The sequence below is a fragment of the Mauremys reevesii genome, linkage group 1 (assembly GCF_016161935.1).
Source record: "Mauremys reevesii isolate NIE-2019 linkage group 1, ASM1616193v1, whole genome shotgun sequence".
In the NCBI taxonomy this organism is placed as follows: domain Eukaryota; kingdom Metazoa; phylum Chordata; order Testudines; family Geoemydidae; genus Mauremys; species Mauremys reevesii.
Window position 1 is genome coordinate 152,719,271 of NC_052623.1, and position 67,601 is coordinate 152,786,871.

At 42.5% G+C, this 67,601-nt stretch overlaps 1 protein-coding gene across 1 annotated transcript; it reads right to left on the reverse strand.

Moving 5' to 3' along the window:
• Window positions 1–873: 873 nt before the first annotated feature.
• On the reverse strand, window positions 874–44,952 carry TMEM47 (transmembrane protein 47). The gene is made up of 3 exons (XM_039520377.1): window positions 44,228–44,952; window positions 23,907–24,047; window positions 874–4,867 (listed from the first exon to the last, which is right to left on the reverse strand). The coding sequence occupies exons 1-3, from the start codon at window positions 44,451–44,453 to the stop codon at window positions 4,689–4,691; spliced, it is 546 nt and encodes a 181-aa protein (XP_039376311.1). The 5' UTR covers window positions 44,454–44,952; the 3' UTR covers window positions 874–4,688.
• Window positions 44,953–67,601: the final 22,649 nt, after the last annotated feature.

A 67,601-nucleotide genomic window follows, 5' to 3' on the forward strand; every position in this document is an offset into this window, starting at 1 on the left:
GGGCCCCAGCTCTGGCTGCACTGTGCCGGCGGGTGGGCTGCAGCAGGCTGGCAGGGCCCTAGTTCTGGTGGGAGCCCTGCTGTCCCACACTGCCCCACTGCCGAAGTAAAATCAGTTAGGTTAAGCTGGTGGCTGGGTGCACATTTGGCAGATTCAAAGCAAGATGTTGCTGCCTTCAAAACTGTTTGGATACAAACGTGGCCAACACTGTCCATCTTATTGTGGCATGCTGCACACTGCACTATGTTTCCACGGTTTGGCGTGGACTCAAGTAGATCTCAGCTTACCAGTGAGAGAAAGGGGTTGACAAGCTGTAACCTGAATGTCATGGCGATCATAATACATGTTTTCTTTATTTAAACTGTGCTTTTAAATACACAGTTCAATACTCCCCTCCAGGTTAAAAGCGAAGAATAGTGTAAAAGATTATTCAAAAAGCGAACAAAAGTTACCCATACTTCAGGCTCATACAGAAAATAGCACAATATAATCTGGAAATATGGAAAAGAATATTGAATATATCAGATTAATTTACCATTGAAGTAGTTGGAGTGGTACATTCTGAATGCCAATACACTGCTTTTTGTTTAACAAGTTAAAGGGCTCTGTCATTCAAATGTTACAATGTATTGTGTAAGGGCATTTTGGGCTGAATAGTGTCGAGATGTATACCACAGTCAACCCCACAGGATACTAACTAGGGCAGAATTTAGCTATATTTTTTATAACATGCCCTTATTGTGATATCCAAGTGTCAAACAAATTCATTTAAGTAAACACAGAGTCCTGGGTTCTAACTCTCCCTAACAAAAACAGCAGCAGAACTTTTCAGTGTTTAAATATTCTACACGGGGCAAAACAAGTGCATTTTGTTAGTGTAATCTTCTTTTATTTTAGTTACTTTTTCACATATAACTTCATGTAAGCTACAAAAGTTGTGAAATGCAAAAATGGTAATAAAACAGCAAACTTAAAACAGTTTAGATAAAAAACAGGTGTATTTTCCCCCTAACAATGACCATTAAAAATGAACCACATTTTGATGGATTCATTCAATAAACATACCATACACTTTTCAAAATAAACAGAGAACAACATTAGAGAAACTAATACCATCAACAGCATGAAGTATTTAGTTGATTGATTTGTAAAGACAAATGAAATCTCTAGGCACAGTTTTAGGCATTATAGAGGACACAGAGGCAACAGGTTAGTGTGCACTGTTCTGTACAAAAATACAGTCTGAATAAATTACATTGCTAGCCATAAGATTAGACTTCACTTACCAGTTAGTTCATTGCATGTTTAATAATATACAGTTACATGCTAATCCATATATCATTCATATTTCAAACACATAGGTCTCTATATTTATGTCTTTAAAATTTACATGTTGAACTTACAAAAGCTAAATGTAGTTGTGCAAGAATTTCAAAAGAGTGGGTTGGTACTTGTCGCACCAGATAGTACACTTTAAGCTTAAAAAATAAAGATAACTAGCCCTGCTTGCAAGTTCACTATATATATTTGGAAGAGAAACAATGGGTTTATGGTGTGAAAAATTACCTTGCTAGTGAGGTAAAGCCAAATACAACTGAAATGATGAAGGCATGATGTAAGAATAATATATAAAAAATGATGTCTATTGTATATACACGCCAATAAAGGAGCGTTTTATTCTATGGGTAGAAAAAATATTTCAGCTTTACATTGTATTTACTTTTAGTTTGGTGCCAAAACATACAATATTTGGCAATCTTGGCCATGGTAGGGGAAAAAAACAGCAACATAGACTAAAATTAGGTTCCTAATCCCACACTTAGGCTACTAAATAAAAAGGACCCGATTCTGATAAGTTTCCCCACACACAAACCCCACTAGTTTTATTGAGTTTTAGGCCAGAAGGGACCATTAGATCATCTAAAGTGACCAATATAATACAGGCCATTACATTTCACTCAGATGCCTCTGAGTTAGACCAAAACATTTCAGTCCTCAGGAAACTAAACTTTGTCCCACAGGCGGAGAACAGAAGAGACCAAGGTGCCACCAATGCCCACAGCCCCTGCAATGGCAGTGAACTGATTATGTGATTATGTGCTGATCACCTGTAGATCTCATTATCTTCAAAGGAAGTTGCAGGTATTCAGAACCTCTGAAAAATCAGGCCCCAACTTTTAATGTCCAAGTATGGATATAGGATCCTAACTTTAGGCACTCAAGTTTGAAAAGGTTTTCCTAACGGCCTTTTATGTTATGAATTGTGTGTTTTCCAGTATATGTGGAACTTATGTGCCCACTGAATATGTTCTCTCTAGCTATACAGAATGAGAAAGAGGGAGTTTATTAAGATTAGTAGATATGATATAGGTCTAGCATTGTACGGCTTCCTTTCCTTGTACTAAGCAAAGTGCTGTGTAATTGTCAGCACCAAAGCACTATTTCCCCTAGAAAGGAATAGAGATCCACTCACAGTAGACTTCTTAAAATTAGCCTAATTCCCATTCCATCACACAATGTTCCTAATGCTGCTAAATAAGAGCAGTGTTATGTTGCAGTCCAGAAAGATTTGCAGTTAAAGCCAAGGCCTGGAATGTGGTTAAGTCACGCAGGAAAAAATGCAAAGTTCCAAATATTCTCAGTTGCCTGCGAGATAAAGTGAAAGGTGCTCTCCTCCTTTCCCTCATGCCCTTTTACCCTCATCCTTCAGCAGGCCACACAAAAACATTTAAGTGAAGCTATCATCTTGCTCTGTCATCCTAGTCTAGCTAATCATCACTGATCCAGGGAAGAGTGCTGATGCTGACTATTTCTCCTGTGATATTACACACTCTATCCCAGAGAGGCCTAGGTTTGTTAAGAACGGGGTATTTTGACAGAAATACTTTAAAAAACACAACAGGCTACAAGCAGGTTTATGCTTCTTCTATACCTATTGCTGAATTGCCTCTCTCTGTAAACTGTGGCGAGTACATTTAACAACATTAGGACCACATCCTATAGTAAGTACTTCTGCAATCCTTTTGCAGAACCAGCAATACATCAACCATACGAATGCATTTTTACAGCTTCAAAGTCCCTGTTCTTACAGAGGTCCAACTAGGATATATTTTAAATTTCTCCATTAACAAAAATAATTATTTCTAAAGTTGTATATTAGAACTGTATAAAAATATGTTCACAATTAATTCAAAGTACCCAAATAAGCAAATATTAAACAAAAATAAAAGTTATGCTGTGTAAGTCAATTTAAAAATTCCACCCTAGTTTAATTGGGTCTCATTTCATTTGTATAGCCTCTGGAAGTTTTAAGTGGGAAACATTCAGCAAGTAGTAATTAGACGGATGTCAATCAACCCTTTACACTCAGAGAAAAACAAATATCTGAGCTTACATACTGTAGTGATAACATTTTTATACTGTACATAACTAGATCTCAGCTATGTTCTTTCAATTAGAGACAGAAAGTAACTGGATTTTTAGAAAGTGGCAGTCTCTCTCTAATAAACAGCTTTTAAAAAAATAAATACTTTTAATAAGTACCAAGCAATTAGTTATTTTAGATTTAATCCAATTCCACCTCAAACTTATATGAACTTTTAGGTATTTCCCATCAAAACAGAGCATAAGGGCATACAGAGAGAGCAACTGATTTTAAGATGTTTATTTTGCATTACTGACCCAAAATGGAGATAGCAGTCCAAGACTCTGAAGAAGGCATACAAAGTTAGTGCTTTAACCACTGCGCTACAGCAAATATTACCATTTTGAGATGTAATGTGTTTCTTCCTCTGCATATATATATATATATATATATACACACACACACACACAAAGAAATGCCTTCTATAAAAATAGTTGGACTTGTTATTTATGCGTTTTTACTGCACAGTTTGGAAATTAAAAGGGCATGAAGACAAATGCAGCTCATATATGCATTTTATTTGCCTCAGGGAAATTCGAGGCCCTGTTACCCTTCACCCCACCCCACAATACTCAAAGCTGAGACAACTTCCAGCCACATAATTAGAAGCATATGTCTCCAGGTTTTGACTTCCCTTCAGGGATCTGCCACAGTTGGCAGGGAAGATGTGGATTGCCAATGCATAAACTGCTGTTGTTGTTTTTTCAGCAGACTGTCCAATGCAGACATTAGGAAAGTAATTGATCATTTACATTCATTGCCCCCAACACATGGTCATTTGCAACTAATTCCTCAAGAGCTTTTTCTAGCAAGTGACCAGGGCCCAACACCACTTATTGATGTAAGATGGCACCACCTGCTATCACGACATCTGAATCCGCCATGATATAAGGAAACTTCTAAATGGAGCTTATGCCAGCTGCTCCCCTGCAGGCGATGGCAGAAGCAGGCACTGCATTTTCATTCCAGCAATGTCTCTCGCAATGATTGCTGTAGGTAGATCTTTTGCTTGTTGTCAAGAAAAATGACATTAACATATCAGCAGCTTCCAACGTTTGCCTGTGTAAGCTCAGCAATCTTAATTTTCGCAGTTCTCTTAAATGGATGTAAAAGCTAGTTATAGTGTTTGCAGCCAAAAGGCAAAGGCTATTAAATCAACAGAGCAGACTGCTTGGTGCTCCACGAATATTCTAAAAAACAGCGAGTTAGAAAAGATGGAGTAATCCTTTTGTTATTTCTTTTCTTTTTCTCAAACTAAAGTGTACTAGTAGTAGTCTTCATAGATCTTAGGGTTCAGGCAATAAAGGAGGGCACCCCCAAATGAAAATATAGTTGCACCCCAAGCCAGGCCATAGCCCCAATTGAACTCATGGTATATTTTCAAGTTGACTGTCTCGATGAACTTGACTGGATAAAGGACTAGGCTGCACGCCTGAAGAACAACTGAAAGAGAAATTAACCAAAAGTCAAAAGAGGGTTTTACTTATTTACATAAAACACAACAAACATTACCAACACTCATATTAAAAATGCCTTTGATTACATGAACCTATTTGAACTAGCAGCGAAAGAAATAGCAGCTTATCGGTATAGAGAACAATTACATGAATTGGAAGAAATTTGGACCCCGCTTCTTGATACATTTGGGTAAAGAATGTTGAGATAGCTCAAGTAATACTAAACTTCCGTTCCGTCTTATCTCTCTGCTTTTCCCCTCCCTCTGTCCGTCCTCCAATCTCCTCCTTCCCTTTTTAAAAAAATTGTTACCCACACACACACTCCAACATGTTATTTCTCTGTAATACCATCTGATTTTGTATTGTTTGGTCTTGCAGCTTAACAAGTTTTAAAGTTGCATAACTGCGTAATTTAACTGGCTATCTTGTGAAATGTGAAGTATTTGGTAATATATACAAACAGCAAATCATTTACCTTTTTGTATTTTTTAAAAAATAATCATAAAAACACCTTTGGTCCAATTTTTATTTGTATATATTGCTCTATTTGTATGTAAAAATAAACTAACACAAATTTTATTTAATCCATAGAGCGTATAGCAACTCCAATACATTCCCCAGGAGATGAACAAATGTTATTGCTATTGTATAATTATGATTCTATTTGTTCCCTGGAGATTTAAAGAAGCAGCAATCTCTTCCCAATGTCCTTTTCACTACCTTTTTTTAGTCTGGAGTTTGGATTCTTTCTGTAATAAAACAAAAATGACTAATCTAATGGACACTACAAATAGAACACATCGAGGATGAGGAGGAATAAAGGAACCTGAAGAAATACAGTCCACACTCAACCAATATATTCTAAACAAGGAGTAATATGTGATATTAATTAATATGTCCAATTACAATATAATTCTTATGGAATTATGTAGACATCACCCACTGTAATCAGGATTAGTAATATTATATGGATTAACAAAGGAATTCATAAAGTTTTGTCACCTATCGTAAAGTCATAAAACTCTAATACGTGGAAAAATATTTGCTGCATACAGTAAATACAGAGAGGAAAAATATGTCTGGCTCTGGCTCAAAACTTATGAAACAGAGCAAATTCTAGGAAGCGAGATGCTTAAAAATCATTATTTTCTATTATACTGTTCCTGAGAGAGAGAGAAGATTTCATACAGCAAGAGGTATATGCTCCAAACACATTTGTAATGGAATTCAATAAACATGATAAATATTCTGTTGTATCCTAACCAGTTGTAATATGCTTACAGTGAGAGTGCATTGTGTGTGCGTGCATGGATGAAGAAGCTAATTTTCTATTTGGAGAGCTCAGTTTTATGAGGCCTGGTCTACACTAGGAGTTTATGTCGAATTTAGCAGCGTTAATTCGACTTAACCGTGCACCCATCCACACCAGGAAGCTAATTAGTTCGACCTAGAGGGCTCTTTAGTTCGATTTCTGTACTCCTCCCCGACGAGGGGAGTAGCGCTAAATTTGACATGGCCATGTCGAGTTAGGCTAGGTGTGGACGGAAATCGACCTTAGTAGCTCCGGGAGCTATCCCGCAGTGCACCACTCTGTTGACGCTCTGGACAGCAGTCCAAGCTTGGATGTTCTGATCAGCCACACAGGAAAAGCCCCGGGAAAATTTGAATTCCTTTTCCTGTCTGGCCACCTGTCTGGCCAGTTTGAATCTCATTTCCTGGTTGGACATCGGGGCGAGCTCAGCAGCACCGGCAACGATGCAGAGCTCTCCAGGAGAGGAGTCCATGCAATCTCTGAATAGAAAGAGGGCCCCAGCATGGACTGACCGGGAAGTCTTGGATCTGATCGGTGTGTGGGGCGAGGAGTCTGTGCTTTCGGAGCTGCGCTCCAAAAAACGGAATGCAAAGACCTACGAGAAGGTCTCCAAAGCCATGACAGACGGAGGATACAGCCGGGATGCAACACAGTGCCGCGTGAAAATCAAGGACCTGAGACAAGGCTACCACAAGACCAAAGCGGCAAACGGACGCTCCGGATCCCAGCCCCAGACATGCCGCTTCTACGAGGCACTGCATGCCATTCTCGGTGGGTCTGCCACAACTGCCCCACCAGTGACCGTGGACTCCGACGATGGGATAGTGTCGACGTCCAGTTCCTCAGCAATGTTCGTGGATGGGGAAGATGAGGAAGGGTTTCTGGAGGACGAGGCAGGCGACAGCGCTTACAGCGCTCTTTTCCCCGACAGCCAGGATCTCTTCATCACCCTCATGGAGATCCCCTACCAACCCTCCCTGGCCGTTAACCCGGACCCTGTATCAGGGAAAGGATCAGTCGGTAAGTGCTTTAAACATGTAAACTTTTATTATTAATGTAACAGGAATCTGAACTATGTGAAAAGGAGGTCTATATATATGGGGATAGAACAGAAATCCTCCTGGGAGATCTCCACAAAGCTCTCCTGGAGGTAATCGAAAAGCCTCCGCAGGAGGTTCCTGGGGAAAGCGGCCTTATTGGGTGCTCCGTGGTAGCACACCTTTCCGCGCCAGGCTTTCATGAGGTACTCAGGGAGCATTGCCTCCCCGAGCACGGCTGCATAGGCCCCTGGTTTGTGCCGGCTTTCACGCAGCATGCGCTCTCTATCTCCTTCAGTGACCGTCCTCAGGGTGATCTCGCTCGGAGACTCCTGCATCTAATTAGGGGAATTACTGTAATGTTACGCCTGGTCCAAAGTATTTTTAAAAAATCTCTGGACAGACGGCGTAGCAGAGACTCAGCACGCTGCTGCGTGACGAGCGTAACGGAAAGCCAAAGAATCAAATCGACGCTCATGGAGGGAGGGAGGGGGGACTGAGGACGCAAGCTATCCCACAGTTCCTGCAGTCTCCGAAAAGCATTTGCATTCTTGGCTGAGCTCCCAATACCTGTACGGTCAAATACATTGTCCGCGGCGGTTCAGGGCAAAGCTCGTCAATGTACCCCCCTCCCCCACCCCCAGAAGGAAAAGGAAAAAAAAATCGTCTCTTGACTCTTTTAAATGTGTACTGAATGCTGCTGGTAGACGCGATGCTGCGGCACTCTACTGTAGCATCCTCCCCACCCACCCCCCCGCCTCATGGGTGGCTGATGGTGCAATACGACTGGTACCCGTCCTCATCATCAGCCTTGTGGCAGATGGTGTAGTGCAGTAGGACTGCTATCCGTCCTCGTCATCAGCCCATAAGTAGACGGCCTGCTAACTGTCTTCATCATAGCAACAGGGGGCTGAGCTCCATCAGCCCCCGCCCTTCATGTGTAAAGAAAAGATTCTGTACTGCCTGGACTGTCATAGCAGCAGGATGCTGTTTTCCTCTCCCACACACTGCTTAATGTCCTGTCTGGACAATCATAGCAGCTGGAGGCTGCCTTCCCCTCATTTCATTTCCATAACAAGTCACTGTTTCTTATTCCTGCATTCCTTATTACTTCAGCACACAAATGGGGGGACACTACAACGGTAGCCCAGGAAGGCTGGGGGAGGAGGGAAGCAACAGGTGGGGTTGTTGCAGGGGCACCCCCAGTGAATGGCATGCAGCTTGTCATTCCTGCGGGATCTGACACGGAGCGGCTGTGCTCTCTAGTTCTCTGATACACTGCAACCCTAGTACAGTTGCCCCATATTCTAGGCAGGACTGATTCTATTTTTAGATGCCATAAAGGAGGGATTGACTCGGGGAGTCATTCCCAGTTTTGTCTTTTGCGCCCCCGGCTGATCTCGGCCAGGGGCACCTATGACAGCAGCAGAAGGTATAGTGCAGTAGGACTGTTAACCATCATCACCTTGCCAATTTACAATGGCATGGTAGATATTGCAATATGGCTGATAACCATCTCTGCTGTCATGCAAAAGCAAATGAATGCTGCTGTGTAGCGCTGCTGAATTGCCTCTGTCCCCGGCATCTAGTACACATACGGTGACAATGACAAAAGGCAAAACAGGCTCCATGGTTGCCACGCTATGGCGTCTGCCAGGCTAATCCAGGGAAAACGGGCTCGAAATGATTGTCTGCCGTTGCTTTCCCGGAGGAAGGAATGAGTGACTACATGTACCCAGAACCACCCGCGACAATGAAATTTGCACCATCAGGCACTGGGATCTCAACCCGGAATTCCAAGGGTCGGGGGACACTGCGATGGGGTGGAACAGGGGTAGAGTTTATGCTTTCCGGATTGCCTGCAGCAGGAGTGCGCACGAGATAGGTGCTGTGCATGCTTTTGTTCACAGACACAGACTAGACTGTGTTCATTGTTCGCAGAAATGTATCTTTGCAAGGAATTCACTCCCTTTTTCCCATCACACAGCTTCGACTGTCTCCAGACCTGCCACAGCATCCCCCTCACAGAGGCTGGCAAAGATTAGGCGGCGAAAGAAAAAGACACGGGACGAGATGTTCGCTGAACTTATGGGCCACTCCCGAGACGAGGCGGACCAGCAGAGCCAGTGGAGGGAGACCCTCTCTCTGTACCAGCGCTCACACAGCGAACGGAAGGAGAGGTGGCGTGAGGAAGACAAGCAGGCGACTCAAACACTGCTTGGACTAATGAGGGAGCAAACGGACACGCTCCGGCGCCTTGTGCATGTTCTGCAGGACCGCAGGCAGGAGGACAGAGCCCCCCTGCAGTGTATCTGCAACCGCCCTCCCCCGCCACAAAGTCCCATACCCCCCTCACCCAAAATAACCAGAAGGAGGGGCGCCAGGGGGCATTAAAACTGTCATTGCACCCCAGCAGAGTGCTCAAGTACCCAAAAGCTCTCATACCCTAAATTTTGAGACGTCCTTTCCTTCCCGCCTCACCCAAGCCCCCGTCCCAGTTTCATCCCCTAACTGGCTAGTTGATAATAAAAAATACTTTTCTGTTAATTACTGCTTCCGTCATGTTCTTTTAGAGGAGACTGTGTTTGAAGGGGGGGAAGGGGGTTGGTAATTGGACAGGACAGTCACCTTTACCAGGGTACAGACACGGGGGCAAGATCAGCAGCAGGTCACACACACAGTGCAGTCAGTAGGCACCCTGGTCGGTATGGGAGGTGGTTTCCAGGTTCTGTGTGGGTGGGGGGGTACGTGACTTTGTAGCGGGGGGAGGGCGATTACAGATCTTATGCAGCGGTCCTTGTCCTGGACCACAGAGCCACGAAGCAGAGGAATCTGTATCCGTCCTCCTCCGCCACAAGGTCACATAGCCCCCGCACACAGAGTCCCAAAAAGGAGGGATGGCAGGCTCTGTTGAAACAACCAGTCCGGCACTGCGGACCACTCTAGGAGCAGGAGCCTGTCATTCCTCGAGTTTAGAGGCGGTCTTTACATCACTGCACACCCTACCCAGCACAGTCTGCGTCCCAGTTTCAACCCTTTAACGCAAAGTCATTAATAAAGAAACCTTTGTTAAGTAACAATGGAACATGTATTTTATTTTTACACGTGTGTTGGAAGTGGGAGAAACAGGGTGAATGGGGTTTGTAACTGCAGAGGCTAGTCAACAGTAACTGGGTAAAGAAATAGGGGCAGGTTCAGCTTCTCTGTAAAGAAACTGAACAGTCACAGGTCACACTGCTCGCTGAGGAACCTAGGTTTCAAAGCCTCCCGGATGCACAGCGCTTCCCGCTGGGCTCTTCTAATCGCATGGGTGTCAGGCTGAGCGTAATCAGCAGCCAGGCAATTTGCCTCAACCTCCCATCCCGCCATAAAGGTCTCCCCCTTGCTCTCACTGAGACTGTGGAGCACACAGCAAGCTGCAATAACAATGGGGATATTGGTTTCGCTGAGATCCGAGCCAGTCAGTAAACTTCGCCATCTCCCCTTGAGACGTCCGAAAGCACACTCCACCACCATTCTGCACTTGCTCAGCCGGTAGTTGAAGAGCTCCTTGTCACTGTCCAAGGCGCCTGTATAGGGCTTCATGAGCCAGGGCATTAGCGGATAGGCTGGGTCCCCGAGGATCACTATAGGCATCTGCACATCCCCAACAGTTATTTTGTGGTCTGGGAAGATACTACCTTCCTGCAGGCGTCTAAACAGACCAGAGTTCCTGAAAACAGAGTTCCTGGAACCTTGCCCAGTCACCCGACGTTGATGTTGGTAAAACGTCCCCTATGGTCCACCAGTGCTTGCAGCACCATTGAAAAGTAGCCCGATTTCTCAGCAGCTGACTGTGGAAGAGGTGGATGATAAGGTGCGAAGAGTTGACAACGGCCATAACTGCAGCGGGCTCCATGCTCGCAGTGCTGTGGCGTCCGCGCTGTCACTGACCAGAAAAGTGCACGAACAGATTGCCCGCAGGCGCTTTCAGGGAGGGAGGGCGGGCGGGACTGACGGTTCAATGATGACAGTTACCCAAAACCACCCTTGACACATTTTTTCCCCCAGCAGGCATTGGGGGCTCTACCCAGCATTCCAATGGGCAGCGGGGACTGCGGGAATTGTGGGATAGCTTCCCACAGTGCACCGCTTCCAAAGTCGACGCTGGCCCCGTTAGTGTGGACTCACAAAGTTGAATTAGTGTCCTTAGTGTGGATACACAAATTCGATTTTGTAAGGTCGATTCCACAAATTCGACTTAAGTTGAATCGAACTACTCTTGTAGTGTAGACATACCCTAAGGGTCCATTCTTCCCTAATGCAGGTACATAACTACCATTAGCATAATTGGGATAAACAGTTATTGGGTTCACTACAAGGACAAGTGGGTGACATTTAATGGCCTGTATTATGCAGGAGGTGAGACCAGATGATTTAATCGTCCCTTCTGGCCTTAAACTCTATGAACTGCATGTGCACAAGAAGAGAAAAGACACCACAGCAATGTGATTTCCAGCCTTTTCTCATCCTAAATACACAGTGTGCCCCTGATCTCATGAACATTTAAGCAGATGATTAACTTTGTGCACAGGAGCATCCCATGATTTCAGTGGGACTATTCACAACCACAATGATAAGCACATGCTTAAGTAATTGCAGAATTGGGGCATATATTGTTGAAAGCACAGTTATCTGATATGATAGATTTTTTAAAACAAATAAATATATTAAATGTAATAAAAATAAGAAAGCTATTTAGAGATAATTCTCTATGAGCCCAGTGCCAGATTAAAATTACACTGGAAAAAAAATGACTATTCTGAATTACAGAATTCTGTCTGAAATTACATTGCAAAATTATAATAAAATGAAATACATCTTAATTGTATTACCCTGGTGTTTAAACATTTATTGCACAAAAAATCATTTTAATTTTGCTTTTTATATCCTCCCTGTGCACTCTTTTCCTCTTTTAAGTAAATGGCTTTAGTGCTACCAACAGATGCCAATTTGACTGCACTAGAGACTAAAGCCCTCAGTTTACTGACAGAACAGGAACTGCAACAATAATAGTGCAAAACTGTCCTGCCAATGCATCTCAACCCAACACTGTCTCATAGTCTGACTTCCTGCACATTGCAGGCCACAGAATCTCACCCACGCACTCCTGTAATAAACCTATAACCTCTGGCTGAGTTACTCAAGCCCTTAAATCATGATTTTAAAGATGTCAAGTTACAAAGAATCAATCATTTACTCTAGTTCAAACTAGCAAATGATGCATGCCCCATGCTGAAGAGGAAGGTGAAAAATCCCCAGAATCCCTGTCCATCTGATCTGGGAGAAAATTCCTTCCTAACCCCAAATGCAGTGATCAGTTAGACCCTATGCATGTCAGCAAGGCCCACCAGCCAGACACCTGGGAAAGAATTCTCCTTGGTAAAGCAGAGCCCTCCTCATCTACTGTCGCATCTCCAGCCATTGGAGATATTTGCTACTAGCAGTCACAGCCGGGCCACATGCCATGGTAGGCAATCTCATCATAGCATCCCTTCCATAAACTTATCAAGCTCAGTCTTGAAACCAGTTAGGATTTTTTGCCCCCATTGCTCTCCTGGGAAGGCTGTTCCAGAACTTCACTCCTCTGATGGTTAGAAACCTTCATCTAATTTCAAGCCTAAAACTTGTTGATGGCCAGTTTATATCCATTTGTTCTTCTGTCAACATTGGTGCTTAACTTAAATAACTCTTCTTCCTCCATGGTATTTACAGAGAGCAATCATATCTCCTCTCGGCCTTTGTTAGGTTAAACTAAACAAGGCAAATTCCTCAAGCCTTCTCTTGTAAGGTAAGTTTTCCATTCCTCTGATCATCCTAGTAACCCATCTCTGCACCTGTTCCAGTTTGAATTAATCTTTCTTAAACATGGGCGATCAGAATTGCACACACTATTCCAGATGTGGTCTCACCAGTGCCTTGTATAATGATACTAACACTTCCCTGTCTACTGGAAATACCTCACCTCATGTATCCTAGGATTGCATTGCCTTTTTTTACAGCCACATCACATTGGTGGCTCATAGTCATTTTGTGATCAACTAATACACCCAGGTCTTTCACCTCCTTTGTCGCTTCCAACTGACAAATCACCAGATTATAGCAAAAATTCTTGTTGTTAGTCCCTAAATACGTGACCTTGAATTTACACTATTAAATTTCATTCCATTTTTATTACTCCAATTTATAAGCTCATGCAGATCATCTTGTTTGATATTCTGGTTCTCCTCCGTATTGGCTATACCTCCCAACTTTGTGTCATTCGCAAATTTTATTAGCACACTCCCACTTCTTGTGCCAAGGTCATGAATGAAAATGTTAAATAAGATTGGTCCCAAGACCAATCCCTGAGGAACTCCACTAGTAACCTTCCTTCAGCCTGAAAGTTCCCCTTTCAGTCTGACACATTGTAGTCTCCCCTTTAACCACTTGCTTATGAACCTTTCAGTTTTTGTACTGATCCCCATCTTCTCCAATTTAACTAATCATTTCCTATGTGGAACAGTATCAAATGCCTTATTGAAATCCAGGTAGATTAGATGTACTGCATGTCTTGCCTAAAAAAAAAAAAAAAAACCAGTTATCTTTTCAAAGAAAGATCAGGTTGGCCTGGCACGATCTACCATTTGTAAAACCATGCTGTATTTTATCCCAGTTACCATTTACCTCTATGTCCTTAACTACTTTGTCTTTCAAAATTTGTTCCAAGCCCTTGCATATATCCTAGGTCAAACTAACAGGCCTGTGGTTTCCTGGGTCAACTTTTTTTCCCCTTTCTAAAATATAGCAACTATATTTGCAATTCTCCATTTACAGATTCATTAAAAATCCTTGCTATTGGGCTTGCAATTTCATGTGCCAGTTCCTTTAATAATCTTGGATGGAGATTATCTGGGCCCCCAATTTGGTTTCATGGAGCTGTTTGAGTTTGACTTCCACCTCGAATGTGGAAATTTCTACCTCCATATCTTCATTTCCATTAGCCACCCTGTCACTACCACTTAACTCCTCATTACCCATATTAAAAAGTAAGGTAAAGTATTAGTTTAGGTGTTGGGCCATGCCTAGATTATCTTTAATTTCCACCCCATCCTCAGTGCTTAGTGATCTCATTTCTTGTGATCTCATTCCCACTTGTTTCCTTGTTTTCTTTTTATTTATATGGCTAAAGAATCTTTTACTATGGTTTTAATTTTGTTAGCTAAGTCCAAGTCAGCTTACCTTTGGCAGTTCTCACTTTTCCCCTACATCTTCTGACCTCCAAGAGGGAGCTTTCCTTACGGAGCCTTCCCACCTTCCATTCCTTGTAGGCTTTCTGCTTTCTCTTAATCACTTGTTTGAGATGTTCTCTCATCCAGTTTGGTCTGCAACCCCTCCCTATGAACTTTCCCCCCTGATTGGGATGCAATTTTCAGATAGTTTCTGCAACTTTGACTTAAAGTAATTCCAAGCCTTCTCCGCATTCAGTTCCTTGACTTCTTTGGCCCAGTCCACTTCCCTAACTAATTCCCTTAATTTTTTTTTAAAGTTAGCTCTTTTGAAAACGAGGGCCCTTGTTGCAGATCTGTTTTTGTTTATCCTTCCATTTAGTTTAAACTGAATTAGCTCATGATCACTCAAACCAAGGCTGTCCTCTACAATCAGTTCTTCTATGAGGCCCTTACTACTCACTAACACCAAATCTAAATTGGCATCACCTCTTGTTGGTTCAGTGACTATTTGGTGAAGAAATCTGTTAGCCATCACATTTCAGGAATATCTGGGCCTTACTATTATTAGAAGCACTTTTCCTCCAATCTATATTTGGAAAATTAAAACCTCCCATAATCTTACAATTCCCAGTAATATTTATTTCATTAAATTATTAAAGAGGTCTCTATTCATAGCCAAAATGGATCCCGGGGTCTGTAGCAGACCCCAAGTACTAACCCAGTGGAATCCCACTGAATATCACCTGAGTCTCCATTTTTAATGCATCTTCCCCATCCTGGCATAGTCTCCTTTGATGCATTCCAGCGAGAATCCAGTTGTGTCATTTGTTCTCACATGAAGGACAATCAGTGGATTATTTCCTGCTCCCATATCTTAGCTCCCAGCAGACAGCACACCTTTCTGTTCTCCAGATCAGCTCCGGTGACAGGTCCCTCTGTCCTTCTTAGTAGGATGTCCCCAATCACATAGACCTGCCCCTTCCTGATGGTTGCAATTCTCTGGCCTTCCTCCTTCTGTTCTCTCTGGCTGCAAGTCCTCATATCTTTTGTTCTCTCCTGCAACCTTCCACGAGTCATCCTCTATACTCCTGGGGCTCTGAACTCCGGCTATCTCCATCGACTTTTCCCCTCTTCTTGTAGAACTAGCTGCTCTTTTCTTCCTTGCCCTCCCACCTTCTGTTACTGCCTGTTGTGCCCCTTCATTTTCCAACTCAGCAAACTTGTTCCTGAGATTTATTTCTCCTTCAGTAGCCAGTCTTTTCCTCTGGCTGGTTCTTGTAATCACATGCTTTCACTGGCCGCTTTCCTCATCCAGCAATCTACTCTCACAGTTCTCCAGTCAAGCTTGAATCTGCCAGTCCTGAGTTTTCCCTTCAGCCTCCTCTCGTCTTCCAGCAATCATCAACTTAAATCCCCTTCAAAACTCAACCCTATTTTCTACCTGCAAATCCAAACCTCAGCTCTTCGCTACCACCATCTCGATCAGGCAGCATGTCATACAAACAAAGCACTTTTCAGGTACTGCTCCAGGATAACGTGAATGCCACAGCTTCCACATCCAGTCATCTTCATTGTCTCTTCCATTCCTCGAGTCACTACCACTGCTGCTTCTGTAGCTGTGACAGGCTTCCCTCCTCAGCTCCTATCAAGGAACCACCCCTCCTCCACCCCCACATCCTCCCACCACAACCACACAGTCCCTCCCCAAAACTCCCTTTACAAACTCCCATTCAAACTCCCCTGTTTCCAGCTGTTTGCTGACTCCTGTGCTACTGCTGCTGTGTTGCCAATGTGTCTCAGATGCAACAGAGCAGGGGTTCCCAACGCGGTGCATCTAAATGCGCCCGCGTCCTGGCCAGCGGTGGAGCATCTGTTGAAATGCCGCCGAAACGCCGCAGAAATTCTGCAGCAACGCCTCTCGATGACGCCACTTGCCGCTGAAAAGCGACGTCATCGAGACGCGTCACTGTCGAAACGCTGAAGAAATTCGGCGGCATTTCAGCGGATGCTCCACTGCCGCCACGGGCGCCAGACGAAAAGGTTGGGACCACTGCAACAGAGAGTTCACTAGTAAGAGGGGTTTTCTTGGCCAATCAGTCTTTGGCCTCTCTCTCTCTCTCTGGCCACTGTGGATACAGGTTTCAGTGACATGGATGCCCATCCACTAGGGATTGTTCTGGGGCCACCAGCTATCAACAGTAAAGATCTTCTGTTTAGGGCGATCACCTTTTCAAAAGGCAAAAGTGGAACACATAAAGGAGCCACACCCCCTCCCTGGCCCCGCCCCCTTCTCTTCTTCCCCAGGGCCCCACCCCCAGCTAGTCCAGAAGCCATTGGGGAATGGTGCTGGGGGCCCAACAATAACTCTCAGCCGATGTCCCCCCCCAACCCCCGCCCACACACAGGATATGCCTCACAGGGCAGGTAGAGAGTCCAGGGCTACCCACAGTGGCCCGGGATTCCTGGGCTGCTCTTACTACTGCCTGGCTCCAGCTTATGGCCTGGCAAGGAGGAGCTAAGGCTCACCTCTGCTCTCCTACATTGGGAGGAGGCTGGCACCGCATTTCTGGACTATCCCACACAATTCAAGATGGGTAGTCACCCTATTTCTGTTGCTCCCAAACCACTGGAATGTTGTACAGACAGAACAGTCCATGCATATAGATCCAATTGCTAGATCTGGTCCTTAATCGAAAGCACCAAAAGAAATAAAAGATCCACACTATTCCTTAAACCAACTGGTCTCTCAACATTTAGGACTTGATCGTGATACTGCTACTTACACTGAGTTATTATCTAGGCTACACTGAAGGCAATGAGAGCATGAGTGAAGTATGGTACTCCACAGCATGAGCAGAATTATCACAATCATGCCCTTAGCTTTTAAAAGAAAACTATTTCTCACTCTTCTCACGTTTGCTATTCTTGGGTCTAATTCAAATCTCTTACTTGTTTTAAACTGGTGTAACTTTATTAAGTTGCCTTGATTAGTTCTTCTGGGAGTTAAACATCAGGCCCCATGGCTACAACTTGAAAAATAGCAGCTTAAAGGTAGGTTCGTAAATCCATAGTCAGACCATGAAACAAGTGGCCTAATTTGGAGAAGTGCTGAGCATTAAGCAGCTCCCTCTGACTTTGGTTGTCACTAGCTGTGTTTCCAGGTGGTTGTTGCTGCTCTCTTGATTTAAGGACTGTCTTGGTGTACGAGTTTGGTAGGTTTCACTAAGTTTACAATCAGTACACTTAGGAAAGTTTCTGTTGTGACTAACAGGCCTCAAATCCAGGTCCACAAGGATTACAAGAGCAGCCACACTTTCGCCCTCCACCTGGTGCCTTCCGACAACTTCTGATCCAGGACCCACAAAGCCCAGCCCCAGTTAGAGATAGACATCCCATTGGCAGAGTCCCAGAGCAGCCAATTGGCCCGCTGACCTCACATAAGCCAGCAACAGGAACAGGCAGCTATATGAACAACTGAAATCCATCCTGCTCTTGTTTCCCTGGTCTGACTTCCTGGTATCCTGACCTGGCCTAACCATGGTTACCGATTTGTGGCACTGATCCTCAGTTTGTCTCCTGCTTCTGATCTTACAGTCAGCTTATTCCTAATTGTGGACTCCAGCTCTGACCACTAGGTCTGGCTGCCCACAACCTGGTCCTGATAGTTTCTACTAAGCAGAAAGATTTTACCAGTATGAGAGACAGTTCTGTACGCAGGATAGGAAATGCTGCTGAAATTAGTAAAAAGCTTTCAACTGGCATGACACAAGGTTTGCGAGCACATTTTAACTGATGACTTCTGCATATGCCAGCTACACACACAAGCTGCTAATTGCACTCCCTAACACAATTTTAATGTTATGGCTACCCAATGTTAAATCTTTACATTCCACACAATTGAAATAAATGTATTAGTTAAGAACTGAAACAACATTTGAATGGAATTACTTTCAGAAATTCACAACCAATATGCAGTTACATGAAGTTATCAGATTATAGGTTACTAAAAAGAACATTAGATCCTGAATCCCATATTCAGATACGAGTAAGGACCAGGACCTCAAGAAATAGAAGAGACAGATCTGATGCAATGAAAGGGCAGGGGAGAGTAAAATAAATCAAATGTGTCAGATTAAACTGATTTGTTTTACAAATTTGGAAAACAAACACTAAAATGCCTTAATAATATGGTTACTGCATTGCATCCTTATAGGTCAAAGTTAAAGTTGTTTGAGTGCTTTAACCATGCATTTCTATACCTTAATGTTTGGGTTTCTTTTAAGCTTAACCTTAACTTAAATTTTCTGGGTTTTACTAATTTGTTTTGGGATAATTGCAATTTCCCAATAACAGTTTTTATCCTTAAGTTACTGATATGTATTCTCATCCTGCACTCCATTTTAAAATAGTTTTCTGTCTGGGAATACACATGTATAAGAGTTGTTTCATCACTGAAACACATCATCATTGTGGTGAAAGGCCCCAGCAAGCCAACAGCATGCTGTGCAACAGGGTAAGAAGGAAAATTTTGACCAACGACACCTGTGAAAACTCACACTCTTACAAAGGAACTTTATACTCAGATTTAGGAGAGCATTTTTTTTTCCAGAAAAGCCGCTGAACACATTTAGCTTTTGAACACATTTTGAAGTCCCACTGAAATTAATGAACAGTTCTGAAGAGGTATGGACTTATGCATGTGCTTTAGCCCTTTTCCTGAACTGGGCCTCAAACTGAGTCATCTGGATATTGGTTTTTAAGGAGGACACACACACACACACACACACACACACACACAGAGGAAACTGCACGGAAGTCAATGTATAGGCCTTGCAAAGAAAGAGATGAACTGATCCCACTGGAACTGAAACCTGTTGTTAAAGGGGCTGCATCTACATTCTTTTTTTTTCCTTAAGATTTTTTACTATTGCTACTACTGATCCAAATGGGAGCACTTGTGTAGACTGATCATTGTTGTTGAAACCACTGTATTGTGTACCCTGCGGCTGCTTCTTGCTAGCTCCCTCACCATTGTTCGCGCCTTTGCAGCTACATAGGTGGATAGCAACAGTTGGAAGTGTTAAGAACTGTCTAATGGAGACAAATTAAGAACACTGTCTAATGGAGGCCAGGCACATTAAACCCGATGCTTACCACTACTTAACCATCCCCTTTTCAGCTGAATTTAAAGGGCCTGCATTTATGTACCCTTGTTTATGCCTGTATACACACTAAGCTTTCAAAGGTGCCGATTCGTTCATTAGCCCAAGGGGGAAAAAAACAGCTTAAAATAAACTCTTGCTACTCAAAGTGTGCTAGTCCTTGTTACAAACTGAAATATTCAAGTTCAGAACAGTGCAGGGCTTGTTTTTATGAAGTATTCTACTGCACTTCAAAAGACTTCTTTCCTGGAAGTTGCATTTGAACCAGCATTTTATATAGCACTATATATGCAGAACACCACTTCTGAAAATAGGAAAAAAGTAATCCACTAGCTTTTTTCATCTTGATCAAAAAATTTTATAAGAAGATTTTGTTGAACAACAATCAGTGCAGCCTTCTATTTGGGAAATGTTTATGAAAATGGAGGTACTTCTATGTAAATATACTTCTTCTCACCTGCCCACCCCCCCACACGCACTGCTAGGTGCTATAATTTCAAAGATTAGCACACATGCAAGATATAGATATGAAACAACTAAGAACAAAGTCAACCAAATCCTGTGCATCATGCCCTTATAGTCACTAGATTTGGATTCTAATGAGCTGATAAGGGAAGTGAATTTCAAAGACATGGGCACTCGGATAGGGAGCGTGTGCCCAGCTCTCTGTCATGAAGTGTTGAAATCCAGTCTCTGAAAGCAAGCATTTCCTAACTGATCTCCACTGCTTTGGAATTGTATAAAGCAAGAGAGAAGGGTCTCTCAGCTAGAACTGGCCCCAAACAGTCTGAACAGGGCTTTAGGGTACTATTCAGGGTTTTGGTGGTGGCCTTTAAAGAAAATTCCTGTCATAGTCCTAAAACTCATCAAAGGGGTGGGATTTCCTGCCAGCTCCCTAGCCAACCATTGTCTGGGAGCAGAAGGCTGACCCTATGTCTTGCTGCCCAATCTCCTCGCACCTGAATACATGCTGCCATGTGAGTGGCTGGATGTGAGTGGCTCTGCTAATCAACTGCACAGCACTTCAATCAGTCCTGAGCGGATGCCCCAGCACACAGCTTAGAGGAAATATAGGCCCTGACACCTTGACATCAGTCCCTCAGTCATAAGGGCACTTGGACTGTGTGTTTGCTGATAAAAGGTGCTGCAGTGATTTCAGGGTGAATTCCTGTCTCTCTAAAGGTTGTAGGATCGGTCTCTGCCCCAAATCTAGCAGTAAGAGTTTGGAAAAAGTAGTTACCAAAGACGGGAGCCCCTACCAGAGAGTGTATCTCAAAATACAAATGAAATATACATTATTCTAAAACTAGATCATGCTTAAATACTCACAACTAACTCATGCCCTACTATGGAAACCCCTTTGGGGTCACTCTTCAAGTTTCAGTGTGTAAAGCTTCTGACACATCCTGCAAACAGGGGGCAGCATTTGCCTGATCACTTTATTAGTAGTTTCTTATATTGCGCAGTGCTCAAAAGCCACTATCTGGATGAGAGCTCCATTATTATAGGTGCTGCATGCAGGAAGAGACAGCCTTTGCCCTCAAGAGCATACAAACTAAAAGGCCAAGACATACCAAGGGTAGCGGGATATACAAACAAGCAAAGTGATCAGGTGATGATTGACTAGCATCTTGTTTGCTTCACAGTGTTTTGTAGGGGAGGGGCTTGTTTTTGTTTTTATTTTTTTAAAATATAACTTGTCCTCAATTGCTCCTCTACTTACCCATTGTTAATTTCAAATGTGTACTAAAATGTAAACTATCCCTATATGCTGTTCTAGTTAACCTTCTGCCCTGTGTTGGCCCACTCTCAATAATTAGCCAGGGTTGCTTCACTACCTGTTGTGCCTCTGCCTTCCTACTCCCCAAGTATCCTACTACACAGGGCTGCCCTGGTGGGGCGCAAGTGGGGCAATTTGCCCCAGGCCCTGGGCCCCACAGGGGCCCCCACGAGAATATAGTATTCTATAGTATTGCAACTTTTTTTTATGGAAGGGGCCCCCGAAATTGCTTTACCCCAGGCCCCCTGAATCCTCTGGGCAGCCCTGCTACTACACACACACATACTAGCTAAGGCCTTTTGCTAGGAGAAAAAAATAAAAGTGGTAGCCAATCACAAAAGCCCTCAACAATTGTCCAGAATCTAATGTCTCTGGAGGCCACTCTCACCATGTGACATGGGGTGGGCTGATTCTCATCCTTGCACATTCTCATCTGCCCTGATCACACACAGTCTGTGGCTCTAGGCACTTCTTTTGTTCCACCTGGAGTAGATATCTCCATCTGAAGGGAAGGGGAATAAATTCTTAAGCACAATCACGCAGGTTCCTGGAGCTGGGACCCTACAACCTCCAAAATATTCTGAAATCCACAAAGACAATCTGAATCTAGAGACATCTACATGGAGGGCAAATGCCTCTGTGCTCCAGCTTAGATGTCCCCAATTGCATCACAGGTCTCGCAGGTGATGCCTGGCCCCTGTCCAACTCCAAAGATAGTTGACAGAAGAGCTGTGACCCTTAGGAACAAATGACAACATCAGCATTAAATCCCAAAACTATTCCCCACAGATTTGCCAGGCAACGTTGCACAGGCAGCTCTTCTTGGCCTCACCATATCCCTCCCTTCAACACATTTTGGGCCATGGCTCTTAAACACAAACAACCTAGGGTAAAGGAAACAGGTAAATTATCTTCCACATGGTAGAGCATTAATATAGTCATGCTGTTGTAGGTAAGTGTGAAGGGCAGGATTTGTTGTAATAAACAAGCAAATTTATTTTAATCCCAGTGGAAAACATTGGGATTCTTTCTCCAGCTCTCTCTGAAAAGAGAAAGCAAGGCTTTTATAAAAAAAAAAAAGAAAAAGCTACAAATTTAATAATATATTAATTAAGCAATAAGTCATGATAGGCAGTATATTTCTGGGCAATTACTGCACAGTATTAAGAGACATGGAGTCAAAGGCCAAATGAGAAACCACCAGAGAAGTACAATAATCCCATTTCCCTAGAAATTAACTGCCTGGAGTGTTTCATAATGTTATGGTTGAAGGTGAGTTTAAAAAAAAAAAAAAGAGACTAGTGCATTCATTTAGTGGACATGCATCAGTTAATTCACACAGATCAAAGAGATCCATTTCTACTCAAGATTTCTGAACCCATTTTGCATTTTCTCAGGAAAAGCAAATGAGACAGAAAACAGTAATATTACATGCATGCATAAAAGTATGTCCCTATCCCTGCTAAATTGCAGCAGGCCAACTGTATTAATACATACAGCAGGGGGCAGCAGGATCCTTCCCCAGAGTTTTGTTTCAGCTCTAAATACCCTTCAAATTCTGAAAGCCTATCTTTTCATATCCTTGAAAATGGCTTTTTTTAAATCCATCTAGCAGACTAGATGTATGTGTCAGTCTCTTCATTATGGGCTATCAGAGAGGCTTAATCTGTTGGCTCCAGCACAGATATGATTGACAGGATGAACGGAAGCCATGCTTGATGGATCTCCCGGGGCGGGGGGGGGGGGGCGAAAGGGGGGGGAATATATCGTTTCCTGGCCAAGCCGAAAAACACCAGAATGTATAATAGGACAGGATTTGGTATGGCAAGTATATACTGTATTACAGAATTCTTGGGGCCTATTTGTTTTTAAAGGTCTTTAAGGTCTCCCTTTATCTCTGCATAAATTGTTCCACTTTGGTGCTTTGAAAAATCAAAGAAGAGCTTTACAGTATATGACAACCATTAAAATTAATGACTAAGAGTTAACCAATTAAATTAATTCCTCTGGTGGCGCAGGAGCAGAAACAAACACCTTTAAAATTTAATCCTATTTATTTTCATCCTTATGGCTTCAAGGGTTCATTCACCCTTACAAATTGATTGTTCAATCTCAAATTTTAAAAAAGAACATGAAAACTTATCAGAATGGGCTTCAAGAAGAATAAAGGGGGACATGAAGCAACTCAAAAATAACCTACTCAAAAAGCTGATACTTTTGAGTTATTGCCTGCAGTCCCTCATGCAGCAGGTACTTCAGACAATAATTATTTGTTTGCATTGGATTTAGAAGCTGCAAGAGTGCAAATGTAAAAATTATTGACCTGTTACAAAATTGATATCCCAAAAATGCTTAATACTATTTAGCATAAGACAAACTAAATGTCTCTGAACTATTATGACTACAGTGGACATGTACTGCATGAAAGTGAAGCTGTGCTCATAACATTTTAAACACAGTTCTGGACATGATTAGTTTATTTACCTGCTGCAAAGAGCATGACTGCGAGTGGTCTGTAGAACCGCCTCCGAGAACCCACACAGATCGAGATCAAACCAATCAGGAAAGCTATGAGAATGATCGTAGCACCGCCCAGAAGCAAAGCGAGAGTCGCTATCTGCCAGTCTAGAAAGAGAAAGAAATAAAAACAATTGCAGCAAAACAACAAACACTTCCCCTACAAAGGAAAAGAGAACTATGAAGGGTACAGAGCATATCAAGACCTGAGGAAACTCACAACCATTTTTTTTTTAAATAAGTGCAAATCCTTCAGGAGTTTTTAAATGCTTCATATGATAGATACAAGTTAAAAGGCAAATCCTGCAATCCTTTCTCAAGATTCAGCTGGGGGTTTTGCCTGAGTAACAACTGCAGGAGTTGAGTCTTTGGCTTTGTCCAGCTTAGGAAGAGAGGACAAGGTTCGGTCAGGATTAGTTAACATGTGTTAGCTTAGTCCACTCTAAATCACAGCTTTCCCCAGTATTAACCTTTATTCTCCATTATTCTACATGTCCTCTGGAATGGTGGTTGAAGCATGATGGGACATATGAATCTTTAGCGCATCTATCATGTAAATATCTTGCGACGCTGGCAACAACAGTGCCATGAGAACACCTGTACTCACTTTCAGGTGACATTGTGAACAAGAAGGGGGCAGCATTATCTCCTGCAAATGTAAACAAACGTGTTTGTCTGAGCAACTAGCTGAACAAGAAATAGGACTGAGCAGAATTGTAGGCTCTAAAGTTTTACATTGTTTTATTTTTGAATGCGGGGGGGGAGGGGTTGTACAGAATTCTACATGTGTAAGTTCAACTTTCATGATAAAGAGATTGCACTACAGAACTTGTATTAGGTGAATTGAAAAATTCTATTTTGTTTTTACAGTACAAATATTTGTAATAAAAAATATAAAGTGCACACTGTACTCTTCGTATTCTGTGTTATAATTGAAATCAATATACTTGAAAATGTAGAAAACATTGAAAATATTTAAATAAATGGTATTCTATTATTGTTTAACAGTGCGATTAATCACAACTTTTTTAATCACTTGACAGCCCTAGTTAATACCTTGACTGGAAAGGGTCAAGGCTGACCCTCATGAGGAGCATTGTGGGGTCTGATCACCCATTTATGAGTATGAAATGGGAAGTGCCGTAGCCACACACAAAAAAAAAAATCTTGAAGGAAAAAAAAAAAAAGACACATTCAATAACCTGAATCATGAGACTCAGAGGAAGGAGGGAGATATTACAAGCAAGAATTCATTTTGTACTAAAAACACGGATAAATCCAGAAACTTCCCAGTGCCACAGTAATGACTGTAATAAGCAAAATGGGCCAATTCCTAAAGTCCTTACTCTAGACGCAAATCCTTACTTTGGCAAAACTCCCAATGAAGTCAATGGGAGTTTCGCTTAGATATAACTGCAGGAACTGGCCCAGTGATAATTCACAATCAGCTTGGCAGTCTGGAATCACGCATTTCTGTACACTGTAAAATCCACCCCTATGCAGAGGGCCATACAATCCTAATTTGAGGGTTTAATCCAAAATTGAGGGGGCCTTGTGCTGACCACCTGTAAAGAAGCAGATTTCAACCTTAGTCCCATTGCAACAATGTGGATCAAGCAAGAGGATCATAGCAACAACTGCAGTCATTCCGAACTAGAAAAGAGATAATCACCAACACAAATCCCTACAATGAGTTTGTGGGGAGAGAAAGAGCTATGGATACTTTGGATGTCTCACTGTCTGGCACATCTAGCGCTGATATTTCACTTGGAATAGAATAGCAAAGTGTCTGACTATTAACTTTGTACCGAAGAACTGATTTAGGACCTCATTCTCAGCATGGGTTTAGAGATCAAACTTTACCAGAATAAGATCAAATCAAGAAGCATAAATTGCCCAGAACCCTTACATGTATTTTTAAAGGCAAGCAAGTAAAATATGTTCAAAATTAAGCACATTTTGGTTTCAACAACTAGTTAGAAGGACTCCTACGGTATGGATGATGGATGAAAGAAATGAAGAGGAAGCTGTGAAAAAGGAAGTTTGTGAATGCATTTCTAAATGAAAACAGTATTGTTTTTTGAAAAGCCATATTTGTGCATGTATATGTTTTATTGTCATGCTACTTAAATGTTTATGCATATATTTTGTCATTTTAATTACTGAAAAATGCCCAAATAATATTTCAAACTATTTATTCTTTGTTTTCTTAGCTAAGCAATCATTAGGAAGACATATGCTCAGGTGATACTTGTTACCTCTGTTCCCCTAAAAACCAACCCAGGGTCACATTTGTATTAGTTTTATTACAATGCCACTGTTAGGTCAGATAGAAAAGAGATAGAGCTTATTCATACACGCACACATTCACTGCATTCATACCCTCAAGCACCCAAACACTTACACAGGTGGAGAGTTACCGGAGACAGCACGGAGGCCAAGAAGCTGAAGCATCGTAGATCTGGGGTGCCTGCCTGTGGTCATGAATCCAGGCTGCTGAGTAGGTCAAGAAGCAGGGGCTTGGGTGCATGCCTTCTTCCTCTTATTTTTTGAACTGAGCAACTCCTGTCACATACACTGAGTTTCCTTTCTGTGTCCGTCACAGAGAAGCATTCCCAGACCAGTTCCTTTCATGCCTACCAGGTTCTTCTTTTCTTTACAGCACTTCATGACTGCCTTCTCAGGGCAGATTATATCAGACACACCTGGCTCCTGTCCAGGGCTGCCCAGAGGATTCAGGGGGCCTGGGGTCTTCAGCGGCGGGGGGCGCCCGCCGCCGAAGACCCGGCACTTTGGCGGTGGATCCCGGAGCGGAAGGACCCCCCGCCGCAGGTCTTCAGGGCACTTTGGCGGCAGGTCCCGGAGCAGAAAAAAACCCCGCCGCCAAAAACCCGGAGTGGAAGAAGCTCCGGGGGCCCGGGCCCCGTGAGAGTTTTCCGGGGGCCCAGAACGAGTGAAGGACCCCGCTCCGGGGGCCCTGAAAAACTCTCGTAGGGGCCCCTGTGGGGCCCGGGGCAAATTGCCCCACTTGCCCCGCCCCCCCAGGTGGCCCTGCTCCTGTCTCCTCTCTCCTTGCAGTTCCTCTCCACTCAGTCCCACATACACTCCCTCGTTCACACTCTCATTCACACTCTCTCTGAGGGATGGGATATTACAAAGCTTGGAAGTTCATACAAGTGGTAATTTGAAAAGGTTACAGAGCTTGCAAAGGTTACAAAACTTTAAAGGCTATGCTAACAATCACTGAATTTACAAAGTCTGCAAAAAGGTTGCAGAACTTGATACAAATTACAGATTTTACAATCCCATTTGAGCAGAGGCTTTACATAACAATACTGTAAATTTCAGTTTCTCACACACTGAAATGAGCAAGGAGGACATGCATCTTAGGCCCTGTCTACAATGGTGAAGTTGAACTGCTGTAACTATACTGCTGTATTTATGCCAGTGTAAATACATATTACATTAAAACAATATATACATAGTACACAACTGATTCAAACCCATAAAGTAGACACTCTGCAATAACCTGAAGAGAGGCTTACCACCTGCATGACTTAACCCAGTAAATCACCAGTAAGTCATGTATGAATGGAACATCTCTTCACTAATGGGTCTGCGCCAGTGTAACTATATAGATGCAGTTACATTAGAGAAATGTGTAGCAATGAAGACAGGTCCTCGGTGACTGAGGTTCAGATATTGACTGTCTATGGGCCTGGGAACCAGGAACTCTTCAAGTCTCCTACCCTGACTCAATAGATGCAGTTAAAGAAGTCATTTACTCTCTGTCTGTTTTACTATTAGTGAAATGGAAATAATGTCTTACCTACCTACAGGAGTGTTACAAGGACTGATTGATTAATGCTGATATGACAATGAAAATTTTAAATGATTATAATTTTTGTTAAATTATTATGTTACTGATTTATAAGATACTTTCCTAGTAACAGAGTACTGTGCAAAATGAATATATAAACATAGCAGCACCCAGAGATATCAAATGGAGACGCATCCCACCAACATGGAAACACATCAGAGAAAACCCTACACTTAAAAATTGCACAGGTACAAAGACAAGACATACAATTCATCTCACCAGAAGGTAAAGCCCACCCAAGAGTGCAAGTATAAATCAAATTACATACATCTGGAGATGCTAAGGAATGAAAATTTTCAATGCTTACAAATAATAAGAATTACATGTTATCTTCAGGATGATCAGAAGCCAGACTGTCTTCTTAAATAAAGGTGTGTGACACTGGAGCTACAAGGTGATGAGGTGGAAAGGGAGAGGTTGGAGGGAGAGACTGAGCAGGGAGGAGGGGGTGGGGAGGAGTCAGGTTGGAGGGGGTTTGGGGTAGAGTTCCTCAAGGTCTATTTGGGTCAACCTATTACAATTCTACCTGGGAACCAAGAGTTGGGTTTGTAAGAGGCTTGGATAAAAGTTAAGGATGCGGACCAATGGAAGTGGGAGGAGGATATTAAAGGAGAAGGAGAGGATGGATGTAAGGGATTTGGATGAAATTGTAAATTGGAGTATAGGTAGTAATTATTAGTGAATTTAGTAAGGAATATAGGTTGCATTTAGGATGACTAGTTAGAAGTTAGGTTAGAGAGGAGGGAGGAGGAGAAGGAGGGGAGGAGGAGAGGACCATGGAGTAGCTGATGATGATGAGATGTGATGTGCATGCAATGTTGATGTGTGCAAGTAAGTGTATTGGGATGGTATAGGGATGCATTAGGGTAGTAGGAGGGAGTAGGGATAAGGAAGTGCTAGTCCACGTTAGATACTCATATTTGATATTGTTTTGGTTTTTTTTTTGTTATGAGAAGTTAGAATCAAAACTGAACAGAACAGTACAAAAGAAGGAGAATGAGAATGGTCCGAGGAATGGAAGGCCTGTCAAGGAGAAAGGAGACTTGAGGAGCTTTGTTTGTTTCCTTGAAAAGAAAGAAAGAAGGATAAGGATATGATTACACTCTTTAAATATATATAGGATAAATAGGAAGGAGAGGAAGGAATTATTTCAGCTCAGTGCTAATGTGTGGGACAAAGAGGACATATAAATTGTCAGTTAGGAAATTTTTAGAAGAGCTAGAAAGAGAAGTTTTCTATCATCAGTGAGTGCACAATACTGCCAGGAAACAGAAACAGGAAGAGGACCTGGAGACTTAAGACTAACTTACTAAGCTAGATGGAGGAGGAGAGATGATGGATGATAGGCTTAGTCAATAGGTTTAGGTTAATACCACACTGGTAAATAGTACAATGGGTCAATGATGATATATTCTTTCTTCTTAACCTTTTTTTTATGTGATGAGAGTCTTGCCCGCATGCTCCGTGAGGGGCTGAGCTGATTTGGGGGGGGGGAAGGAATTTTTTTTCTTTCCAGTGGCTGGGGCTGGTGGTTTTTTTTTTTCCTCCTTTTCCTGGGGCATGGGGGGCTTGCTAATGGAGTGGGGAGATCGGCTAATGTGGCCTGCATCTTGCAGGAGGTCAGACTAGATGATCATATTGGTCCCTTCTGATCTATGATTCTATGATTCTATGATGAGAAAGTTAAGAATGCCACTGCTTTCCAAAGGGATTGCAAATAGGTAATAGATAAGGCAGGAAGACCAATCAAGTGATAACAATAGTCCAAGTACAAGATGTAAACTTGGGCTAACATCTTAGCCACCAGATCAGGAACATTATGGATTTTGGTAAGGTTAAAAAACAACGATACCACCATGTTTCATTACTGATGCAGGCTGTAAGCAGACTAATCAATGTTGACAAACACCCATTTTCCAAACTAAAAGATTTAAATTCAGTGTGATTATTCACATGTATAAAGTGATGGATGTAACTGAAGGTTTGAAAACTGAGGCCTTATTGACCAGTATTAGTTCTGAAACATGATCCACTTACATTGTAATAATACAGTACATCATAGCAGTACATCACATCAACCAATAGAGCAAGACTTTGATGATTACAATAAAGTTGTTAGAAATTGTGCTAGTCTTTTCACTATGCATAAATGGTAGACATCTTATATAATTTGGGAAATAAAAAGAATGGTCTCCTCAAATTTGAACCCAAATTTAGATACTTAGATTTTGAAAGAATAGCTTTTTTTAAAATCTAATCCCAATTGAAATATTTCCAGGGTATTTTTAAAGCTTAAAAGAAAAGTTATTTTCACTCATAAAGTGTTTGCAACACAAACATTGCAACACTGAGAGCCTAAAATTGGTCATGAACAAAAGTGAAACGGACTTAATTGATTTTCATTGGACAAGCTGAGAGAAATGCAAAAAGAAAAGTAATAAGTAAATTAGATTTTCAAAACTGAAATAATTTTAAAACGTAAGTTGTTGTTAGTAACAAGTAAAGAATTATTACATTAAATGTGTCACAGAATATCAGGGTTGGAAGGGAACTCAGGAGGTCATCTAGTCCAACCCCCTGCTCAAAGCAGGACCAATCCCCAACTAAATCATCCCAGCCAGGGCTTTGTCAAACCTCACCTTAAAAACCTCTAAGGAAGGAGATTCCACCACCTCCCTATGTAACCCATTCCAGTGCTTCACCACCCTCATAGTGAAAAAGTTTTTCCTAATATCCAACCTAAACCTCCCCCACTGCAACCTGAGACCATTACTCCTTGTTGTGTCATCTGCTACCACCGAGAACAGTCTAGATCCATCCTCTTTGGAACCCCCTTTCAGGTAGTTGAAAGCAGCTATCAAATTCCCCCTCATTCTTCTCTTATGCAGACTAAACAATCACAGTTCCCTGGGCCTCTCCTCATAAGTCATATGCTCCAGCTCCCTAACCATTTTTGTTGCCCTCCGTTGGACTCTTTCCAATTTTTCCACATCCTTCTTGTAGTGTGGGGCCCAAAGCTGGACAGAGTACTCCAGATGAGGCCTCACCAATGTCGAATAGAGGGGAATGATCACGTCCCTCGATCTGCTGGCAATGCCCCTACTCATACAGCCCAAAATGTCGTTAGCCTTCTTGGCAACAAGGGCATACTGTTGACTCATATCCAGCTTCTCATCCACTGTAACCTCAGGTCCTTTTCTGCAGAACTGCTGCATAGCCACTCAGTCCCTAGTCAGTAGCAGTGCATGGGATTCTTCCATCTTATGTGCAGGACTCTGCACTTGTCCTTGTTGAACCTCATCAGATTTCTTTTGGCCCAATCCTCTATTTTGTCTAGGTTCCTCTGTATCCTATCCCTACCTTCCAGCATATCTACCACTCCTCACAGTTTAGTCTCATCTGCAAAATTGTGATCAAGCAGGTGTGAATTAAAGGCTAGATCTTTGGGCTGAATGGGTAGTGATCAATGGCTCCATGTCTAGTTGTCATCTGCAAGATTGCTGAGAGTGCAGTCCAAGTCACCCTCCAGATCATTAATGACTGGTACTCCACTTGATACAGGCTGACAACTAGACATGGAGCCATTGATCACTACCCATTGAGCCCGAAGACCTAGCCTTTAATTCACACCTGCTTGATCACAATTAACATACCTAGTATGTAACTAGACATTCCTCATGAAATGCCTCTGGGATAGATATGCTAAGCAAGGGGACTACAACTCCTATCAGCCCTCTCCCCACTGCATATCTCCTTTCCCCTGGCCAGGAAAGGGGAATGGTCCTGAACCAGGAAATGGATGGGCTCTGTTTGGAAGTGGCAGCTATATGGCCACTGAGGTCAGGGAAGTTGAAGCAGAAGTTGCATGGCTAGCCGGAAGCTGCACAGAAGCTAGATGCAGAGAGGAATCCCCAAGGACTGTACACAGAGCCACTGTGTCCAGGCTGGGATGCTGGACAATAAAGCCAGGTGTAGGTTTGCATGGTACTTATGGGGGAGAAGCAGCAGCTGAGCAGAGAACCAGTGCCCCCATGAGAGACAGCAATTGAGCCTGACTAGAACCCTGCAAGCTCCTATGTGCTCGAATAGAGACTGGACTGGAAAGGACACCTCAGGCACTAGGCATGAAGAGCCCCGACTCATGATCTGACTGCCCCAGGGCCCAAACAAGAACTGCCATTGCTCACTAGAACTGTAATTGTTTAAGGGCTTGTCTACACTACTGCTTAACACGATGCAACTTACATCAGTCAGAGGTGTGATAAAGCTACCCCCTGAGCGACGCAAGTTACATCGACCTAAGCACTGTCCATACCAGTGCTAAATGGGCAGGAGACACTCTCCCACCGACATTACTCCACCTCAATGAGAGGTGGAAGTTGTTATGCTGACAGGAGAGTGCTCTCCTGTTGGCATAGCACATCTTCAGCAGAAGCAGTGCTGCTGCACCAACATAGCACAGTAGTGTAGACTAGCCCCCAGGCGGTGTGTCTCAGGTATCTGCAACCTCTCCCTTTCCTGCCAGTCCTAATACTTACTGGGACCTGCCAGGGCTAGCACCTGCAAGGTCTAGCTACTGAAGCACGAACAGCGCTTGCCCACAAGTTGTGGTGTATTTGCATGAGTAGTCCCAATAATTACACTTCTTTCAATGCATGGCTACTAATGTATTTGAAAATCTAGATGTAGATTTGTGCCCTTAAGGGGACATACTGTACATGCCATAGGAAACAATCACCCCTACACTGATCCTGGTGGGTGTTTTTATAACAAAAACATTTATTAATAATATTATTTTAGGGGTATCACAAAATTTGCAAAGTGTATGTGACTTAACCAGAAGAATTTCATACATATTTTCATCATCCAGAATGTGCCCTATAAAACAGAAAATGAGGCTTTAACATACAAATGCTCTTCTCAATTAAATAAAATAAAAATAGTTCTGGCCCCTTTTACATTAATCACTTTCTTGCAACTCATATTTAAGTCTTTTCCTATCTGAGGACAGCTTCAGTTTCATATCTATTTAGAAATTCTGCCAATTTCTTAGCTATTTATAAGCACAGTGTTAATTCGACCTTGAAAAGTATCACTCTCCTCCCTGCTACCCAGTAAAGTGAAGTGAACCTAAGTACTCAGCTATATCTTCATTCTTAATTAAAAATAGCTTTATTTGCTCAATTTCTTTGCCAAAATAATACTTCAGTTTTAGGATAACATCAGCAAAAGTCATGAAAGAAGGATAAAATGTCTCAAAGTTCTGAGAATAAAAAATGTATTTCCTTTTAATAAAGAGGTCATTCATTGTAAATATGACAGAGACATGCAAATATTTTGTGTTTCAGTACTTCCGTGTTTTGGGGCATTCCTGAAAAAGAAAATATTTTTCTCTCCACAGAATTCTGAATTGAAAGTGGCTGGGAAAATACATACTGTAATTCTGAATACTAACATGCAGTAGATCTTTCATACACTGTAAGTAAACTTAGTTAAGCTCTTTTGGAAAACAAGATAAAGATAAAGCCAAGGATGTACAAAATTTGATTTGTACAAAAGTTCTCCACAGAGCCCTTTGCTTGTTAGGAATGAAATAAGAGAAATTATTTGTGTCATTGTGACAGTGGTAATAAACATTAGAAGAATTTCTTTCTTCCACTGCTGAACAAGAAGAAACTTTATTAGAATAAGGAAAATATTTTCTCTAACACTATTCTCTCAGCTTCTCAGTAGAGCTTATACCTAGGACACATCCCACCCTCCTCCTGTTTAGCACCCTGCTACAGATTTAAAGTAACAGTACACATCCTCAGAGAGTGTGTAATACAGAATTTAGATCAAAGAATGATGAACCTGAAAGAATGTGCCAATGAAATGCAGAAAAATTATTGATACACCTACACCAGATGCAAAAGAAATTAAGTATAACCCACTGAGTGTCATAGCAATTAACTAATAAAGCAAATAAGATAATTGAGACATTTCTAATTACTTTAAAATGTCAACAAGTGATTTGTGCAGTTATAAATAGCTATATACCTCTCCTTTTGCTACATTTACAAATCTCCAAAAACAAATTAACCATAAAGAAACATAAATCATCATTAAAGCAAAACAAAGTAGAGTATGCTTTCTAAAAAGTTCTCTGACCAGCAAACTTGTCATCTCTTTTCTTAACATTATCCATACGCAAAGACTAACATGGTAGGCCTGATTCTCTTCTCATACCCAAGTAAATTAGGAGTAACTCCACTGAAGCCAGTGGAGTTATTGGTGTAAAAGGAATATCGTAACCACCACAAAACTCTTGTGGTGAAATTACTCCACTCGCATACAGACCAAGTATCTAGGCTCTACGTGAGTGGAACACAGAACGCGCAAAGAATTTCTTGGAAAGGTTATTTGGACTCTATGCAGGCAGAGCGCAGAGCTGTTAACAACATGAAATCCACTCCCCACCTTTCCATCCCCACCAAGCCAGGGCCAAGCCATTGATCTTCTATGCAGTCCATCTCCACAGCTATGAGCGCAGAGTACTGGGGCCACCAAGATCAAAATAAAGATGGATCTGCAGCCTCTCTCCTTTTGGCTCTCTTCACAGAGATCCTTAGCACATCTTGCAGAGGTGCACAGACACCCCTGTGAAGTCACTTCATCAGCAAACCTCCATAGCAGTCCCTTAGTACTCACGCCGATCGGGGCGTAGCGCGACGATTTCGGATCGGATCGCTCCTCGTCTCATCTCGACGCGATATATATATCGATCCCCGCTTCTATCGATATCGATCCTCACCGCGCCCGACATGAGAGCCCCCCGGACATCGATCATGGCAGGAGGGGAAGTTTATATCAATATAAGATAGATAACACTTCAGCTGCTGCTTGCATTCTATATCGATTTTTCCCCTTAGTGTAGACCAGCCCTTACACAGGTACTCCATACTATAGGTGACTTTTCTGTGCTATTTATGTGCTTATATTGTTCCGATCATCATGCATCACTGGTGCTGCCCCCTTTGATCTTTGCACATTGTAGCAGATTCTTAGGCACTTGGGAATATTTTACCTAAGGCCAATCCTGTCTACATGAAGCCAATGTCTGTGAACCAGCACTATTGTGGCTGTATAAATAGTTTTCTTAGGGTTGAATACAAATACTTTGTTGAGTCATTGCTCTGTTTGTGAAACTGAATTTTGGCACTCAGTGCAGCTATCTAAGTCTACAGAAGCACTGAAAGCAGCCACTCATGGGAAAATTCAGAAGTATTTTTATAAACCAAAACCACCAAGTTCTGCTGCTATCTTAGAACAAGAAAACGTGGAGGCAATAACTATTTTTATTAAATACCAAACTCCAAATAAGGCATATTAAAAGAAAAATATTAATTAATTGAACAAAATATTTCAGAATGTATTTTTGTACTTTAGACTCACAGCTGAGGGGTGGAGAGTTACCATTTTCATAGAATCATAAAACTGGAAGAGACCTCGAGAGGTCATCTAGTCCAGCCCCCTACACTCAACTAGGACTAAGTATTTTATACACGAAGATCCAAATATTACTTGTTTTACCAGTGCTGTAATCAGGGCGAGGCGAGTGAAGCGGAGGGGCGCAGCCCTACCACGATCAGCAGCGCTTCGACCACAGCTCTACGGCCGCCACTTCTTCAGTGGCAATTTGGCAGCGGGTCCTTCTCTCCGAGAGGGACTCAGGGACCCGCCACCGAAGAATGAATGAAGCAGCGGCAGCAATTCAGCAGCAGGTCCTTCCCTCTGACAGAGACTCAGGGACCCGTCGCCGAATTGCCACTGAAGAGCCTGGAGCCGGCCCTTGCCTCGGGCACAAAAATTCCTTGTTACGGCTCTGTGTTTTACTCACATAAAATGCCAGTTAAGGCCTCCATTCTACAAACTGCTGCTGTGATAGTTGGGCCTACAAATTTAGCCTAATTGTGAGCTCAACTATAAAAGAGATGTAAAAGTTCATAAAATGACAACAATAACCCATAATAAATTTTGATGGGAACAGTTGTGGAAGGGAGGCAAAAAACTGAATGAATCCAAACAAAAAGATCTAGTGATATAATTCAAGACTTTTAAAATCATAGTAAACAAGAAAACGAGAACTAAAATCTTAGTAAATGAGAAAAGTGTGAAACCAGAAGTCTGAACTAAAATTGTGTCAGATACTAGGTCTAATTGGTGGACAACATAATGAGGAGACAGACTATTCCATCTATCACTCCCTCTGTGGGTCCTTAAACAAAGAGACTTGGCGGGGGGGGGGGGGAGATACGGGAAAAACAGAGGAAGGCTACTGGAGTGATCTTCACTGTCATCCCCACCATTTGCTGTGACCCCAGACCTTCTTCATCCTAATTCTGAGAGATGTCCCAACCAGACCGGGCCAGAAAGAGGGACCCAGATGACATCGCTACCTCTACTGGCTCCAGCTTAATCCCAAACACCACCTGGGATGAAATGGGATAGGACTAACCGGAGCGGCTTCAGCCCATTTTAACTAACTTCTTCTCTCACAATGGTTCTCAACCCATTTACCATTGTGGGTTGCATATGCAGCTTTTTGTGTGTTATCTGAACTGCATCCACACAATATATATACTACAGGTATGGCCTTGAGGATGTCACGTGGGCCGTACCCGTGCGCTGATTGGGCCACAAGTGGCCCACAGGCCGCAGGTTGGGAACCACTGCTGGAGGACAGTTATTACTATCTTGAACTAGGATTGCCAACTTTGTAATATTTAAAAAACAGACACTCCAGCAGGAGTGGCAGAACCACCCCTGCCCCGTCTCTTCCCCAGAGTCCTCACTCCTGCCCTGTCCCTTCCCCCTGAGGCCCTAACCCCATTCGCTCCTCTTTTCCCTTCCCCCTATCGTTCACTGCTCTTCCCCTCTCTCCCCCACCTCAGTTCAGGTTGGGAAGGGAACCCTGCCTCCCCTGCTTGCAATAAGCCAACTTTGGCTGTCCAGTCAATAGATCTGACCGGATACTATCAGGTCCCCTTTTCGACCGGACTTTCCCGTCAAAAACTAGGCATGAGGCCACCCTATCTTTAACACCATCAGAGAGACTGTCAAACTAGAGGTTCTTTCCTTGTAAGATTCTCTCCAGCTAAAGGGAGAGAGAATAAGGAATGTTGTTAAAATAAAGGTCTTATTTTACATTCCAAATGCTGTAACTGGTTTTCCTTACTTTCTGTATCTTTAATAAAACTTTTAAAAAGAATTGTAATGGTTTGTTTGCCATAGTGCTAAGGTCTCTGCATGCCAAACCCTGGACTTATTTAACATGGTTTCATGTTTGACAGTGACTGGGTTATATTAACACCTTTTCCCCATTTATTCCATCTAAATTAATACAACAACACTTGCCCCATGCAGGCAACACCCTGTGTTTATCTGAAATGGCACTGTAATCAATGGGGGGCCGTGCAAAGCTCCAATTGCACAAAGCAGCATGCAGGATCAGGGCCTTAGTCAATAGGAGTTTTGCGTAACACAAATAGGATTTGCAGTACAATTTTCAAAAGCACCTAGATGACTTAAGTCCCACTATTTTCAATTAGACTTAGGATATGTCTACACTACAGTCATTGGGTGTGATTGCTGCTTGTGTGTATATATATCCAGCTAGCGCTAATCATTTACCCTTAGTCTTCATAGGAGAAAGTCAAATCTATCCCAGAGATATTAACATGTAGTAGTCTGTAAATAATACAGGTTTGCATGTTAAAAAAAATATATAATGGTGCCAGGATGCATAAGTATATAGATGTATGAACAATTTGAGGTGTATCATGCACTTTATCATTTGGCCATTGATGTACTGCTCATGAGCAAAGTAAAACAATTTTTATTTAATAAAAAAATCCCCAAAAACAATTGGATACAACTTTTCCTTTTTAATCCAGCTGCTCTCGCTTTTCTAACCCCACTGAACACAAGCTTATAAAACCTTGTGGGACCATTCTTTAGGTGATGAGGAAAAAAGTGTTTTAATCAGATGAAAAAAGATATACTCAATGTGAAATGCTTAACACTTTTTAAAAAAGGTGCTATACATCAGACATCACTTTAGCCAACCAATCTTCAGACTACAAGACAAGCACAATATTACAGGAAATCATGTAATCTATAATTTATTCACCGTGTAATATATGCCTAGGAATTTTCTGCACCAGATACATGACCTTGCTCTGAGATTCATATAGAATGTTTACTGTTTTAAAACTAATTGCTGGGCATTCATTCCAATAATTACAGAAACCTAGAAACCTTAGAATTACATGTAGCTAATGCAGAGAAAGGGAGGGAGACAAAGATTGAAGACATACTTTTCAAGGTAAAAAGAATCTAATCTCTCCTTTTCCAAGCTCCTATATACACAGCTCTGCATTTGGCTTATAATATTTCAACAACTAGAAATGGGGGCGGGGGAGATGAGAGAAATGCACTTCACATTGCAATATGAATGTCATTATTTGCCAGAATTATCATTATTTACCAGAATTAGCAGAGTGCTTAAAGCTAACTGACAATTTTTTCCTAACATTCGTAAAACTCATTTCAGTGTACTCTGTGAAAAACTATTAGCACTTCAAAATCACTCAAAGAGCATTTTCCATCAAAATGATGGTCTTTATATTACTAATCTGGAGCAAGCAAAAAATGAATGAAGCAATACAACCTGACAGACCCTACCCCACCTACTTGTTAGATTGGATACTATGTGATCATCTTTGGCCAGTGTTACAGTCCACTTGGTTCTAAATATAAGTCTCATCAAATATTTAACCACTAGCTTTAAGAGCATCAAATTTATGGAACCAGATTTTTTTTCCAAATAAGCACACTTTAATAGAAGAGTAAGCATTATCATTTTTAAAGTGATAATGCACAAAAGCAGTTGCAGTAATTTGAAGAAGGAGATAGATATTTTCAATAAAGTTTCTCTTGTTTAAAAAAAAAACACTGTTGGGTGTCTTTCTTTATTTGAATACATGCACACACACCCCTTATGTGTTTGCTTAGCGGGAGTATTGCTGGGTTCCATGAACATGCTTCCAACTTGGGTGACTAGAGAACATGTTTGCCTTTGGCTTTGTCACTCCAAAAGGCCTGAAACAGTGTGTTTCATTGTATGCTGTAGTGGGAACATGTGTGGCCTAGACGAATGAGCACAGGATTTGCTGTGAAAAGGTCCTGAGCTTTAATCCTGGCTCTGTTAGCCAGAGCACAGTCTTGGACAAGTCACTTTGTCAGTTTTCCTACCCATAAAACAGGGAACATACTTACACTATGGGGCTGATGGGATGATTAATTAGTTAGTGATTCTAAGGCACTTCAAATATATTTCAAGCACTATATAAACACTAATTATTATTAACAGAACTTCATTGGTGGCAGGTTTGAAGTAAGCTTTTTACTTTTATACTGAGTCCATGTAAACTGCCAATTTAAAAGAGGCGAGCTTGTTGAAGGATGGATTAAATAACCCAACAGGCCCCTTAGCTCCAACCTGGTATTTTGAATTACTATACGAGGATTAATGGACGGACAGAAAAGAATGCTGAAAATGTTTGTATCCTTATAGGTCAGTATTACTCCTTTTGGGGGGGACGGGACGTGTATGTTCTGGAATTATGGAAATCTGTAGAGAAAAATCACTACAAATCAATTTTCTGTCAAGAAAGAAAGAGAAATATGCTGCAGTTGCATTTTATTTAGTTTGGAATATCACTTTTTTGGATACATCAGTAAAATATAGAAGTTTTCAGGTTAGCTATGGGACTGAGTATTATTTTTCCATTCCTGTTTAACTACCTTTTTTTAGACTTAATAAAATTACATTTGTTCTGCTACTTTATAGCAAGCCAGAAGACTACCTTGCTGAGCTTTTTGCAAATATGCGTCAATAGCTACTCACTTAGAGCAAAGATCCATAGTTTCCAAGCACAAAGTCACTTTTGAGTTAGCAACTTTGCTTTGACGCAACTGCTCAGAATCAAAATAAGCATGTATGTGTCATCCAAGACTATTGACCATGATACTTTAGAAATTTTCACCTAGTGTATAATTTAGGTTAAACTCATGCAAGTGATCTGACACCAGATGAGGACAGTCAGTTCTACTTCAATTTTTAAGAACAGCTTATTACATTAGAATAGGATTTTAAGCATAAAACTACAGTTAAATATTTTTTAATATGCACTATGTTCCAAGTTAAGGATGGATTATCAGCTTACCTTCAATGACTTCTGACTACTAAATTTAAACATCTATAAAGACCTTGTTATATTTATTCCCTTAGGGTTGTTTTGTCTTTTAAACCTTCACGGAAGGTTGTAAAGAGTATAATTTTCTTAAAGGGAATTAAGTGTTGCAAATATGTGTATTTAGGTGGTTCACTAAAAAGAATATATATGTGCCCTATTAACCAGAAAGGCTTTACACTTGTTAACTATACTCATTTATACTCACAAATATTTTTATGTGCATTATTGATACAATAAGCCATAATGCTCCCCAAAGAGCCATGTTGGTCTATAAAATACATATGTATATATTTAAACCAAAATACACGTTTTCCTGATATAAATGATTCCTTCAGAACTGATCTGTTTACCAGTTTGTATTTATATGTATTTTTGATTTGACAGCATATGTTGGGTTTTTTTTTTTTACAATAGACCTTAGCCAAGTATCATATGGTCTGCAGAACAAGCTGTATAGACGTGCCATACCATTTTTATATAAGATGCATTTAATTATATAGAAATGTCATGAGAAATTAAGTGTGCATGTTCAAAAACCCCTATTTAAACATGAACTTCTTTTGCCTTAAACACATTAAAATTTAAGAAGAGCCTAACCCACATCAGAATAATAATCTGCAAGATTCTGTTTAAAAACAAAGCCAGGAAAGCATCCAAATCCTGTAAATCCTTGGTTTTAGTCCCACATATTTAAAAATCAGAAGGATGACTTTTTAAAAAATTTACAGACAGATTTGCACATAACATGCAGAGTTTTGCCTAAGTTTTTGCCACAGACAAAATTTGTATTGCAGCACAACTCCTAAAATACTTAATTGGCATAACCAACTCTTGCAATTGTATTAGCAGTCTTGTGATACTTTGACTTTTCCTTAAAGCCCCAGCTTCTGGAGATGTGTGATTAGGTAAGAATATCAGCTTTCATTTGAAAACTAAATTAAGGTTCTAGCCCTCAGGGTTCTGATAAAAATTCAAAAACATGACACAAGTGAACCCTAATGACTCAAAAGCCAGGAGGCAAATACAAAGAACCCTAAAATGTATTTACATTTTTTAAAAATCTCATGATTTTGTTGGCCTGACTCATGATTTTTGAACACATAGGGCTGGCAATACTAGGAAGTATTCACACAGCTAAGCATAACAATGCTAAGAAAGACATTGGGTGCTTGGTTAAAATTATTTTAAAAAATCCTCAAGAATAAATGTATACTGTATGCCAAGTGATGGAAGCATTGACATGGATGAAAACGGCAAAAGGGATTATTTTGGGCTACAGCCCATGCAATCACTCTCTGTAAATTCCTTGATACACACACAACAAAGTAGCTCTTTTCACAGAAGTTGGGGACCCTAAGCCTACTTATGACAAACGTTTCCAAAATGTACTGCTTACTATAGTCTTCATGTAGTAAGAAATTGCACTTCAAATATTAAGCAAGAACTCATGATGTCATGGAATATGGGTCTAATCTAACTTCTCACTTAATTCAGCGGGAGCCTTTCCATTGACTTTAATGAGTCGTATCTGGCTCTGAAGTGAAGTGGGGCAGAAAGAACAGCACAGTTTCTCATATTTCAGGTTCCCTTTGAGAGCAGGATCATGTGCCAAACATGAGGAAAGTAAAGGTCTTGTTCTAGTCACCTCAAATAAAACAATCATTCATTTCTTCCCCAGTAGCTTGTGAAACCTGGCTCCCCTTAAAGGAAAATGAGCAAAGCTGTTTCAAAGAACTGGAATAGAATCGAACAGTCAAGAATTTCAGCAAGGGGTGGAGAAAGGGTCAGGCGAGGGCAGCAGATCTGCTGATTTTTAACATGCACCGTCCAGCAAGGCTGCATTTGACATCTTAACCCATCCCCCTTTCTCCACCCACCTGCCTCCCTCTATCTTCCATAAAAATAGAAAAGGTAGATGACTGACAAAGCAATTAGAGACAGATTAACAACCCTCAAATGCTGCTTTGCACTGTCCAGCTTCTTTTAATTCTCCACATTCTTTTGTGGGGAGAGGGGCAAACACACAGTGAAAAAAAGGGGGGGCGGAGATGAAGCCATCTGAAAAGTCTTTATGCAATCAAGGGGATATTATTTCAGGAGACTAAGAAGGGGCAAAGGATTCACGTTGCTAAGGAGACACTTGGAAGCTGACATTCCTACATAAATTTACATTTATACTGAAGAAGGGAAAGAAAGCTGTCCTCCAAAGTTTGTTTAAATTCCCTGGTAACTGAACCAAGATGACATTTTTAAGAGTAATTTTTGCATTACACAGTCTAAAACAAATAACACTAAACCCCACTGAATGTTACCCCAGACACCGACAACGAGGGGAAATCTGTAATATTGTTTTCAAGCAGATCTTAGATTGGTTCTGAGAACTACAAAAAGATTTCAGAGAAGCCAGGAAAAGAAGAAATTCATGCATTAAAAACATACAGTACAAAACCAGGCAAACAGCTAACGATCTCTTCCCTTGCACGGTTACCAAAAATCTGAGGGCAAAGACTGACACAAATAGACGCTTTAGCAGTTTTTGTGTGCGAGTTTTGCTTTAACTTGTAAATGTTTCCACTGGGACTCCAGAAGTTTTTGCAACGAAGCCTAGAAAAACCCGTAAAAAAACAGATTTTTTTAAACGAGTGAAATCCAAGAGGCAGCTTGTTTGTTTCATTCACAGACCGTTTCTGAGTATCCCAAGCAGTTTTTCCAATAGGAAAAGTGCCCCCCTCCCCCATCCACGAACAAAAGAGGCAACAAGCTGAAGAAACACCAATAAACCAAAACGAGAGACGTGATAACAGGGCGAAAGGAATATGAAAGGGGAGGAAAAGCAGGGGTGAAAGTAAGATAAAAGACTGGCCGGTATAGGGGCCCGGCTCCCGGAGTAAGGGGCGGGGCTGGGGGTCAGCCTCCCCAGCGAGCCCTTCCACGCTGCCAGGGCTCCAGCGGAGATTTAAAGGGCCGGGCCCAGGGGCAGCTGCCCCTTTTGCCCACCCCCCCTGTCGGCGGCCCTGCAGGTAGTGTAGCTTTCCTGGAAAGGACATACACTTGCTAAGAAGGGAAACACATAACCGGAGGGGGAGAGAAGCAAAGGAATGACAGAATCCAGAGGGTGTCTGCTCAGGACAAAGTAAAAAAAACCCAAAACTAAAAAAATGCTATTTCTTGTCTAGACTGATCTGCCGCAACTTTACAGGCAGATCCTGCTGGTTACTTTGGAGGGGAGAAGCGATATAACCCTTAGTCTCCAAGAATTGCTCCTTCTTTGGTGAACAACCACCAGCGGCCAAAAACCAGAACTAACCAAAACTCAGGACCTTTTGGCGTGACAAAGACAAATGCAGCCACCTAGCTGATTTACAGAAACTACCCATTCTTAACCCGCTCCTGCCTCCCTGACCACAAGAGAGAGAAAGGGCTTGGTGGTAGGTGGAATGGTGGAGCTCTCTGCACATACGCATTAGTTAGACAATCACTTATCTATCCATTTGGAACTAGCGAGATGGATGGGTGGGCGCAGAGGTGCAGGACTGGGGTGCAGCATGGCAGAGTGGAACCTGGAAGGCAGCGCTAGAGGAGGAGGAGACAGGGGAGACTGGACTGCATTACTAGATAGGAGAGGACTGGGATTGGGATGCAGCACTGAGGAGGAGTGGGAGACTGGGATGCAGGCTGGCTGTGGAGGGGGAATGGGGTTTGGAGACCAGGCTGGCAGATGCGGATACAGTGCAGGGTGGAAGGTTAGGGGACTGGGGTAGTTTGATGGGTGGAGTAGTGCTAGGTTGGAGTGCAATGGCTGGATATAATGGGTGGGAAAGCTGGGTATGGGTGGCTATTATAGACGGCAGAAGGGTGGAGGATGGATGGAGGGTGGCATGCTTAGATCGGAGTGACTTCGGGTAGAGGTGCCGGCTGGCTAAGGTGGACATGGGCAGCTGAAGGGTGGGGTGTTGGGTAGGGGTGGATATGGGTGGGTTGGCTCAGTAGGAGTGACTTGGGGTAGAGGTGCTGCCGGGTAAGGCTGGCCAGGGGCGGCTTAAGGGTGGCGTGGCTGGGGGAGATGCTGAGGAGGGGGTGGCGGGAAGGGAGGAGATGCTGTAGCTCACCGCTGTGCAGGGTGGACTCGCAGAGCCAGCTGTCCAAGTTGCCGGGCTTGCGGCAGGACTCCCACAGGGACAGGTAATACTGGTGGTCGGCCGTGACCCAGGCCGGGCTCAGCACGGCTCCCAGATCCAGGCACAGCGACAGGAAGATGCACATCAGCCCCACCAGCTTGAGCGGGGTCAGCACCGACACGCGCACCTCCTCCATCCCGCTGCCGGCTGAAGCCATGGGGGCCGGGGCAGAGCCGCAGCCGCCGCCGCCCGCCGGCCCGGCAAGCGCAGGGAGGAGACGGGGGAGCCGCGCTGCTGAGCTGCAGCCAAGCCAGAGCCCCGCGGCGGGGAGCGGTGCCGGGCTGGAGCCCTGCCCTGTCACAGCGCACCAGGTGCGGCAGCAGCTCCCGCCAGTCCCCCGGCTCTCTGAGCGCGCCCAGCCCCGCTCCCCGGCTCTGCCCGGCTCACTCCTCCCCCTGCCTGGGGAAGGGGGGGAGCTTGCACCGACCCCCCCGAGCCACGCACGTCACGCCCAGGGCTTCCTCCAGGGAGCGGGGGAAGGAAAGGCGGCGAGCCGCCTGCCCGGCCCTCCCCTCCGACACACGCTGCTCTCCCCAGCCAATTGTGGGGCAGAGTCGCCCCAGTCTGTTGCCTGGCTCCTGCGAGTGCCGTGTAGGGGGGGAAAGGGGCGGCTCCCCCTGTCGGCTCCAGACCCCGGTTCGCCGCGATCCCCTCTTCTGCCTCCCCCCGGTAAAGTTTTGAGGAACTTTTAGCTCTTCTCCACTTCTCCGACCAGGGCAGCCTCTCTGCTCACCCCTCGCTCCCACTCTGCGTCCTCTTCTCCCCCGCCTCCCTTTCTTCTCGGCTGTGCCTGCCAGCCCCTAGAGATCTGCTCCCGGGGGCTAGTTGAACCTGAGCAGTTTGGAAATCAATTCGCACAGTTTCCAAATCAATCCTGTTTCCAATTTACGCCACCTAGGGGTTGTCTTTCTCTCTTTTTAATTTGACCGGATTCATTTCTTTAGTAATCTGTTCAGACACAAAACAAAACACTTTCGGGACCATTAAATACACAAGGTTTCTCTGGGGAAGGTTACCAGCCCCGCTGAGAGACCGTGGTAATAAAAAAGTACAGCACCGTGCAGACGAGATCTCACCTTCCCACCCCACCTAGGCATCCCTTACACGGAACTCTCCACTCACAAATCGGGTAGGAGATGACCTCGATTTACACCTATGATCTCAAACATCTGCGATGCGTGAAAGTAGATTATGCAGTTGCTAATCTAGTAGCTAGGTTTTTTTAACCCTAAATTTGTTTTCGTGAGAACTAATCCACTAAAACCATACTTGAAAAAATATGGTGTTTTTTTTTAAAGAATGCTGGGGGTTTGTCCCAATCTGGTTCAGATTTGACGATTCCCCCCCCCCCCTTTTTTTTTTCCTGGGACACTAGTCTAAATCACTTTCGGGTAGGGAGGGAAATGAGCCCAGCTGACAGACACGAAAACAAGAATGTGAGTGAGGAGGAATGCCTTTGAAGCTATGTTTGGAAGTAAAGCTAACAGTCCCCAACTGGTAGGCCTACTTTAAACACAATTATTTTGCAAAGTATATTAACAAAGAAATGAAAGAACACTTCTGGTTCAGGATTAGCAGCGAAGGGTGTCGACTATAATTCATTCTTTTAAGGATGAAACCTGCCACTTCTAAACCCCAAAGGGTGTGTGTGTGTGTGGCTTTCAAAAATGGAAACATTAACTCTTTTCTTGCAAAGGCTAGTGTTTTCCATTTCCCTCTCTTTAACTAAATCTCTGACCCCAAATTTAGTCTTAAATTATTGGTGCTGTGCAGGAGTTTTGTTTCCGTTTTGTTTGTTGTGTTTAATTAGCACTATAGTGCTGTGAATGTCAAGGGCATATGTTTTAGAGTCATTATTAAACATTGATACTGGTGCTATTCACTTCACTTTCAAAATCAACTCACAGGAGAAAGATGGAAACAGACTGGGAACATTTCTGGTGTCAAGCAAGGATTATTTTTTAATAAATTGATTAAAGTCCCAGATTTTTAAAAATGTATTTAAAAATATGTATATTTGAAGTAGGACTATGAAAAATGGATAGGTGGGAGAAAGAACCTCAGGGAAGCAATAATCAGACTCTCTAAATACAAGGAACGGTTTCCTAAGCCATAATAATTATTTTGCATGTATGTTATCCATCTGTGACGTAGCACCCCATAATCCTTTATGAGAATATGCTTATGAATGTAGATATGGCATTACTGGATTTTTTTTATGCTACATATGCCATGTAACATATCTTTGTAAAGGTTATGATCTACTGAATATATTTATCCGATTTGTATGCATGTGTCATTTTTTTACTCAAAGTTATGAATATTGGCTGTGTACTTGCATTTGGTCAGCTTCTTGAGAAAGGAATGTGCAAGTTAAGTGCCCAATCAAGAAACACTTAATGAACAATGGATCTTGGAAGGCTCCAATCCACATATAAAGTCTACTTGAGGACATTCAAGGTAGCATGTGAACTATGGCTGCTACCTGTAAGTTCTGAGTCATGCATGGACATGCGACTTCCCCATGTGACTCCAAAACTCCATCATGTAGCTGGAATTCTACACAGGGGGAGGGAGGGGTATCCATCCACAGAAGAAAGTCTATTTAAACCCCTGGAGACCCTCCATTTTGCCTTCAGCTGGCTCAAGATATAGCCTCTCCACCCCCAAAGGATACCTGAAAGAAACTGGAACAAAGGAAAGTAACCACGGGGGGGCGTGAGTGATTACTGGACCCAGACTAGAAGGAGACTAGTCTGTAAAAGGAAGTTTACTGGAACACCTCAGAGGGCAAGGTTTTATCTGTATTCAGTTTTCTTACTGTATTAGGCATAGACTTGCATGTTTTATTTTATTTTGCTTGGTAATTGACTTTGTTCTGTCTGTTACTACTTGGAACCACTTAAATCCTTCTTTCTGTATTTAATAAAAATCACTTTTTACTTATTAATTAACCCAGCGTATGTATTAATACCAGGGGGGGGCAAACAGCTGTGCATATCTCTCTATCAGTGTTATAGAGGGTGAACAATTTATGAATTTACCCTGTATAAGCTTTATTTGGGCTTTGGACCCCATTGGGAGTTGGGCATCTGAGTGTTAAAGACAGGAACACTTCTATAGTTACTTTCAGTTAAGCTTGCAGTTTGTGGGATGTGGTTCAGACCTGGGTCTGTGTTCGTGGCCGGCAAGCATGTCTAGCACAACAAGGCAGGGTTCTGGCATCCCAAGCTGGCAGGGAAGGCAGGGGCAGAAGTAGTCTTGGCACATCAGTTGGCAGCCCCAAGGGGGTTTCTGTGATCCAACCAGTCACACCATCTTTCTTTAAAACTCCATTTTTCTCTCTAAAAGGCCTCCTCCTGCTTCTTTTGAACTCCATAGGAATTTTGCCAATGACATAATAGGTAAGAGATCAGAATCTAAATGACAACCTAAAAAAAAACCCTCCAAATTCCTGTTTTCCTCCATTTATACCCTCTTGAGATGTTTCAAAAGCCATTCAGCTCAAAGCACACTACTAAACTTTTAGTGTGCAGAGTCCATAGAGACACTTAGTGCATGACAGACTAGTGCAAGTTAGATTTATACCCCAGTGTGCTATGAACTAGGTGTTCCTATAACAAGCCCAGAGAGAGAGATGGGGGGGGGGAAGGGGGCAGATCATATTACTTAGATTGTAAATTTTTGAGGGGGGCAGAAACAGTCTTTTTCATTATAGGTGTGAACAGTGCTTAGCACAGTGCAGTCTGGTCCTTGACTGGTGACGGGTAGGTGCCATTGCAATACATATAACTGTCATATTTTGCAACCATTTCTAATTTTCAAGGACATTCATGGACTGTGTCTCTAGAATTTCCCCTCTGCCTCAGCATAGCATTATCAATTTCAAAATGCTCAAGGTGAAAACCAAATCATGATAGTAGAATTAAAAGGGTTTTTTTAACAGGTTGTTAATTTTTTTATTTCTAAATGTTCTATATAGTAGAAATTTGTGTCCTTGTGAAGTACAGCTGAAGCCCATTAATCTCGGCCAGTCATTAATCCCAAGGAAATACCCCGTTTTGAATTATTTTGCTATTTTAAGATGAAGTTGGAAGGGAGTGTGAAATAGGTGTATGGATTTTTTTAATGACTGGGGCAGTTTCAATTAGTAGGTAAAAGTCATTTATACATTAGCCAATCAGATTGCTTGAACCTCATCATTACATTTATCTTATAATAATTAATTAGAAGAATATGGGAAATATAATTAGAAAACGAGAACAGGATTAAAAATTGGTAAAGAGTGTACTTGGACCTAGCTAGACACACTGTTCCAAAGCAGGATGATATGAAGAATCACGTCTCAGTGTTTCCCCCACGATTTCATGAGAGTCGGGTAAATGTCAGCAGAATGTTAGCTTTACAGGGAAATTGTGTGTATTATGGGTAGAGATGGTAGCACTGTCTTTTGTTAAGGTTGCCTAGCACAGGGGTTCGCACAACAAAATTTTTGATGGCCTCAGACTGACAATTTTTCCTAAAATACTTAATTAACTTTAGGAAAAACATATATGCAAATATACATGTCCAAATCATCGTAATTTAAAACTCAAAATAATAAAAATAATGTACAGTTGTCTGTATTCTTTACTGGATCTAAACAAAACAGAAACACAAATAAGGTGCTTTGCACATTCTTATCTTTTTTTGTTGTTTCTTTTGCTTCTTTGGTTGCTTTTTTTAAAAAGACTTGCTAGCTAGTAAGTCTGCTGTTGTGAAAAGTAATATTTGTTAATATCACTTTTCACAGCAGACTTACCAGCTAGCTGGGAGGCTGTGAAAAGTGATATTAACAAATATACAAATACAAATTTTCACAGCAGATTTACTCAACCCTGGAAAGCCAGGGGACAAATTAAGCCCTCGATGGGGAGGTGGGTAGGGAGACAGCAGGGGCCAGCGGCAATATGGGGGTGGTGGTAAGCCAAGGGCCAGCACCTGGTGCCGTGTGGCTGGGGTCCAGGGCTGGAGCTGAAGCCTGAAGCTGGAGCCTCATTGCGGGGTTCTCCTTTTCCTGCAGTTGCCCTTCCTGGCTGCTGTGGCATGGGGCTCTGGAACAGAGAGTAGGGAAACTGTCTTTCCTGTACTCCCAATGGGTCCCCCTGAAGTGCCCAGGAGAAGATGGAGGAAACAGTCTCACTGGAATGCAAAGGGATGGGGAAAGAAGGGTAGAATAGACGCAGAGGGGGTGAAGGCAGAAAGACAGAAGCTGGGTGGGGAATGGATAGCAGGAGAGGGTGGCAGGAGCTGCGATGGGGGAGATAGGAGTAGAAGGGGTGAGAAACAAGCTTGGAGGTGGGGAGGAAGGAAGAAGAGTCTAACCATATCACACTTCTGCCAGAACCTGGAATTGAGCCCAGGAATCCTGAGTCAATATTCCTCTACTATCAGCAAAAAGCAGCACTTGCCAGTTAGTGTCTACTCCAGTAAGGTGCAAAGTGCACTCTATCCCACTGAGCAACACCTTGTATAACAACTGTGTGTAAGAAGTGGTCCTACTAAGGGTCAAGTCTTGCAACTTGTACACAAGTATTGCTCATACAAGTAGTTCTATTGACTTCAGAGAGGCTACTGGCATAAGAACTGCACAAATGCATAAGCATTACAGGATTGGGCCCTAAGATGGTAGTAATAGTTATTCTAACGTAACAGTAGTGTTCAGTTTTCCTCTGTATCTGGTGCTATGAGTAAAGTGCCTTTGTGTTTCAGTTACGCACTAAAATTGTGGCAGATGTTGCTAGTGCTTGTTATACCACATTAGATTCTTAAGCCAAGGAGCATCCAAACAGGAAGTGTGCTACCAACTGGAGGAGTGGCATGTTTCTTACCCACAGTAAATCTATCACTGCAGGCTAGATGGAGAGCCCTTAGAGTACTGAATGATGTCATGAAGAACTACACCTCTACCCCGATATAACGCGACCCGATAGGACACGGGTTTGCATACAACATGGTAAAGCTCTGACATGCTGCTCTGAGCAGCATGTTAAGGGTGTCGGCCAGGTCGGGGCTGAGGGGTTTGATAAGGGGCAGAGGGTCTCGGGGGCTCTCCCCCCAGGGTCTGGGTGGCAGGAACTTTGGGAGGGCACTTTTGGGGGGCCTGCAGTCTCAGAGTGGCCCGGAGGATTAGCAGGGGGCCAGGAGCAGCTGCTCTGCTTCCCCAGCCCCAGCTGTGTCGCTCGGGGGAGGGGGGTTCGGGGAAGGAATCCCCCCCGCACTCACCAGCGGAGGGGGAGCAACCCAGCCCCAGCCCGCTCCACCCTGCCAGCTCCCAGCCACGGCACTCTGCTTCCCACCGTTGGTGAGTGTAGGGAAGTTGGGGAAAGGACGCCCTCCGCACTCACTGGCAGCGGGAAGCGGACCGACGCGGCCCCAGCCCGATCCACTCCTCCACCTCCCAGTCGTGGCGCTCCGCTTCCTGCCGCAGGTGAGTACGGGGGGCGTCCTTTCCCCAACCTCTCCGCACTCACCTGTGGCGGGAAGCAGAGCGCCGCGGCTGGCAGGTGGAGGAGTGGATCAGGCTGGGGCCGCGTCGGTCCGCTTCCCACCACTGGTGAGTGAGGAGGGCGTCCTTTCCCCAACCTCCCTACACTCACCAACGACGGGAAGCAGAGTGCCGTGGCTGGGAGCTGGCAGGGTGGAGCGGACTGGGGCTGGGCTGCTCTGCTTCCCGCTGCTGCCGGTGAGTGCCTGTCAGAGGCAGGGTGTGGTGTGGTGGTGGATAAGGGTCGGAACAGTCAGGGGACAGAAGGGTTGGGTACAGGGTGAGGTCCTGGGGGTGATTAGGGATGGGGGTCTCTGGAGGGGGCGGTCAGGGAACAAGGAATGGGAGGGGGCAAAGCAAGTTGGATATAACGTGGTCTCACCTATAACACAGTGAGATTTTTTGTCTCCCGAGGACCGCATTATATCGGGGTAGAGGTGTACTCCCTGTTTTGCTTATTAAAAAAAAAACACCACCGGTTTTGGATTCTAGTGTCATATTAGCCATGACATATGAGCAAAAACAGAGTGATTCGTCAAGAAGAGGCAGAAGTACTGATAAAGAAGTGTAGAAAATTGTTAGCTTAGGATGAGCATGAAAGGCAGTAGAAAAAAATACATAAGGTGAACTGTAACTTGAAGACCATGATGAAGCCAAAGTATGGCTATCTTGTGAAAAGAAGAGATGGAGATGAACTATCCTATGACTGAAATAGATAGAAGTTGTAGCAAGGATAGGAAATGGTTAAGTTGTTGGCTGTGATGGAATGCACCCTTGTATTCACACCCTACCCACTAATGTAATAATCTTTTTACAAAACATGCCTTGTAAGTAGGGCTGTCAAGCGATTAAAAAATTAATCACGATTAATCAGTGCGATTAAAAAAAATAGTGATTAATTGCACAGTTAAACATTAATAGAATACCATTTATTTAAATATTTTTGGATATTTTCTACGTTTTCAAATATATTGATTTCAATTACAACACAGAATACAAAGTGTACAGTGCTCACATAATATTTATTACCGATTTATTATGAATATTTGCTCCATGAAAAACAAAATAAATAGTATTTTTCAATTTACCTAATACAAGTACTGTAGTGCAATCTCTTTATCATGAAAGCGCAACTTACAAATGTTGATATATGTACAAAAAAGACCTGCATTCAAAAATAAAAACTTTAGAGTCTACAAGTCCAATTAGTCCTACTTCTTGCTCAAACAAACAAGGTTGTTTACATTTCCAGAAGATAATGCTGCCCACTTCTTGTTTACAATGGCACCTGAAAGTGAGAACAGGTGTTTGCATGGCACTGTTGTAGTTGGCTTCACAATATATTTACATGCCAGATCCACTAAAGATTCATATGTCCCTTGATGCTTCAACCACCATTCCAGAGGATGTGTCCATCCTTAGGACGGGTTCTGCTCGCTAACAATCCAAAGCGGTGCAGACTAATGCATGTTTGTTTTTATGTCTAAGTCACATGCCACCAGAAGAAGGTTGATTTTCTTTTTTCGCTGTTTGGGTTCTGTGTTGCTCTTTTAAGACTTCTGAACGCATGGTCCTCCACACTTCATCCCGCTCAGATTTTGGAAGGCACTTTTGGAAGAATATAAGAACAGCCATACTGGGTCAAACCTCCAACAGTGGCCAATGCCAGGTGCCCCAGAGGGAATTAACAGAGCAGGTAATCATCAAGTGATCCATCCCCTATCACCCATTCTCAGCTTCTGGCAAACAGAGGCTAGGGACACCATCCCTGCCCATCCTGGTTAATAGCCATTGATGGATCTATCCTTCATGAATGTATCTACTTCTTTTTTGAACCTTGTTATAGTCTTCACCTTCGCAACATCCTCTGACAAGGAGTTCCACAGGTTGACTGTGCCTTGTGTGAAAAAATACTTCCTTTTGTTTGTTTTAAACCTGCTACCTATTTATTTCGTTTGGTGCCCCTAGTTCTTGTGTCATGAGAAGGAGTAAATAACACTTCCTAATTTACTTTCTCCACACCAGTCATGATTTTATAGACCTCTATCATATCTCCCATCGTCTCTTTTCCAAGCTGAAAAGTCCCAGTCTTATTAATCTCTCCTCATACGGCAGCAGTTCCATACCCCTAATCATTTTTGTTGCCCTTTTCTGAACCTTTTCCAATTCCAATATATCTTTTTTGAGATGGGGCGACCACATCTGCACACAGTATTCAAGATGTGGGCGTACCATGGATTTATACAGATTTTATACAGAGGCAGTATAATATGTTCTGTCTTCTTATCTATCCCTTTCTTAATGATTCCCAATATTCTGTTCACTTTTTTGGCTGCCGCTGCACATTGAATGAATGTTTTCAGAGAACTATCCACAATGACTCCAAGATCTCTTTTGTGAGTGGTAACAGCTAATTTAGACCCCATCATTTTATATGTATAGTTGGGATTATGTTTTCCAATGTGCATTATTTTGCATTTCTCTGCATTGAATTTCATCTGCCATTTTGTTATCCAGTCACCCAGTTTTGAGAGATCCTTTTGTAGCTCTTCGCAGTCTGCCTGGGTCTTAACTATCTTTATTAACTTTGTATCATCTGCAAATTTTGCCACCTCACTGTTTACCCCTTTTTCCAGATCATTTATGAATATGTTGAATAGGTCTGGGCCCAGTACAGACCCCTGGGGGACACCACTATTTACCTCTCCATTCTGAAAAATGACCATTTATTCCCACCCTATTTTTCCTATCTTTTAACCAGTTACCAGTCCATGAGAGCACCTTCCCTCCTATCCTATGAAAACTTACTTTGCTTCAGTATTCACATCCTTAAATCAAGTGCTGTAGCTATTTTTAGAAATTGGTATCTTCTTTGTATTTTGTCAAATTTGCAGTGAAAGTGTTCTTAAAACGAACAACATGTGCTGAGTCATCATCCGAGACTGCTCTGATATAACATGAAATATACAGCAGAATTCAGATAAAACAGAGCAGGAGACACACAATTCTCCACTAAGAAGTTCAGTCATAAATTTAATAACACGTTTGTTTGTTTTTTTATGAGCTTCATCAGGATGGAAGCATGTCCTCTGGAACAATGGCCAAAGCATGAAGAGGCCTATAAATCTTTAGCACATCTGACACATAAATACCTTGCAATACCAGCTATAACAGTGCCATGCAAATGCCTGTCCTTACTTTCAGGAGACATTGTAATTAAGAAGCGGGCAGCATTATCTCCCATAAATGTAAACAAACTTGTTTTGCTTAGCTATTGGCTGAGCAAGAAGTACTACTGAGTGGACTTGTAGACTCTAAAGTTTTACAGTAACTCCTCACTTAACATCATCCCGGTTAACGTTGTTACGTTGCTCATCAATTAGAGAACATGCTTGTTTGAAGTTGCTCAGTGCTCCCTTATAACATTGTTTGGCAGCTTCCTGCTTTGTCCACTGCTTGTAGGAAGAGCAGCCCGTTGGAGCTAGCTGGTGGGGGCTTTTAACCAGGGTGGACCAGCAGCCCCCCATCAGCTCCCCTAAGTTCCCTGTGCAGCAGCCACCCAGCAGGCCATCAATTGCTGGGCAGTTCAGCTGTCCCTCCCCCCACTGCCTTGTGCTGCTCCTGCCCTCTGCCTTGGAGCTGCTCCTGGGAGCCTCCTGCTTCCTGTGCGGAAGGGAGGCTAATGTCAGGGTGTCCCCCTCTCCCCCGCTCCTGGCCTCTGCTCCTGTACCCCATCTCCACAGAGCAGGTGGGGACACAACAAGGCCCAGAACTGAGGGAGCTTGCTGGCAGCAGCTGCTGTCTCAACTTGCTGATCTACTTAAAAGGGCAGTGTACTTAGAGTGGGGTCAGTGTCTAAAGTTATGATATCTAGCCTGTATGATGTTAAAGGCACAAGTTCAAATTTACATAGCCCCAATTAGGTAAAACTGGTCAAGCAGATATTGAACGAAGGGATATGTGTTTATTTCAGTTTGTGTATAAGCTGTAAACAGAGTCTTCAGACAATGAGGGGAAGAAGGAAGACGACAACGAAAATCTATATCTACACAAACAGAGGGAAGAGAAGGAACAGCATGAAACTTCCCCCTCGCTGGACTCCCCATGTCTCCTTGCTCTCAGCTGGAAAGAACTTTAGCTAGGGGTCTCTCAGGGAAATGCATTTCAGAGGGTGATAGAACTATCAAAGTGAGGGACAAAAACACACCAAGTTCTCTCTCTCTACCCATCTCTCTCTTTTCACCTAAGAAGGCAAAAGAAACAGCTGTTGGATTTTGGGAGCAGAGTTTCACCTAGGAGTTTGGTCATCAATGTACTGAAAACATGTGGTAAGGGACTTCACTTTAAACCAAGTCTAGTTTGTTAGGTTTAAAAACTGTTTTATCTTTATTTTTTTCTTTTAACAATTTCTGACTTTAATGCCTCATTGGCTGTACTCAAAATCTATCCTTTTGTCATTAAATATACTTTTTTTGTTCTTTAATCAAAATTAATCCAGTATTGTGAACTATGTGGGTTACTCCAGTTAAGGTGGCAAGTTGCTGTATATTGTTTCCTTACCATGACAATGAAACTTTGTTATCTGAACTGCCCTGGGGAGGACTGGACAGAAGAGCATGGAATACACATTTTGGGGGGGAAATCCGGGACTATGAGTGTGTTGGGGTCACCCTGCATGTGGTAACCAAGGCTGATGGAAGCCAGAGTGTGACTGAAGAGTGGCAGGGAAGTTGTACCTACACACAGACACATAGGGTGTGACTTGCATGCTGTAAGGCTGTTTGTGAGTGGCCTAGGTGGGAGCTACAGCAGCAAGGCATTGTGAGGCACCCAAGGTTCCAGTGCCTTGGATTGTTATAGTGGAATGTTATAGTGACACATATTGCAAAGTGAATATTCATGGTTAGTCCATAATGGGGATGATTGGCAGCACTACTATATATTTTGATGTCTTTGTTCTGCAGCAGCTGTGATTATAAGGAGTCTATTATCTCCTGACATATCATCACCCCTTATGGTCAAGTGCATTACCATGAATCCTCATAGTCAGCACATTTAAGAAAGAGCATTTGTTCTGCTCTTTGATCCCTGTTGGAATTTCTTTCACAATGTTTTAAATCTTTCCCCTAAATCGTTGTCATTTGTATTTCTGACAGAGCACATTTCTTCACTCATATATCAGCACTTCTCATGTGCCTGTAAGCAGGAACAAAAATGTATTTTTCATTGGCTGAATTGATGTTGCTCTATTTTTGCCTGTAATTCATTTGTTTTCTGGTGTTCACTTGCTATTAGAGATGGCATGGCTTTTAGAGACTGCATGCTTGTTTATTGTTATTTTTTCTTTTTATAAATGCAATGCCTTCAAGTCTGCAAGCTTAGAGTGGTCTAATAAAAATCAATGAGAAAAAAAATTAACAACTTGAATAAAGTACCATGTAGGGACTCACAAGTAGAGCTGGTCATGAATTTTTTAATGTAACATTGAATTTTTGGTCAAAACCAGAGAACGAGAGAGGGATCAACCCATCTTAGAATAGCCAATATCCTTGCCAAACTGATTTCTTGTTTTCCAGCCAGCTCTACTTGCAAGACATGGATAGAAGCCAGAAGCTTAGAGTTTCATTCCTGGCTCTGCCAGCTAACTCATTATATAGCCTTGGGCAAGTCCCTCACACTTCTATATCTCAGCCTTCTCATCTGTAAAATAGGAATAAAGGACATACTCCCACTCTTACATCCTAGAATAATCAAGGAGCTGACTGAGGAGATATCTGAGCCATTAGCGATTATCTTTGAAAAGTCATGGAAGATGGCAGAGATTCTAGATGACTGGAAAATGGTAAATATAGTGCCCATCTATAAAAAGGGAAATAAGGCCAACCTGTGGAATTACAGATCAGTCATCTTAACTTCAGTACCCTGGAAGAAAATGGAGCAAATAATTAAGAAATCAATTTGCAAATACCTAGAAGATAATCATACTGACTGTTATTTATCACCTGGATTTGTCAAGTACAAATCATGCCAAACCAATCTAATAGCTTTCTTTGACAGGGTAACAAGCCTTGTGGATAGGGAAGAAGCGGTAGATTTGGTATATCTTGACTTTAGTGAGGCTTTTTATATTATCTCACCTGACCTTCTCATAAAAAAACCTAGGGAAATACAACCTAGATGGAGCTACTATAAGGTGGGTGCATAACTGGTTGGAAAACCAATCCCAGACAGTTGTTATCAGCAGTTCACATTCAAGCTGGAAGGGTATATTGAGTGGGGTCCCGCAGGGATCAGCTCTGGGTCCAGTTCTGTTCAATATTTTCATCAGTGATTTAGATAATGGCATAGATAATACAGTTATAAAGTTTGTGGATGATAAACTGGGAGGGGTTGAAAGAGCTTTGGAGGATAGGCTTAAAATTCAAAATTATCTGTACAAACTGGAGAAATGTCTGAAGTAAATAGGATGAAATTCAATAAAGACAAATGCAAAGCACTCCACTTAGGAAAGAACAATCAGTTGCACACATATAAAATGGCAGGTGACTGTCTAGGAAGGACTACTGCAGAAAGGGATCTGAGAGTCATTGTGGATCACAAACTAAATATGAGTCAACACTGTAACACTGTTGCAAAAAAAGCGAACATCATTCTGGGATGTATTAGCAGGAGTATTAGCAAGACACGAGAAGTAATTGTTCAGCTTTACCCCACACTGATTAGGCCTCAAATGGAGTATTGTTATCCAGTTCTGGATGCCACATTTCAGGAAAGATGTGGATAAATTGGAGAAGGTCCAAAGAAGAGGAACACAAATGATTAAAGGTCTAGAAAACATGTCCTATGAGGGAAGATTGAAAAAAATTGGGTTTGTTTAGTCTGGAGAAGAGAAGACTGAAAGGGGACATGATAACGGTTTTCACATACATAAAAGGTTGTTACAAGGAGGAGGGAGAAAAAATATTCTCCTTAACATCTGAGGATAGGACAAGAAGCAATGGGCTTAAATTTCAACCAGGGTAGTTTAGTTTGTACATTAGGAAAAACTTCCTGACAAGCAGGAAGTGCTAAGCACTGGAATAAATTGCCTAGGTAGGTAGTGGAATCTCCATCAGGGAGATTTTTAAGAGCAGGTTAGATAAACATCGATCGGGGTGGTCTAGATCAGTGGTTCTCAAACTTTTGCACTGTGACCCCTTTCACACAGCAAGCCTCTGAGTGTGACCCCCCTTATAAATTAAAAACACGTTTTTTGTATACATAACACCATTATAAATGCTGGAGGCAAAGCAGGGTTTAGGGTGGAGGATGACAGCTTGTGACCCCCCATTTAATAGCTTCACGGGGTCCCGACCCCAGTTTGAGAACCCCTGGTCTAGATAATACTTAGTCCTGACCTGAGTGAAGGGGACTAGATTAGATGACCTCTCAAAGTCCTTTGCAGTCCTATGATTCTATATTTCCTTATTGAATGGTTGGAAGGGAAAGCCGCACTTAGATTTCTTTTTAGAGTAGTCTTCCTCTTGTTAGTCTTCCTCTCAGTGTCTCCCTACATTCCCCATCAATCAAGTTCACTTCTGCACATATTGCACATTCGGAATAAGATAACTAAGAGTCCTACAACTCTATTTTCTGACTCCTTCCTCTTCCACACAACAGTCATCAACTGTTTTTTTGACAGAGTCCACAAATGGTAAATTGCATCACTAGTTGCTATCCTAGTCATAGAAAGGCTACAAATAAACAAGATTCCACTGGAGTCTTTCAATCGTATAAGAAGTGATGAAAATAAAAGTAAGGGAAACTTGCAATCATCAGTACAGTGGCTAAAAATCTATGGTGATAAAATTGTAAGCTCCTGAACAATTTCAAATAGAATCAAATATAAAGTTTCAGCAAGTATAGTCTTTAGGGGAGTGAGATCACAAAAATGCTACTTTTTAAGAGCTTTATTAATTATCAGTCTTTTAGAAAGGGCTCTATTTTCAGCCATTACCAACAAAATTCAAATTTCAAAATTGGTTTTAAACCAGAAATTAAATGAGTGTGACCCTTTTTTCCATGTAGCTAGCTATTCAACTTATTTGTGTTGTTTACCGAGGAGATTTCTCCACTGTCCATTTAGGCATGTAGTTCAAATCTCCAGCCATTTCATAAAGGCAAGGACTTCAGCTAGCCATGGAGAATCCCCTAGTATCATCAATAAAACAAAGATACATTTGATCTATCATCAGTGAGGCCCCCTTCCGGTACCTATCTCTGTGTTGTATCAATGGAACAGCCACATCAAAAATGCCAAAGACCAGACGGGCAAATTCACTAATCCTCTAATTATTATTTTAAAGAGGGGATCAAGTAGGGAAAGTAAGTTTGTTGGAACGTGTTCCCAAACTCATTCCCCTCCAGAAGTCATATCCATGTGTTGTATGTAAATATTTTTGTTTAAAAATTAGCACAGACTTTGAATGAAGCAATATGAGGGAATATGCACTGAAGATGAAACTGATGGCAGATGTCAACTCGTTCCATGTAGAAATGTATTTTAATCATTTTAGTTCATTGAAGTGATCACCCTTCCAAACCCTTAAAATGCAAGTGTGACCCAGAGACCCCTTGGCAAAGGGTCCCCTGTTCTTTGCAAACAACTCTCATCTGAGACCTGTCAAAATCACTACACCAAACATATCTTGCAGTGTATTTACCCATAAAAGATCATATGTAAGTGTGATGTTGCCCTGATGTTATCTGGACCAGTGATCTGCTAGGTCACTCCAATCCTTGACTCTGGGAGCCAGCCTTACCCTGCTCTGCTGTGAGAACCCCCACTCCTGGGCTGTTCACAGACAGCCTCTAGCATGTAAGCTGCTTGGATTGTGCAACCGAATGACACTAGCCAATATCTCCGGTCCTAGACACAACCCTAGGAACCTCCATCTTGCAGTGTCCAGTTATGCTCACTGGATGCTGCAAGCTTATATGAGTTTGTCAATTTAACAAAGAAATTGATATGTACCAGGCTTGTTATCCCAAGGGGAATCTTTAACACACTTCAAACCAAACACACTGCTTCAGGTAGAATAAACAAACAAATGTATTAACTACAAAAGATAGATTTTAAGTGATTATAAGTCAAAGCACAGGTCAGATTTGGTCAAATGAAATAAAAGCAAAACGCATTCTAAGCTGACCTTAACACTTTCAGTGTCCTTACAAACTTAGATGCTTCTCTCCACAGGCTGGCTGGTTGCCCTTCAGCCAGGCTCTCCCCTTTGATCAGCGCTTCAGTCGCTTGGTGGTGATGTCTGTAGATGGAGGTGGAAGAGAGAGGAAGAGCATGGCAAACGTCTCTCCCTTTTATCATGTTCTTTCTTCCCTCTTGGCTTTGGCCCCGCTTTCAGAGTCAGGTGAGCATTATCTCAGTGCAGTCCCGGACTGACCAAGGGAAGAGGGTGACTCACTGGAGAGTCAAACAGATCCTTTGTTGCTGCCTAGGCCAGTGTCCTTTGTTCCTCGGAGGCTGGGCTGGGTTTGTCCCATACATGCCCTGATGAGGTATGAACTGCCCCACGGTTCCTGGAGAGTTTTGCCTGGGCTTGTTTTAGCCATGGGGACACATTTTCAGCCTCATAACTATATGCATGAAATTACAACCTATAACATTACTATAACAACAATGCTCAGTACATCATGAGCCTTCTGAAGACGCCCGACTTGACAACTTTGCACTGGATACCTGTAGAGAGGGTTCGTCAGGGTTCGTCCCATTCCAAGGCAGTGGGGAACCACACTGCCTCCTTCAGTCATTGCACTGGCCCCTGGGGAATCAGTCGGGCCACAGGAGTCCTGGCTCAAGCCGTCCAGCAGTGGGCTGAGCACACACACAGGTAACAATTAGCAGATAACAAGCGCAGGCCCTGGGTCAGGGTGGGGCAGTAAAGAGTCACAGCTCAGGCCCTCAGGAAGGGGCTGAGCAAACCCCGGTAAATAGCACACCCAGGCTTCAGGTTCCAAGCAGCCTGGGAGAGGGGGAGACTGCCACCCACATGTTGGGTGGCAGGGGTGACGCAGGCCCTCCCACTCCACTGTGTCCCAGCCCAGGGCCCTAGCAGCGGCCAAAGGCCTGCTGCTGTGTCAGTGAGGATCCTTGCCGCAACACACTGACATGGGTTCCGGCTGTGTTGCTGGCAGACTCAGGTCAGTTGCCCCGGGCTACTTCCCAACTCCCCCTCTGGAAGTACATGGGTCAAGGTGGTGTCCTCAGGGGAATCGATCACCATTGTATCCTTGGGGTAGCTGGCAAGGGGTAGGCTCAGTGACTCTTCTGGGTAGCTGGTGAGGGGTAGGCTCAGCGACTCTTCCACATGCTGATCCGTGTTGAGTATCAGTCAGTCTCCAGGTTCACTGCCGGTTGCTGGAGTCTCCCCAGTGGGAGCGGGCTGGAGGCATCTGGCCTCTCCAGTGGCTGTTTCTCGAGTGAGCTCTGGGGTTGGGCTCTTATACTTCCTGTCCTGCCTCTGTCCCTCTAAGGGGCAGGCTTGGAGTACTCTGGCTCCGCTCACGCTGGTGTCCGGCAGAGCTCCTCCCTCTCCAGCCGGAGCACTGGGGAACCACACTGACTCCCTAAAATATCATACAATCATATTATAAGGATGAACATGGGGGTGCAGAGTGTTCCCCCGAGATATAGTGTGTCACAGTAAGGTATCTACAAAAAGCGTGTAACTTGTCAAGAAAGTTGTAACTTGTCAACCTGCCAACCTGAAGCATATTCTCACCAGTAACTGCACACCGCACCATAGTAACTCTAACTCAGGAATCAATCCATGCAACAAACCTCGATGCCAACTCTGACCACATATCTACACCAGCGACACCATCACAGGACCTAACCAGATCAGCCACACCATCACCGGTTCATTCACCTGCACGTCCGCCAATGTAATATACGCCATCATATGCCAGCAATGCCCCTCTGCTATGTACATTGGCCAAACTGGACAGTCCTTACGGAAAAGGATGAATGGACATAAATCAGATATTAGGAATGGCAATATACAAAAACCTGTAGGTGAACATTTCAATATCCCTGGACACATAATAGCAGATTTAAAGGTTGTCATCCTGCAGCAAAAAAACTTCAGGACCAGACACCAAAGAGAGACTGCTGAGCTTCAGTTCATCTGCAAATTTGACACCACCAGCTCAGGATTAAACAAAGACTATGAATGGCTTGCCAAGTACAAAAGCAGTTTCTCCTCCCTTGGTTTTCACACCTCAACTGCTAGAAGAGGGCCTCATCCTCCCTGATTGAACTAACCTCGTTATCTCTAGCTTGCTTCTTGCTTGCTTATATATACACCTGCCCCTGGAAATTTCCACTACATGCATCCAACGAAGTGGGTATTCACCCACGAAAGCTCATGCTCTAATACGTCTGTTAGTCTATAAGGTGCCACAGGATTCTTTGCTGCTTTTACAGATCCAGACTAACACGGCTACCCCTCTGATACTTGTCAAGAAAGGAAAGGTAACTTAATAAGTTATAGACCCTAGGTGGTGTTTTATGATTTTGTTTTTTATTGTAACCGTTTTTTCCAGCACACTCTCATTTCAAGTTGAACCTTAATTCTTTCTTAAATAAACTTACTTTTGTTTTTTTATAAATGCTCACACATGCTGTGTGTTAGACAGGAGCAGTGATTTAAGGTAAAACTGGTAAACTGGGATACACTGCTCCTTTGAGTAGCCTTGCTGTCAGAGAGCAGCTATGTCGATGCAAGAGCCTTCAGTCAGAAGTCCTTTCTCTCCCCTCTGAATATTCGGGTCGCTCTGGTTTGGGGGGCTGAACTCCCTGCAGTATGTGGCTGTTCAAGCTGCATGCCTCCCAATACAGAAGTTAAGTGAAAACCCTGAGTGCAACTTAGAGCATTTCCTTTTCCTTCATGGGTTATTCCCAGATAGAGGAACAAAGGGGCCAGGCACAGTCCTTGTCTACGGAGAGAATTCAAAGCACCCTTGGATATCTTCCCCATCATGGTACATTTGTCGAGGTGAACGGTTAGCTGGCTTTTACAGAGCCAGAACACACAATTAGCAAAGAATCTGAAATGAAATGACTAATTTTAGTACAAACCAGTTTAAAAGAGGAAATTGCTAGGCTCCAGTGCATACATGTTTCACAAGACCAGGGCAGTGTAACTAATCTGCTTTCAAAGGTGTCACTGGATATACTAAGTTTATGGCAGTCATTGACTGAAAGAAAAGTTATAGACTCATAGAATATATGATAGATTGAAGAAAAATCACTATGACTAGCATGGAAATTAAAGCACATAGATAGGGCCCAATCCTGCATTCCTTTCACATCCTGAACTCTTGTTCATTTAAATAGTTCTGAGCATGCAAGGAATACAGGATCAGGCCCATAGCACAGAATGAAGAGAATATGAAAAGATTTCTGCTGTATCATTGAATTTTTGACTTTTGACTCCAAATGACTGGTATTTTTTTTTTTTTAGTATAGAAGAAATAATCAAATATTCTCTTTAATTTCCGGTCTGCATTGAGTTTGCTCCCTTTCCTTTATCACTTACAGAAATAATATATTTTTAATACTTAAAACTTTAAATTCTTAAGGGACTGTACTGGGAGCATGGCCAACTGTTGGCACCAGTGTTGCTGGTTTTGCACTCTCTCTCGAGTCTTGGCCGGAGGTAGTTTATGCAAAGGCATGCTAAGAACAGATTCCTAAGGTAATTTTGAAATAACCCTGGATATTGATCTCTTGTTCTGTGCTTCAGTACAACCACAATACTTTGTTTAAAAGCTGTTTGCAGTACAAGAGTGTGGTGGGCAAATACAAGCCATTTTATATGGGGCCCTTCAGTATTACTAAGTAATAGACAACGGAGTTCTGTTAGAGCTACATTCTTATTTACACCCAGGTGTCTTTGCACCACTCTGGCAGCATACAGTGACATCAAGCTGCCTGAGGCTATGTCTACACTAACAGCAGCGTTTCAAATACAGGCATGACACCCTGCCCCCAGCATGGGTATAAATAGCAGTGTAGATGGTGAGGCACTACTTAGGCGAGTAGAGAACAGACATGCCAGAACTTTAGGCATGTACCCTACATGGCTCTCTGCACACCCAAGCAGTGCCTCCCACATCTACACTGCTATTTTTAGCAGTGTAGTGTCCCACTGTCTCCACGCTGCTGGAGCCTTTCCCACTGCCTTCCCCTGGCCAGAACTTTTCACTGCCTCACGTAGCTAAACACTGCGTGTGGAAACAGCCTGCTTTTCACTGTGGCATGAAGCTGCACAAACCCTACATGTCACCACCAAGGCCTTAGTAGAAATGAGAATCAAATCCAGAGTCTCCTGTGAATGATAGCCCCTTTTGGCTTTGAGGAAAAGATTTTTATAGTTACCACAGCTAGTAGGAAACAACTGAACATGTATGCTTCAGTTCACCAAGGCATTTATAAGAACATGCCTAAATTAAGTACAAGTAATCCCAGGGAAATTAGAGGGACTATTCACATGCTTAAAGTTTGACAATCTTAAGTGCATTGGTGAACTAATGGTTGAACAAATATAAAGTTGCTGGAGAACATTAGAGTACAAAAATATAAATTAGCAAAGAACAGAAACATTTTAGAACTTCAGAATATAGCTTTATCATCACCAATGAAAATAAGCATGAATTTCAAAGTAGTTTTCTATAACTCTTGATTAACATTCTTAAGAATGACATTGTATCTAATATGGAGATCTAAAGAGATCCCAAGTTTTTAACGTATGAAGTTCTGTACACTTGCTTATTTTTCCCCCTATTGTTACTCACACCATCTTGTCAACTGTTGGAAATGGGCCATCCTGGTTATCACTACAAAAGTTTTTTTTTCTCCTGCTGATAATAGCCCACCTTAATTGATTACTCTTGTTATAGTTGGTATGGCAACACCCATTTTTTCATGTCCTCTGTGTATGTATATCTTCCTACTGTATTTTCCACTGCATGCATCCGATGAAGTGGGTTTTAGCCCATGAAAGCTTATGCTCAAATAAATTTGTTAGTCTCTAAGGTGCCACAAGTATTCCTGGTCTTTTTGCTGATACAGACTAACATGGCTACCACTCTGAATAACCCTGTGTTACCCTGTGAGGCTTGGGATCAAATCCAAGCTGGCTGTGCCATAATTATCTAAAAGCCCCATTGAGCTGTGAGATAACTTTACCTTAGTGCCGATATTTCTGTTTAGTACATAAGCATCAGAGGGTGCTGTGTATGAACAAAGGTAAATGGACATAATAAACTAGCATCTTCATATTGATCTGGAGTCACTCCATGTCTTTGGCTCCAAAACTATGTAAATGAAAGTTTGTCACGTTAAATTTATTTGCTGTGCCCACTCCTGCTGAAGCAAAAGATCATGTGTTTCAAAATGTATTTAGCTTTTTTCTAAGTGATTTTTTATTTAGAAAAAGCTCTTAATTTTGTAACTGTAGCTACCAATTTTAGTTAAAAAAGTAGAAGGAGCTGGCCTAGTGATAGTACTTTGCACCAATATGAAGGAGATCTCAGTTGAATTCCTATCCTTTTATAGTTCTAGCTGGTACGGAAACTCACTCAGACCTTTTGAGAAAGAACTAGAACAATGCTTCGCAGTATGGGATGGGACTGTTGTGAGGATTGGAAGTGGCAATGAGGTTCAGAGGTGATTGCTGACAGATGTCTAAGAAACAGCAAAATAATCCTCCCATCTGTCCCAGATGTCTGTGACTTCCACTCTAGACATCTCCACTGCTGTGTTTTAATTGGCTGTGTTCATTTGTGTTTGGTTGATATTGTGTTTTATTTTCATTTGAAATGTGAACGGATGCTATCCCATTTGGGACCTAAGCAAGAATACCCCCCACCCCCAGTACTGTACTAAAATAGGCAAGTTCTTATAATAAAAAGCAAACAGAGGCTCCCTTGAGCTGCATGGGGCCCTAAGCGATTGTTTAGTCTGTTTATGCCTAGCACTGGCTCTGTTTGATAGATAAGTAAAATAAGGGAATGCATAAGAATAGCCACTATGGTAAATGGATACTGACCCAATCCTGAAACCATGAAGGTCTTGGTTTCTAAATGGTGGAAAAGACTAAGAAATAAGGGAAACTTTCAGTAAAGACTTGGGAACTTCTGGGGCAAGGGGATGTTTCTCTCCTGTGTGAGTATTCCCTTCTTCAGCAACATGGTGTCAGGTGTGACTGAATCCCTCTCTCTAAAAGGAGAGCATGGAGATAGAAAGAACAATTCTCACTGCCAGCTGGGTATGCGGATGGGGAGAGTTTGAAAGTCAGGGAAGGTAACAGGGAGAACTACAGCAAAAAGAAGAGAAAGATGCTTAACTGTGTGAACTGAAAGGAAAGGAAAGCCAGATATCAAGTCTAAAGGATGAAGAAGGAGCCTGAACAGAAGCTGTATAGAGAAATAAATAAAACTTCAAGACTGCCTACAAAGTAAAAAAATAAGGGCAAGACCTATCTCCATTAAATACTAAAGACAGCAGCAAACTTAAAGGCACAGAAACTGCTAGTGCTTCAAAAAAATAGCAACAATGGAACCCATATTCCAAAAGACTGCACCAGAATATTCAATTGTAGAAACTCATATGGCTGGGTTAACTGGATCCAAAGATTTGAAAAATTCTGAATGACTTAATAGACAAGTCAGAAGAATGCCAGATAAATGCTTCAATACTGGCCTTTGGCCAGGCTCCAGATGATATTCTACATTTGTTACTCCTCACCGATGTGGAAAAGATAGAATACACCCCCCGCCCCAAGTGAATGAGGCATTTGATACCTGATTTATAGGTAAGCATAATATTATAAAGGAAAAGGGCAAATTTAATAGGAGGCTGCAGGAATGAGAGGAAACAGCTGAAGCTTTCATAACAGCAGTTCACAGTCTTGCTGAACATTGCAAATAGGATGCCTTAAAAGAAGAACTAATAAAAGATAGGACAGCTGTACATGTAAGGGATAATAAGTTGTCAGAGCATCTTCAATAAACCCATATCTGATAATAGTGAAAGCTATAACTCAAGTCAGAGCACAGGAAACCATAGAGAAAGAGTACTACAATTTATATGCTAGCAGCAGGAGGCACCAAATCAGATAACATTGATACAGTACAGATGAGAAAAACAAATGAAACGAGCAATGGGAGTAAGCTCCTAACATAAGAATTGTCCAGAACTAAAAAGTGGGAGGACAAAGAGTATTTACTGGAAGGAAAGTCAAATAAAGAAACACCAAAACCACTGCAGAAGATGTGGCAAGACACCCAACCACACCTGGATGTGATGTAAAGTGAAAGGGGCAAAGTGTAGGATATGCAACAAAAAAAAGTTCATTTTGTAATAGCCTGCAGATCACTGAGAACCCCAGGCAGGAGTGCTATCATCAGAGGATGTTTCCATATTTCTTGGGTAAATATCCTCATAAAAGCAGGAAAAAAGAGGGGCAGATACACATAAATGAATCTAAATGGATGAAACTGGCACTGAAACAGCTGTCACTATTCTTAAAAAAAATATTCCAAGGCTGGAGATGTTCAAAGACCCAATACGATTCTACACTGGTCCAGTTTTATATCAGTTTTATAAAATATCCTGAAGTCAGGGATAAGCGAGGAGGAACCAAGTTAAGAGGTTTCCCTCCTAAAAGCATGGCACCAATGTTCCAATGTTCTGTTGCCCATATTATCACTGTTACACAT

Coding starts and splice junctions, on each gene's coding strand:
- TMEM47 (XM_039520377.1), bottom strand. CDS start 44,453: ATGGCTTCAGCCGGCAGCGGGATGGAGGAGGTGCGCGTGTCGGTGCTG. Junction 24,048..44,227: donor CGAGTCCACCCTGCACAGCG/GTGAGCTACAGC, acceptor TTCTCTTTCTAG/ACTGGCAGATAGCGACTCTC. Junction 4,868..23,906: donor AGTCATGCTCTTTGCAGCAG/GTAAATAAACTA, acceptor TTTCTCTTTCAG/TTGTTCTTCAGGCGTGCAGC.